The following is a 72089-nucleotide window of genomic DNA, read 5'->3' on the forward strand; positions in this document are numbered from 1 at the left end:
GTGTTTTTCATGGGGTCCTTCAGTTTCCCTGTCCCAAAAGGATCAATAACCAATGGGTCTGGATTTGGAAAGGCAGGGACAGTGTGAAATTTTATTTTCGTCTCTTGACTGAGCACTACAGACAGAGATTCAGAAGAACTGATTCTGTTAAGAGTTTTCATCCTTTACTGGCTTCTGCCAATTTTTCCAGGATCTCCTCTGCAGGCTCTAGTATCTCTGAGTCTCCCCAAAATGTCTCAGTGTCGTGAACTCTGAGGGGCCCATATTGGGGGGGGGGCTCCTTTGAAGGTAGATATGGGGGTATCTGTAAGGCCATTGACTTGCAAGCATTTTGTTTATATTGTGTAGTCTTTTCAGGGTGGAAAAATAATTCAGATTAGGATGAGTACTCAAAGGAAGAAAAAAGAAAGCAATAGTTCTGTCAGTCTTATAGTCTTTTAGGTACCTCCCACATCTTTAATTTTTCATTAGCTTTTTGCAACAAAACTTTCAATGAAATGATTTTGGAATTTTGAAACCTTTCGGAGGTTTTGCTTGCCAACTAAAATGGGTACACTGTTCAGTTGAATTGGAGAACGCTTTCTCTCAAATGAACTTCTCAAATGAACGATTTTGTCTAATTGGAATATTCCCCATAATGGTCATTGTGATTCCAGTTTGCTTTTAGTAAAATTTTGCCATTTTTATAGATATTCACAGCTCCCTGCCTCAGTTTTTGGACATAAGATGACTTCTAGGTGTGCTGGGAGGTGCTGTGCCAGACTCTTTTTTTTTGTTTTGTTTTTGTTTTTTAAGTTTATCTGTTCATATTGAGAGAGAGAGAGAGCATGAGCAGGGGAGAGGCACAGAGAGAGGGAGAAAGAGAATCCCAAGAAGGCTCTGTGCTCTCAGCACTGAGCCTGATGTAGTGCTCGAGCCTATGAACTGTGAGATCATGACCTGAGCTGAAATCAAGAGTCAGACACTCAACCGACTGAGCCACCCAGGAACCCCTGCACCAGACTCTTTAGAATTTAAGGATCCCATTAGCTAAGACTTCATTTACACAATACAAGAAAAACAAACATACGCACCTTAACACACCAGCAGTAACCAAAAGATGTTATTGCAGACTGGCCAAGAGAAGGCTGTGTGCACCATCAGCAATTTCCAGAATAGACTAAGTCGGCAAAGTCCAGCAAATACAGAATACAGGTGGGAACTGGGGAAGGGACTCCAGTGTGGAACTGTGGACTGAACCAAGGGCCAAGGGCAGGTGCTCTGTTAGAGGCTCCTATCAGTCTCCACTGACCCGTTAACCTTAGACTGGAAAGCCAATTAAGTTGGTAGCTTGAATTCAAAAAGAGCAGAGCTCAAACCAAGAGGGACTCACCATTGGCCCTCAGAGATGGTGAAAAAGACCGTGAACTCAAAAGGGTTTGCAAGGCATCATGTTTGTTTCTTATTGTCCCTGAATGCTGTCAAAAGTACACTTTGGATCCCATCGTTGCCACCAAATCTGTTAAAAACCATAACTGAACCAAGCAAATCTGACGGTCTAATTGGTTTTATTAAACGACTCATGAATTAGGCAGCATTTCATCCAGCAAGCAGAGGGTAGCTCCAGTGAACTACACAAAAGGCAGAGAGAGGGCAAAACAAAAAGAAGGAAGGACTATATTAACAAGGAATGTGTTGCTTTGGGAAGGTTGCCCTCCTAAGGGGACCCAAAGGAGTGTTTCAGTAAATTCTCTAATATTCACCAGGGAATTAATTCCATCCTGACTGGTTAAAGGTAACATTCCTGGGGAAAGCTCGCATTAAGATATTACATTAGGTATTAAGATTAGGTTTTAAGGTTAGGTATTAAATCTCAGCTTACTGACCTGGGGTCTTAACCTAAGTGACACCATTTTGGGCCTGTGGTTTTCTCTTAAATACAAGCTTAAAGCTTGAAAACTAGAGTGTAATCTTCTCGTTTCACAGATGGACAGAGTCCCAGGGAGGTAAAGTGACTTGCGTAAGGTTTCACAACTAATTCTAGACTGAAGGGCAGCAGAAATGTGACAGTAGTTCAGGACAGGCTATCCCAGTATGCTTTATTATGTTCATCATTTTGAGCTGTAGTCACTTGAAAAACAATACATGAAGGAAAAGGCTTTCCCTGATTTCCCCTTATCTGCCAGAGGACGGGTCAGGCAATAGGAACTGGGTTGTCCTCAAGCCCCTCCCTCCCTAGGAATGTCTTTAACTGGGGAAGATTGATCATAGGAGAAGAGACTAGAAATTAATACCAACCCTAACAAACTTTGTCGCTGTCTTATCTCCCATCTATACGTCTTTCCCCCAAGAGTAAATGATCTGCCTCCCTCCCTCCTCTTTCCCTATTAAGATAGTATTTAATCCTGAATTCTAAAGCCACCTCTGGGTCTTACTCATTTTCCTTGCATATCTCCTGTGAATGCATAAGGTATACATGCTAATGATGTATTTCTCCTGTTAGTCTGCCTTTTATCTCAGCTTAGAACTCAGAAGGGTAGAGGGAAGATGGTGTATTTCTCCCCTAAAAGGCAGATCTAGATTTTTATTAAAAAACAAAACAAAAACAAAACCCTGGTGTGCCATTCTTTCCACAGATGGATGCATCCTCCATTGTAAGAGAAACCAGCGCTGTCCCGTGTAGCACACCCGACCTCCACCTAGCGCGGGTCTTTGTGCCCGTGGCTCCCTCGGGAGGGGTTTTACCCCTGGAACAGGTTGACAAAGAGATGGAATTTAAAATGGCCCTTGCTCTTGGGGGGGCAGGGAAATGTGCTGTGCGGGGGGCTTCGGGTTGTTTGCCTGGAAGTGGCTTCCACGTAGCAGGAAGTTTCTTTGCCTTGCTGCCTCCTTCCCTGAACTCCAGATTCAGCCGCATTTATTTTTCCTCGGGGTCCTTTCAGTTTCTGCCTAATGAGACCGGTGGCAGCTGAGTGTGTGACTGACACTCGGTATGTACAGCTTGTATTCATCTTCCTGAGAAAGGGCATTGCACAATAAAGGATTGCCAAGGGCAACAGCGGTGGCATTTCGGAGAGCCCCAGCCGCCGCCGTGCACCGCCCCGGGGGAAGGAAACAGCGCGCGCAGAACCAGCGAGCGGCTGGAGGGAGGCGGGACTTCTAAAGTAATTAAAATATTCATATGCAGGGGGACCTTGAGTTCCTTTCTCTTTGCCCATTAGACCTCTTTACTTTTTACCCACAGACGGTTCTCCTGATTTCCAGGGCACAAAAGCCAAGTCGAGGCTGGAGGGGAATACTTTTGGAGTAAAATCAAATCAGTTGCAAATGAGTTACAACATCTCAATTGCCTTAATAGATCAAACAAAACTTCTCTGTGTTACTCCAGGCACCAGAACCGAAACTCTCCTTGGAGTTCCCCAGCTAAAAAACCCGTAAATCTTTGGCCTGCCTATAGCAAGGTCCCGAGCAATGCCCTTGAGGGCTCACCCAGGGCACAGTGACTTGGAAACAGAGTTTGCTGAGCACGTGGCCTGCCAGGATGGTGTAACTAGCAAACTAGCTGGAATGAGCGCGCCAGTTTCAGGCCAGTGAATTCTTCTGTCAGGCCAGAAGTAGATTTTACTTACTTTGCACCCCGTGTATTGCCTGGGGAGAGGGTGCGCAAGTGAAGCGGGTTTTTTTTGTGTGTTGGTAGCTCAATTGATAATTCCAGCCAGGCTGGCTGCCCGTATCCTCCCTGTTCCCCCATTCCACCTTCTCTCCCGGTTCTGTCTTCAGAACAGAATTCTGTGTACTGCACATAAACGAGCATCGGATAGGCACACACCTCCTTGCTTCAAGTGGGTCCCTTTTTTAATAGAGCTGGCTGGTGCTTTAAAGTCTAACTTTAAAAACAGGTGGATTGAATTGAGATTTATAGATTTCAAGTTGAAAAAAACAAACTCAGTTTTATTGATAAAAGTAATTTACCAATTGGCATAAAATAAACTGCATGTACTTAAAGTATATAGTTTGGTAAGTTTAGACATATGTATACACCCATGAACTCATCACCATAATCAAGATAATGGACATACTCATCCCCTCCAAGAGTTCCTTCTTGCCCCTTTGGAACCCATCCCTCTCCCCTCTTCCTGGCCCCTGCCCACACCGCTCCTACACTTCAAGCAACCACAGATCTGCTTTCTTTCCTAATAGATTTGTTTTCATTTACTAGAAACTTATATAAATGGAATCACACATGTGTACTCTTTTTTGGTCTGGCTCCTTTTACTCAGCATGATTATTTTGAGATTTATCTATGTTGAGTGAACTTTTGTTTTGTTTTATGTCTGATCTTATTTATTTGTTACTCTTAGAAAATCTCATTTTTGACTAGACTCAACTTAGAGGTAGAAGCTTCCAGAAAGAACAGCCTCTGTGTCTTGGCAATCTGTTCCCGGTGTTTCTCTTTGGCTTTCTTCATTCTCTTGGCCAAAAGTTTAGTATATTTTGCAGCCTCTTCCTTTTTTTAACCTAGTATGCTATTTCTTCAGAGAGAAGATGTTTGTGTCACATGACATGTGGAGGAACAAGATGTTGGGCACTTTGTTTCTAGGTTTCTTACTGTCTTTGTTTAGGCTCTTTCTCACAATGTACTGGTAGACATAATCTTTAGAGAGATTGAAAAGATTTCTGCTAGCTCTTTTGGGTCCCAGGAGACAAGGCACAGTAATATCAGTGAGTCTAGGAATATCGCCTCCCTGTTTTGTTTTGTTTTTTTTACAATAATCAAGTTGAGAACACTGAGATTGACATCCACAGTCCAACGTGGAAAAGATTTGCGCTTTCTTTCTTCAGTCCTCCTTGGTCTGTAATGGGAGTGCCCCTTACACAGTAGCAGGCAGACACAGTCATGGGTCAAGACACCGTGCCTCAGGGAGAATCCTTGTCTACAGTTCCCACCACTGATTGGGACCATACAACCCTTCCATTCCTCAATCAGAGCATCAGCAGCAACTTCTGTGGTCATATGCTTCTCATAAAAGGTACGAAATTTGCATTTATTGTCCACTTTGATGAGTTTCTGGCAGCCAGAAGCTGGGAAAGAGAGGTTCAGCTTCACCCTGAAGCAGCCGACCACCTCTAAGGTGCCCTGAAAAAGAGCTGTGTTGGGGCGCCTGGGTGGCTCAGTCGGGAGGGCCTCATGACTTTGGTCGTGATCTCACAGTTCATGGGTTCGAGCCCTGCATCAGGCTCAGCGCTGACAGCTCTCAGAACCTGGAGCCTGCTGCAGATTCCGTGGCTCCCTCTCTCTGTGTTCCTCCCCTTCCTGTGCTGTCTCTCAAAAAAAAAAAAAAAAAAAAAAAAAAAATTAAAAAAAAAAAGAGCCATGTTGAGTGAACTTTATTAGTCTGTAACTTTCAAAGAATTGGTCCATTTTAAAGTTGTTAAATTTATTGGTATAAAATTTCTTGCTCATTTATTTTTTTAAGTTTATTTATTTATTTTGAAAGAAAGCACAGGTAGGGAGGGGAAGGGAGAGAGGGAGAGAGAGCAAATCCGAAGCAGGCTCTGCACTGAAAGTGCAGAACCTGATGCGGGGCTTATACTCATGAACCTTGAGATCATGACCTGAGTCAAAGTCAGACACTTAACTGACTGAGTCATGTGGACCTGGCATAATATTTGTAGAATTTAAGATACATTCACCTCTGTCATTTCTAATATTATTAGTTTTTGTTTTCTCTGTTTTTTTTTTTTTTTTCTTGATAATTCTATTTGGAGGTTCTTCAGTGTTATTGATATTCTCAAGCAGCTTTTGGTTTCATTGATTTCCCGACTGTTATTCTGTCTTCTGTTCATTGATTTTTGCTCTGATATTTATTCCTTCCTTCCTTCTACTTTACTTTAATTCCTTGGTTTAATTTGCTTTTCTTTTTTTAAATTTCTTTAAGTGGAAGCTGAAGTCATTGATTTGAGAACTTTTTTCTTTCTAATATAGATAGTTACTACTATACATTTATCTCTAAGTACTGCTTTAGCTGCATCCCATATGTTTTGATGTTATTTTTCTTCTTTTTAATTAATTTTTTTTAATGTTTATTTATTTTTGAGAGAATGAGAGACAGAGCATGAGTGGGGGAGGGGTAGAGAGAGAGGGAGACACAGAATCCAAAGCAGGCTCCAGGCTCTGAGCTGTCAGCACAGAGCCTGATGTGGGGCTCGAACCCACAGACTGGGAGATCATGACCTGAGCCAAAGTCCGACACTTAACTGACTGAGCCACCCAGGCTCCCTATTCTTTTTAATTTTTAAATACTTCCTAATTTCTCTTTGATTTCTTTTTTGGCTCATAAGTTTAGAAGTTTATTACTTCTACACTTTAAATATATACAATTTTGTGTCAATTAAATAAAACTGTTAAAAATGTGTATTACTTAGTTTCCAAATATTTGGGAGTTTTCCAGATCTTGCTATTATTGGTTTCTAATTTAATTCCACTGTGGTCACATGAAAAGATGCTCAATGTTGCTCCTCATCAGGGAAATACAAATCAAAACCACACTCAGTTATCACCTCACACCAGTCAGAGTGGCCAAAATGAACAAATCAGGAGACTATAGATGCTGGAGAGGATGTGGAGAAACGGGAACCCTCTTGCACTGTTGGTGGGAATGCAAATTGGTGCAGCCACTCTGGAAAACAGTGTGGAGGTTCCTCAGAAAATTAAAAATAGACCTACCCTATGACCCAGCAATAGCACTGCTAGGAATTTACCCAAGGGATACAGGAGTACTGATGCATAGGGGCAATTGTACCCCAATGTTTATAGCAGCACTCTCAACAATAGCCAAATTATGGAAAGAGCCTAAATGTCCATCAACTGATGAATGGATAAAGAAATTGTGGTTTATATACACATTGCAGTACTACATGGCAATGAGAAAGAATGAAATATGGCCCTTTGTAGTAACGTGGATGGCACTGGAGAGTGTGATGCTAAGTGAAATAAGCCATACAGAGAAAGACAGATACCATATGTTTTCACTCTTATGTGGATCCTGAGAAACTTAACAGAAACCCATAGGGGAGGGGAAGGGAAAAAAAAAAAAAAAAAAAAGAGGTTAGAGTGGGAGAGAGCCAAAGCATAAGAGACTGTTAAAAACTGAGAACAAACTGAGGGTTGATGGGGGGTGGGAGGGAGGGAAGGGTGGGTGATGGGTATTGAGGAGGACACCTTTTGGGATGAGCACTGGGTGTTGTATGGAAACCAATTTGACAATAAACTTCATATATTGAAAAAAATAATAATTCCACTGTGGTCAGAGAAATACTTTGTATGACATGAATCCTCTTAAATTGACACAGATTTGTTTTGTTCAGAATATGGTCTGTGTTCTGCATGCAATTGAAAAGAATGTGTAGTCTGTTTTGTGGAATGTTCTAGAAATGTCAATTAGGTCAAGATGATAGTGTTGTTCAAGATGTCTGTATCTTACCTGATTTTCTGTCTACTTTTCCTATCAATTATTGAGAGATAGATAGTGAAATCTGCAATTATAATTATAGATTTGGAAAATTTGTTCTAAAGTTCCATCAATTTTTTGTTTCATGCATTTTGAAGCTCTGTTATTGGATACATTCATTTTTGGAATTGTTATGTCTTCTAGAAGAATTGACAGACTCCTTTATCATTATGTAATGAGCTTCTCTAACCCTGGCAATATTCTTTACTTTAAAAACTGTCTGATATTAAAATAGTCACACTATCTTTGTTTTGATTAGTGTTAACATCGTACATCTTTTCCCATCTATATTAGTTTCCTATTGCTGCTATAACAAGTTACTACAAACTTAGTGGCTTTAAACAACACAAATTTGTTATGTTATAGTTCTGGAGGTCAGAAGTCCAAAATCAGGTTTGTTGGCCTAAAGTCAAGGTATCATCAGGTTTGGTTCCTTCTGGAAGCTCTGGGGAAGAATCCATTTCCCCGCCTTTTCTACTTTCAGGATGCTTTAACTTAGGGCCCCTTCCTCCATCCTTACAGCCAACAGCATAGCATCATTATATTCCCCTTAATTATCTCTGCTTCCATTGTCACATGGCTTCTCTGGCTCTGACCCTCTTGCCTCTCTCACATAAATACTCCCATGATTACAATAGGACCACTTGGATAATTTCCTCATCTCAAGATCCTTAATCACATCAGTGAGATCCCTGTTTCCATGTAAGGTAATGTGAACACAGTTTCCAGGGATTAGGATGTGGTTATCTTTGGGGAACCATTATTCAGCCAACCATGCCATTCTTTTCCTTTTAACCTATTTGTTTCTTGTATTTAAAGTAGGTTTATGGTAGGCAGCAGGTTCTTTTTTTAAAAAATTCTTTTAATTATAGTGTTTAGGCAATTTATGTTTAATGTAACTATTGATAAAGTTGAGTTCAAATCTTCCCTTTGCCATGTTTTCTACTTGTCTCATCTGTTCCTTGTTCTCTTTCTCTTCATTTGTGCCTTTAGTCTGCTATAACAAAATGTCACAGACTGGGTAGCTTATAAACAATACAAATTGACTTTCAATGATTCTGGAGATAGGAATTCTGAAATAGGGTGCCTGCATGACTGAGTGAAAGCCTTCTTTCCAGTTGAAGACTTCTTGTGTCCTTACCTGGTAGAAGTAGATAGAGATATCTCTAAAGTCTCTTTTCTAAGGGCACCAATCCCATTCATGAAGGCTCTGCCCTCATGCTCTAATCATGTCTCAAAGGTCTTACCTGCCAATACCATCAACTTGGACATTAGGATTTCAACACATGAATTTTGGAAGGATACATTCAGACCATAGTATGCCCTTCTTTGGGATTAAGTATCTTTGATGTTGCATTTTAACTCTGGATTTGGATAATGGCTATAAATCTGTTGTATTTTTTTAGTGGTTGCTTTGTGGTTTATAGTAAACATCTTTAACTTACCACAATATATCTTCATGTGATATCATACCATTTCAAATACAGTATTAGAACCTGATTCTGGTGTACTTTCATTTCTTCCTCCTGATCTTTGCACAATTATTATTTACATTCTACTTTAAATACATTGTAAACCTCACAACAGGTTTTTCCCCCCCTTAAAGTGAATTATCACTCAAAGAGGTTTAAATAATAAGGAAAAAATATTTGATTTATATTTACATAGTTACACTTTCTAGCACTCTTGTGCTGGTAATGTCTTCTTTCAGCTTTTATATCTGAAAAAAATAATTATTTCACACTTTTTAAAAAGATATTTTTGCTGGGTATAGAATTCCATTTTGTTACTTTGAATACATGCCCTAGTCCCTTCTGACTTGCATTCTTTTCACTAGGAGTCTGATATAATTATCTGATAAATTATCTTTGTTTTTTTGCAATAGGCCATATGATGACGTCCCTACATGCTTTTTTTTAAAGACCTTATTTATTTATTTATTTTGAGAGAGAGAGAGTGGCATGTGCACACAAATAGGAGGGGGGCAGAGAGACAGGGAGAGAGAGAATCCCAAGCAGGCTTCAAGCCCAACCTGGGGCTCGATCTCACAACCAGAACCATGAGATTATGACCTGATCCAAAATCCAGAGTCTGATGCTTAACCAACTGACTTAATCATTTAATCATTTCTTCTTGTTTCTTATACTTGGATTTTGTTGAATTTCTTAGATCTGTGAGTTTACAGTTTTCATTAAATTTCTGACCATTATTTCCATTATTATTATTATTATTATTATTATTATTATTATTATTTCTTCTTCCTACTTCAGGAGCTCCAATTCCCTATATATCAGGCCGCTTGAAGTTGTCCCAGATCTCACTGATGCTCTGTTCGTCTTTTTCTTCAGTCTTTTCTCTATTTTTCATTTGAATACTTTCTATTATAATATCATTAAGTTTACTAATCTAACAGTATGATCCTTTTGGGTCTTTTAGATTTTGTTAGGCAGGATCAGAGCAGTTTTTAGTTTAGGGCTAATTTTCCACCATACTAAGGTAAAACTTTTGGATATATGCTAGCTGACAACTCTGAATTACGAGGTTTTCTTCTCTGGTTTGTGGAACCAGGAACTTTTTTTTGGCATTGTGTGACCTTTGGTTATTCCTTCAACTCTCATTGGATATCCCCTCCCCCCAACTTCAGCCTGCCTCAGGGTCATTTTCTGACATACAAATGTTGCTCAGCACTCTACTGAAGACTTGTGAGTCATCTGCAGATCTCAAGAGCTCTCTGAGTCCTGTTCTCTCCAGCAGTCTCCCATACAGTCTCTAGCTATGGGGAGACCAATCCTCTCAGACTCTCAGCTCTGTCTCCTCACTCAGGGATGATGCTGGCTCTAGTTAGGTTTTTCCTTTCTCTTCCACATCCTGGAAACTGCTCTAGGCAGTAAGATGGGACACATGTAGATTCATTTCATTTGTTTCTCCTCTTTTAGTGTTCATTGTCTTTCAATACCTGATGTTTAATGTCTTGAAAACCATTGTGTCATGCATTTTGTCTGGGCTTTTTAGTTGTTTCAGGTGAGAGAATAATTTAGTTCATGACATTTCATCTCAAATCACAGATGTTCTGCAACCCTTCACTTAATTTTTTTTAAAAACTATTGTGTTTATTCAAGTAGGGACTCTACAATTAGATTTTAAGTGTGTATTTCCTTGATTAAGGGCCTTTCAGAGAATCAGGTAGCTAGAACCTGAGAGGTAAAATAAAAGATATCATTTCCCAAAATGCAAGTGAAGTGCCTCTGAAATAAAAATGGAAGTCATTTAGAAATTAGAGTACTGTTTATAAGAATTAATGTAGTCATCTACATTTATCTACCTATTACATAAATATTGAGAGATAATTATCTGATTCTCATGTTTCTGCATTTCTTTATTTTGGACTATCTTCTCAAAGATGTTTATGTAGCAAACAGCTTGGAAGTTAGAGATAGAATCTTGTAGAGCAGAAGACAAGATTGCCTATAAACCTGGTATAAAAAAGATTTCTCCCGCTGGAGCCAAGGTCAGACTTTTTGCTTTGTTTGCTTTTTGGCCATTATAAAGGATTCAGGTTCTGTAAACTCCTGTAAAGCAACCCAATGCAAGTGTGGGTGTCACTTGGTCATCTTTTCATTGCCTGTGGGAATTTGGGCCTGAAAGACTGGTACAAATATTTTGATGCTTATGCCCTTTGCTGTGCTGTGAGTAATAAAGTCTTTTGTCTCTGACCCAGGAATCTCGTATCTTCTGCCAGCATCCATGGATCTGTGTAAGGTTAGTTTGTTTGCTTGCAAAGAGGGTAACATACCAGATTCTTTACAGAGTTGACAGTGATAAAGAGCATATTTACCTAGGCTGCTGGCAATTTGACTATGTTTCCTTATACCAACAAGAACCAAACTTACAGAAAGTGGCAGAGATGGAGGGACGAGGACTATATGGGAGGAATCAAGATGAGTGGCAGCTATGGTATGACCATGTTCTGTGGCTTATAAGAAGTAAAGCATCATAAAGAAGTAAAGTAAAACACCAGGTGGTGTTACTGTATTATACTCATTAAGGGATCTGAGGATATTCAGCTTGGAGAAGGGAAGACTAGGCAGAGCAAGATAGCCATAATCAACTATGTGAAGAATTTTGAAATAAAGAGTAGAAGTATGTTTACTTATTAGTGAGACCTAATCCTCTTTCTAATCTTAGGTGGGTGCTGCCCCTATAAGAGATGTAATCCACAGTTAGTGGGAAAGGAACTATTGCCAAAGACAAATCTCATGTGCATATCACCAATAGGCATTCTGTTTAGGATAAGAAAGATAAAAATGTACAAGTTCAAAGGAAAGAATCCCCAACCTTGGGCAAAGGGCCAAGGTGGGGCTTCAAGGGGTTACTCCTGTTGTGCTGTCCTATCCCCTCTGGCCTTACAACTGCAGTGTCAGACTTCTTACATCCTAAGGCTTTCTTTCCTTAGGTGAGAAGTGCCTGAGGCTTTATTTAATCTCCTACACCCAGCAGTCTTCAACCATGACTGATGAAAACTCGTTCATAAATCTTCAGCTCCTTTGCATCTTGGGTTTGGTAGCTTCAAAGCACACGTTCTAACTGATTCTCTGTGTTCCCAACTTTATGCTCCAGTTACTTCCAGCAGAAATGGACTCTATCATGCACTGTTTATTTGCTGCCTTCTTTTTCCTGTCTCATTTCCCATCTCTTTACTGGAATCACCTCTCCCCCGCCCCCTCCCCCGAACTCCTTGTACTTGAATCTTTTTATCAGGATTTGTAACCAAACTAAGCAGGTAAAGGGAAGGGGATATGGACACACTGAAATAATTACATTTGACGAACCATCCCACTAAAATTTGTACATCAGAAAGTTGATAATCCCCTCAGTGAGGCTCTGCAGCTAAACTGTAATGCAGTTATTGGCAAGAGGAATGGGTTTTTTAAATGTCCCTTAGGACATGTCCCCTTTGAAGGAGAAAAATGTCCTGAAAACCGTGGTGCAATGCCTGCTCAGGAACATAAAACAGATGTCTTTAAAACCCTATCAGTGAGGTTGGGAGTCCAGAGGGCTTTGATGGCTCCAGCCTTGTGCTTTATTTGCTTGCAAGATATTTTACATTTGCCAGAGCTTCTGGGGTTGCCATAGTATTTGTAAACAAAACTCTGTGGTCAACAGACTCTGGGGTGGTACAACAATGCTAAGGGAAGTTTGGGGAAGGCAGGGTGCTCTTGCTGGGAAAGAGTCTTGAAAAATGACATCTTGAAAAGGTCATAGAACACAAAGCAATGGAACTGGCTGCCTCCAAGATTGGGATCAGTCACATCGACTCGGTTCACTCCCTTTCTTTCCTCTTCTGGGTTCTTCTCAGCAGATGCTTCCATAATGATGGGAAAGAAGTTAAAATCATATGAAGAAATTTCCCAGGTGCCATGGAGGGTGTGGCGAGAGAGACCTCTGGGTTTCTGATAATTAATAATCAAATCTCTGCTGAGGAGCTCATAACTGCCTGCTATTCTCTCTTCTTTGAAAGATATTAGTTGCACAAACATTTATCACACAATTGCAAAATGCTGAACTCTGCAACAGATAGTGGGGAATATAAAGATGATTAAGATACAGCTCCTGTCCTCAGGAGGCCCCTGACCAGCAGGGGACACTATAGGGTGATGAATACGATCACAGCAGCACCATTCACAGTGGTCAGCAGAGGAGAGAGTGGGTAACTTGGTGGTGGGTTGCATCCTCCTTGGAGGGCAGGGTGGGCCAGAGACCATAGGTTTTACTGAGTATTTACTATGTGCCAGGCACCATTCTAAGTATATACATGTATTAACTAATACCAAACTGCACAAGTACTTTTATCCCCAGATAAGTGAACTGAGAAGTTAAGTAACATGCTTAAGGTCACACAGCTACGCCAGAATTCAGTGCCCCAGACTTTACAGTCTTAACGACTACATGGTGCTGCAAAAAAAACCATTTCCAGGGCTCAGCATAGGGAAAATTGATGTATATTAGTGATCTTTTTCCTTTTAAAGTTTATTTATTTATTTTTAGAGAAAGAGAGAGTGCATGCAGGCAGGGGAGGGGCACAGAGAGAGAGAGAGGGAGAGAGAGAATCCCAAGCAGGCTCCATCCACACTGCCAACACAGAGCCTGATGCAGGGCTTGATGTCATAAACCGTGAGATCATGACCTGAGTTGAAATCAAGAGTTGGACACCTAACCAGCTGAGTCACCCAGGCACCCCAAAGTTTGTGATCTTTAACACGTTTTACAGGTGCTCTGGTGGACTATAAACTAGAGTCCCAGATGTGAGACTAGGATCTAGGATTTCCCAGGGCATTAGAGTCCCTATCAGCAAAATGACCACAAAGTTCCTATTTCAGGAAACTGCTTCTAGAACCTGTTTAGAAATCCCTCTTCTCCCGGGGCGCCTGGGTGACTTCGTCAGTTGAGCGTCCAGCTCTTGATTTCAGCTTGAGTCATGATCTCAGGGTCATAAGATCAAGCCCCACATCAGGTTCTGCACTGGGCATGGAGCCTGTTTGGGATTCTCTCTCTCTCTCTCTCTCTCTCTCTTAAAAAAAAAAAAAAAAAGGAAAGAAAGAAATCCCTCTTCTCCCAAAGATGGCGACTAGGGTTCAGGCAGGTTGCCAGAGGTTTATGCATTAAAATGCAAACACGACAGGATCCTGAGAGTATAAAGAACAGCTTTATACTGTTCTTTATACAGTATAGAGAACAGTCCATAAGTCTTCCCAGAGCCAGATCATTGTCATTATCTTGATCAAGATCATTATCTTGAAAACAGAGACCCTTAAGAGTTTTGGAGCAGAAGAGTCCCAAACAGGACCTAGTGTGCTAGGGCTGGCCTGAGGCAGAGCCAGAAAGAAGCCATTTTGCAGAAGGAAAAATGCCTAGAAAGAATGAACATATACGTAATCCAGAATAAGCTTTGTGATGATGGGGAGATTGGGTGGACCCCAGGCAAGAGGAGCCTCGATAAGAGCAAACAGAAATGACTAAGAAAAAATGGGCTTCTAATACCTAGGTGGTGAATACTCTGACTTGGCTGACTTTGGTTTCAATGAGGAGACCTGGGCCAGAGTGGGAAAGGGCCTTCTCCTTCAGGACCAGGAGGAGCTAGAGGAATGACCTCAGCCTTTGCTATAGGTATAGAACTCAGGTGTGCTGGACAGCAAGATAGTAACCTGGAGGGTAGAGGCCTTGTGCCTGGCAGGAAGAAGGAAGACAGAGAGAGCCTGGATGGACCTGTTTAAACTCTAGCCAAGCTACTGAGTAACATGCCACAGTGTTCAACTGTTCTCAGCGTGAAATTTCCTCATGCTGTGGCAGAGTTCATTTGGGATCTTGAGCTGACTACATGTGCTAGACTTTGAAGGGCTAGATTCAGAGAGGAGAGGAAGAGGGGAAAACTGGCCCTGGACATGCTTGTTAATAGAGAATGCCTTCTACCCTCCTTCCTTCCCTACCTTAATTAAGAAAAAAAAAGTAGTAAAATGCACATAGTTTTAAAGGTCACAGAGGTCTATAAGATTAGTTAGGAGAGGGGCACCTGGATGGCTCAGTTGATTAAGCATCCAACTTCGACTCAGGTCATGATCTCACAGTTTGTGAGTTCGAGCCCCGTGTCGGGCTCTGTGCTGACGGCTAGGAGCCTGGAGCCTGTTTCAGATTCTGTGTCTTCCTCTCTCTGTGCCCCTCCCCTGCTTGTGCTTTCTCTCAAAAATAAATAAACATTAAAGATTAGTTAGGAGAAAAGCAACAAATTGTATAACATGACTGTCCTGGGAGGGACGTTGGGGGTCTGGCTCTAAAATATAGTCTTCAACCAGTCCTGTTTATTTCAGCTACCCTGTCTAGCTCCCCTCCTTCTAGAGGTACGTGCTGCTAATTTCCAAAACTTTTGAGGATTTCTTGGTGCAAACCAAATTGTTTCTCAGCTTTCTGGTTTAGGGAATACCTTCATGTATTTTCTGTCTTCCAAATTTTTGCTCTTAGTTCCTTCTATCATGGACTAGTGGCCTTTTAGATTTATTAAATTTTTTTGATGTATTTTTTTAATGTATTTCTGAGAGAGGGAGAGATGGCACGAGCAGGGGAAGGGCAGAGAGAGAGGGAGAAAGAGGATCCGAAGCAGGCTCTATGCTGACAGTAGACAGCCTGATGCGGGGCTCAAAGTCACTAACTGTGAGAGATCATGACCTGAGCTGAAGCGAAAGCTCAACTGACTGAGTCACCCAGGAGCCCTGGCTTTTTAGATTTATGTCTTAAGAAAAAAATAACCCTTTATTGGCATTTTTAAGTGTATTTTGGGAGAAAAGTAGACAGTTGTGTTCCATCTGCGGATTTTGTCAGAAGTAACTTACTTCGATTTTTTAAATCTTTATTTGGTGACTATGAAAAATCAACTGTATGAGTCACTATGCGTGGGAGTCTCTCTAGTTGGTTAGTCAGTCAGTCAGTCAGTCAGTCTGTCCATCAGTGTCTTATCCCATGCCCAGGAATCCATCGTCTGTGTTATCACAATGCTTTTGGCTGATCATGGTTTCAAAAGAGATATTAAATCAGATGGGAGGTGGGAGGGCAGAAATAAGATCACCTCATCATCTTTTAGGAGCAAATGGTAAATGCCTAGGCTCTCTTGTATTTTGAAGCAAGCCTTCCTCACTGATTATCTAGATCCATACCTGAAGATTCATATCATCAAAGAGACAAGCCATGGAATCTCCAGGATGTAGAGTAGTGGGGATAAAGCTATCCATTGGATAGATGCCTCCAGCTGGAGACCCATCAGGAATCTCCCTTCCCCAGGGCACCTGAGTGGCTCAGTTGGTTGGGTGTCCAACTCTGGATTTCGGTTTAGGTCATGATCTCACAGTCACAGAGCCTGCTTGGGATTCTCTCTCTCCCTCTTTCTGCCCCTCCCCTGTTCTCTCTCTCTCTCTCTCTTAAAATAGGTAAACTTAAACAAAAAAAAAGAACCTCCCTTCCCACATTGATAAACTGACTCTCTGTTATCACTTAGGCAAAGCCAATGAGTGGTGACAAGAAAGGGGAAGCTTTTGCTTCAATATATTGGAGAGAGCAGAAATTCTCATCTGTGTGCTGACAGGAACTTAGGGAAAGGAAGAAAATGCCTCTACTCTCACATTTTCCATTACCAATGGCTCCTTGTTTGGGGACACAAATATACTTGAGCGAGGACTACATTATGTGCCCTGAAGGGTCCTAGTCCATAGTGGACTCTTGGTGGTCAGTCTGCAGGTCCCGCAGGCATAGGATCCAAGAAGGTGGTGGGGGAGGGTGTGGAGAGTATAGATGCCAAAGGAAACTTGCCTAGCTTCCCAGGTGTGTTGACAACTGGCAGGACCTATTAGGTGTCCATAGTACCAGGGCAGGGAAGCTTTTCTTTGGGGCAGTGGCATATGTGATTCGATTCACAGCTTAAAGAAGTGGAACCCCAGGAAGCAGCACTTAGAATACAGCTTCTCTGGACACTAGCATTCCTTGGCTTGTCTTAGCCCCTCATGCCATGTGCCCCGCTTTAGAGCTTTCACTGCCAAGACTTGGAACAGCTTAGGATTGTCCCTTCTCAATGAGTCAGTCCTTCTCAACAGCCACCAGGAAGTTCAAGCAAGAGTGTTCATAGGAGCTGGAGTAACCTACCCAGAACTTATCCTCCATTCTCTGAGATCATTCCAGAGATTTGGGACAGCATTTCCCATGGAGTAGCAAGACTGGAGGAACAACGGAGGGTGCTAGTTAAAAGTGAATATCCCAGGACTCACCCCAGGTTTTCCAAATAGATAATTTCTTGAGTTAGAGGGGACACGCCTAGCCATATTCATTTCTTAGAAACAGAGTTCTCAGTTAATTCTTCTATACGCTAAACATTTGGGAAACTTTAGGCTGTTTTCCAACTTGATAAAAATCTCCTATGTTTTAGGCTTTTTCCCCCAAGATTTGATCCAGAGCATCTGGAATGGAGTGTGGGACTTCGTATTTCCAGCAGGTATCCCATGTGATTCTTACCAGAAAAGTTGGAGAAAGGCTAAGGGATGTAGGAGTAATGAGAGACAGGCCCAGGTCTTCTCTGCCTGGCTAATCCTCAGAATTACCTGAGGAGTTTAGAAAAGGTACATACAGGTGTCCCTTACTTTTCGAAAGTTCACAATTGCACCCCCTTGGTGTTTATGAAAGACCTACATTAGTACCGTATTTGTTTTTGCTACCTGGAAGAAATCCAGAGATGATTTGCACTTTTATGATAAACAACAAAACCAAAAATAGCGTTGAGCATTTATTTCACAGCAAGTCGTTATAGAGGCAGTGCACCCCCAGCAATGAGGGTGGCTTCGCCAAGCTCCTTCTCTGGTAGCTATACTTAGTATTTCAGCATCAGGCTGCCAGAGCTTTGGACTGTGCGAGCATCTGTACTTGAGCTCTATTTATTTTGTGTATCTGTCAGCAAACTGTGTCCTAAGGTATCAAAAAAGCCTAAGGGAGGTTATTCTTTGGATCTAGGCACTAAAAATTTTCCATATAAATTAATGATACTTGCTTCTTCACCTTACACCATTTTGGCTTACCAAAGATTTCATTGGAACATTCTACTTTTGGACAGTGGGGGAAATGGGTACATTTAGCCCATTCCTGATGATCGATTCAGTAGGTTCTTATCCATATAAGTATAATTATTATGCACACACCTGGGCTAGAAGTACCACCTATGCTCTCCGTCAAGCTGGCCCAGTTTCCATGAATTCCATGAATGCTTCCAGCAGGAAGCATTTGAAAAGAGTGTCTTTTCTGGAAAAGGAGTTCACTCAAGAAATGATGATGGAAGTTTACAATTGGAAATGGAAATGATGGAGATGATGATGCCAATTTACAATTGACATAGCACTTTTGCATGCTTTATCGAGTTTGATTGCCACATTGTACGGTTATGACGTAGATATTTTTACTCTGTTACCTTATGGATGAAGAGCATGAAGCTCAGAGAGGTTCTATAACCTGCCCAAAGTCCCACAGTTTGTGTGGGAGTAGGTGTGGGAGCAGCAATTTGTCTCTAGTCCCATTTAAATAAGTAGATGAGGCAAGAAAATTAACAAAGGAGTATTTGCCCAAGGGATTGGGGTAGCATTGGTGTGGGTCTCCTCTGTGGGTGAAAGGCTCTGTGGGGCTTGGCCAGAGAAGAGGAGGAAACAGTTATGATGCTAGTGTGCTCACTTTTATTTGTTCCTGGTGCCACTGGTAGCCTTCGGTGAGATGTTGCCATTGAGGTCTCCCACTTCTCTGTCTCCCAGAGTCAACATGACCTAAACTGGCCTACACTCTGCTGTGGCCAGACCGAAGGCCACACTGCAAACCTTGACCGAGGGCATGGGGAGTCAGGGCTACACAGCTTATTTTTCTTTATACAAAGGCTGCTGGCCCTTTGAGGACTAGTCCTTGTTGTCATTAGCTCCAGTGAATGTGACCAAGTGGACCTACCCGCCCTGACCATAACGACAGTGACATAACAACCGCTGACATTTCACAACTTGTGAAATGCTCCAGAAGTCAGCAAGCTTTGTGAGAGGCGGACTTCTTTTTCCTGTGGCTCATCATTGGAACCCCCACCAAACAACTGCTAGATAAGTATTTATTAACAGGAACAGGGACTCTAGCAAGATCCTGTGCTAGGGCCTAACTCACAAGGGTTAAGACCAAGGGATAAGAACACCCTCTTGTTCACATGACTGAGACTGGATTCCATTGGACCCCGCCTTGTAGTCTTATTCACAGGAGAACAATCACATCCATCCCAGCCCTCGAGGTCCTGGGGGGAAGCAAAAGGTTCAGAGAAGAAAGAGGGACAGAGGCCTCAACACCCTGCTTGTTACCTGAGCATAATTTGCTTGCTGTTGTAATGAAGAAGAAAACAAGAGGAAGGGGTGAAGTGTGAATAGGAGCAGGCTGCAGAGTGATCCAAGAGTGGCTGGCTCCCTGGAAGGTTCGATTGTATTGGCCTGTATTTCACTGGCTGCCAACTTATTCTGATCCAAAAATGGCATGGGATTGTTGGCGCTAGAATCCTCCTTACCACACACTAAGAAATAATCCCAAATAGTTGGAGCAAAATGTGAGGGTGAGGTTTGGCTAGGTAAGGGGATAGAAGGAGCAGAAGGGTGCAGGGCAGTGAAGGAATTCAGAGTCCGGAAGAGACCATATTTGTTTTCCTATCTCTTTCATCAGTGAAGTCACAGGCCCTTGAGTCGGCATGACAGAGGGAAGAATGAGGGTAGAGGCAGAAAAAGAGAGTGAGAGCAGAAGAAGAAAAAAATCTGTAGTAAGGAAACTGACCCTGAGGAGAGAGAAGGACGTGGCTCGGCTTCTGGGCATGTCTTGAGTGGATATGTGTGTGCACGTGAACACACACACACACATTCACACACGCCTACCTCTTTGCCAGCTCCAAGCCTGCAAGTTAGCCAAGAATGAATTTTTAGATTACTCATCTTAACCATCCCCTTTTATTTTATTTTGAGTTTTTTAAAGTTTATTTATTTATTTTGAGAGAGACAGAGACAGCGTGAGCAGGGGAGGGGCAGAGAGAGAGAGAGAGAGAGAGAGGGAGGGAGGGAGAGAGAATCCCAAGAAGGGTCTGTAGGGTCAGCACAGTGCCTGACGAGAGACTCAAACTCACAAAGTGTGAGATCATGACTTGAGCCAAAATCAAGAGTCAGATGCTTAACCGACTGAGCCATCCAGGTGCTTCACCATCTTTTAAAGTATAATTAGCATTAGGAACATTTTTTTTGCCTTTATGAGTCCTTTCCCTTAAACCACATTAATGTATTTGTATCACATTAATAGATAATTTCATGTTTACTTATTTTTTTTAACCTCACAGCCACACTTCTGACCTCTAATTGAACGTAAATACTTTTCATGGGCAGGCAAAGTATCGTTTCATTTATTTCCTACTCCACGCCCCGGAGAACCTGCATGCTCCTCAGCATATGTCACGTGCTTCATAAATGCCTAATTGGTGACATCTTCACAGGAAGGAAAGATTCGTGGCTTTCCTGGGTGGTGTCAGCCAGTAGCTGGGCTTGGCCAGGGCCCAGTAGCAGTTCCGCCAGGGTGATTCTTACTCTGTATTCTGGAATGTTCAGCCTACTTTACAGTCACTTGGTCCCACAAGTTTCAGCATCTTTTCTCATGGTGAACCTCCCAACCCAGCATGGCTGTAGCTTGGAACCCTGCTATATGACTGGCCTTGAGATGTCCTTTCCAGGACCATGTTCTCAGTGACACGGTATTCTCACACAGTACTTCTGGTACTTCGGCTAATCTGACTTCTTTGGCTGGGGCCCAGTGACGGCCTCTGTAACCCTGTTTCTGAGCCAAGGAAAGTCATGTTATAGCAAAGATCTTGTGAAACAAGAATACCCAACTACTCTTTGAAAAGAATTTCAGAAAATTCTGAGTCAAGCTTGCCATCTGCTGAAACTTTTTTTTTTCACCAGCCCCACCCACATCGATTAATGAGATCCCTAATCCACTCAGAACCTCATCCCAGCCTCCTCTCCATCTCCTAAGGGAGAGGGAACATTCACCTGCTTGGAGTTTATACTGCAGAGAATTCCTAAGGAAACCTAACAAAAGGTAAATGAAAGGAGAGGCTCAGGCGATTGGATCCTTTCAGACTCACCACTGAAATTCTTCTAACCCAGGAGACGGCCATATTGGTGCCTCTACAGAGGACATGGAGAGACCAGGGTTGTTGGTTCTGGGAAATGAAAAATCCCAGTGCTGCTGGGAGAAAGCTGAGTCAGATTGGCTAGAATCCTGCTCCTAAAGATTCTGGCTCAGTAGGGCTGAGGCCACCTGGGAATCTGATGCAGAAAGTCAATAGACTGTGCTGTGAGAAACCCAACATTTGTAAATCCCAAGGGCAGACGTTGGTCCTCAGCTCCTTCCATCACCCTCACTGCCATCACTACCACCATCTAGGAAATATTTATCATCTGATGGCCCAGGTTCGACTCACTGCAAAGCTAGCACATTCCTTGCTAGACCACATACAATTCCAGGGACCCCAGCAGCTGCAATATACATGTAGGCATGTGCACCTGAAATACGGTAGTGAGACTGAGGAACTGAACATTTCATGTTATTGCTTTTTAACTAATTTTAGTTTAAATGTAAATAGCTACATGAGTCCAGTGTCTACCATGTTACATAGGGCAGAATTAGAGGCAGGGAGGAAGAACCTGATCAGCTCCTGGCTTTGGATCAGGTCACTGTTTCCAAAATCAACCCATTGGAAAGTACCAAGTCTAACAGCTGGGAGAATCTGGACATACTTAGAATAACTTGGATGATATGTGTGAATTGACCATTTCTCCCACCCCTCCCAGTACACAGCATGGTATGACCTTGATGATCACCAACCTCCTTCCACTCATGGAGGTCCTATACTGGAAGGGTTATGTTGCCTTTTTCAGTAATCCTAGGAGAGCAAGGATGGGACTTTGTGCTACTGAGAATGGGGAAAATTGAGGGTGATAATGAAGCCAACCCTGTGCGCTACTATAGCTGAATTGTTTGACCAAACCCCAGCAGTGTGGTATAGTAGGGAAGGGTCTGGGCCCCAAAGCTGGAAGCCTGGGTTGAATCTTACCTCTGCCACTTGACATCTGCATAACCTTGAGCAAATTACTCCTTAAACTTCAGTTTCTTCCTCTGTAGAATGGGGATGATAACAATAGTTCCAACTTCATGAAGTTGCAAAAGTTTAGCAGTTCTTATATTCTTTAGTCTTCTGACCCTTTTCCACTCTGAAAAACTGATGACGACCCCCCCAAAAGGACATTTTTTGAGTTAAATCTCTACATAGTATTAGAAATAGAAATAAGAACATTAAAACATATTAATTGATTTAAATATAAAACCATTACATATTAGCATAACTTATTTTTGTGTTATTTTCTGAAACAAAAGTAGTGAAAAGTATGACATTGTTTCACATTTTTGCAGATCTCTTTCATGTCTGGCTTAAGAGAAAACAGCTATGTTCTTATCTCTGTGCTTCTGTGTTCCTTCTGTGGAATGGTTATGTTATGTTTACACTGTGTTGTTTTGGTCAAAGTATATGGTGAAAATTTGGCCTCACTCGGGTTTTTAATTGGAAAAGAGAGAAGTATTTTTATAGTGTTTTCAGATAATTGTGGGGCTTTTTCTTTGCTACGTAAAACTTGAAAATCGAATGGTTTTTAAAGATTAATTGCAATGTGGAATCTGAAACCATCAAACTTTCCATATTTTTCACACTAAAATCTATTGTTTTAGCATGTACTTTTAATGCATCTTTTACCCATGAGTAATTTCATAATATCATGAATTAGTCACTTGGGAAATATTGGCTCGTTAAGTTATGCTGATTTTCCAAATGTTATATTTTATTATGCAGTATCAAAAAAGCATAGTTGATAATCTCACCTCCAATATCATCAGAAGTTTTTAAGTATTGGCAATCTTCTAGGACAGTAGTGTTTGCATTCCTCTTGTGGCCCACAGATCTTAGGTTTATCCAAAGAGTAAAACAAGATGAAGATGGCAATTAATGACATTGTATTTTTTTTAAGTTTATGTATTTATTTTGAGAGAGAGAGTGAGTGCAAGTGGGAGGGGCAGAGAGGAGAGACGGAATCCCAAGCAGACTGCACCAGTGCAGGGCCTGATGCAGGGCTTGAACTCACTGACTGTGAGATCATGACCTGGGCTGAGATCAAGAATCAGACACTTAACCAACTGTGCCATCCAGGCACCTCTAGGGTTTTTTGTTTTTGTTTTTTTAATCTCTCTCTGATTGTTGTTTTTTTCCAGTAATCAATTTTGTTATATTTGGTATGTTTACATTTTGAAAAACCTTATGGGAAGATTGTCCATTTTTTATTCAGTAACCCGGGATATTGGAGTACATACTTCTGTCATTTCTATACAGTCCAGAGATGAAGGATTCAATGAAGAATAATCAGATTTATTATAGAGGATATCTTGGCACATAGTTAGAATGATTTTGACTTCCATGTAGAAAAAGAAGTAAGATGATTTGTTCAGTAGCTAGGTAGGTGCTATGCCCAAAACTTTAGGCATAACAAATCACCTCAGATCTAAGTGGCTTAGTACAAGGAAAGCATTTCTCATTTCTTGTGCTTTCTGTAGGTCAGGAATTTGGGAATTGCGCAGCTGGGCAGTTCTGGCTAGGGGGCTGTATAAGGTTTCAGTCAGACGCTGGCTTTCAGCAGGAGGCCCCAGTCCTTCACCATGCAGACTTCTCCATAAGGCTCCTTGAGTGTCCTGATACATGCCGACTGGCTTCCCCCAGAGCAAGTGACCCAAAAGAGGGTAAGACAGAAACCACATGTCTTTTATGCCATAGCCTCAGAAGTCACATGTCATTTCTGCAATATCCTATTGGTTATACAGATCAGCCCTTTTTAATGTAGAAGAGACTCTACAAGGGTGTGAATATGAGGAGAGAATTGTTGGGGGCCATTTTGGAGGCTGACTATCACAGGCTATTTTAGGTATAGGGTTGCCTTTTCCACCTGTAGAGGCTTTATCTAAGCTTCATTACCAAGGAGCTTACAGAATACCTATTCAGGAGCATAGAAACCCACACAACTTAGTGTCAGACCAGGGGACCCATTTCCTAGTGAGGGAGATTGGGAGCAGGGCCATGATAATGGGGTCCATTTTTGTATCGCATACTGCACCATCCAGAAGCAGCTTGTGTCTTAGGTGGCACCACAGTCTTCTAAAATTGCAGCAGACACTCCAGCTCAGAGCTAATACTTTGGGATGATGGTCTGTCATCATTCAGCATGTGGTATGTATATTAAGCATAAGCCTCTATATGATGCTGTGTCACCAACAAGAACAAATGGGTCTAGGAAACAAGCAGTGGAAACAAGAGTGGTCTCACTGGTGATTTTTATGTTTCTTGTCCCTTTAAGTCTATTTCTGTAGAATTGAAGGTCTTGATCCCCAAAGTAGGAACATTTTTGCAGGGTACACAGCAGGGTTCCCATTGAACTACAAGTTACAGTTGTGTCCAGGTTCCAGTAGGCAAGAAGGAAGTCCTCATACTGACAGTGGTAATTTACTGTTAGTCTAGGTCCTCTGAAAAGCAGACATCATGGCAGGATTAGACATGTAGGGATTTTATTGGAGCAAACGCCAAAGGAAGAAAATGAATCATGTGAGGTTGGGAGAGTGGTCAGACTGTGATGCAAGTCTGATCCGAAGGAAGTGGAGAGGAAACAAAGGTTGGGTAGGAGGGTCCTAGACCGCTGTGCAGTCTTCAGAAGTCTCAACAAGGCCACTGGGAGCCCTTAACCCAAAGTCAGCCACCAGAGGAGTCCCATGTCTCCCAGGAAGGGCCACCATAGTATCCCCACAGTGCCCATTCATTGGCCAGGAGCAGCCTGTGGGAAGTGCAGCCTCAGATTTCAGAGCCAGCACCTGGGGCCCTTGGTCAGTTACACTCCCTATAGTTGGAGTTCTGCTGAGTGCATTCTCATGGCTGCCATACTGATCCTGGTTCACAGGAAATGGTAAGACTGCTTTTATACAAGGAGGAAATGAGGAATGCCATGTATAACCTCCTGGTGCTTCCTTGCCTCATTACAACTGTGAATATATGAATATGTGTGCATATTATGTGCATAGGATTATAAGAGCAGGAAGAAAAATATGGGAGGATACAAATTAACTTGTGAACATGGCATGGAAGATAATATTGATTTGTTGATGGAAGCCATTCTTGATCCCCTTTTCCACAGCCACTTTCCAGTCAGGGATGGCCATGTGACACAATTCTGGCTCGAGAGACATAAGCACAATTGTACTGGTTGTCATGTCTCCACCCCCTCCCCCCCCCCCCCCCCCCCCAACACTGGCTTCCTCATCAGGATATGTGCTCAATGCATGAAGCTGGAGCAGCCATTTTGAGGCAATGAAAGAAAGGCCAAAAGGATTGCCAGCAGTAGAGTATCTTTAGAACTCATTATGAGAACAAACTGGACACCTATGTTTTACCCACAGTAAATATGTATTCTATCATATAGGATACTTTTGGTTATGTGAATTCATGTGGTGAAGGGGTAAGTCAAGGCTTAGAAAAGCAAATATAAGTAAGACCCACTTAAAAAAATCATACATATGATCACATGTAATCATTTACATGCATAGGTCTATATATGTTTTGATAGATGTAAAAGCCAATAAAATGATTAAATATTAAAAAAGTAATAATGTCAATTTAATCTATTTTTAAACTTTACTGGCATATAACTTATATATTTAAATTTTCATTATTTTAGTTTTACCTTATTTAAACATTTTTAATATAGTACATATTTTTTCTTTGCCAGATCTTGATTTTACTCATCTTAAACAAAACAAAAACAAAAACTTAGATTCTGTAGACCTTCTTTATTGTTTATTTTCTAATTCATAAAGTCTTTCCTTACCTTTGTCATTTCTTTCCTTCTACTTATTTTTGGGATACTGTGTTCATTTTCTAACTCTTTGAGTTGAATGCTCAGCATTAATTTTTAGCTTTTATGTATTTATTTTTGTATGTAATAAATCCTGGCCAAAACATGAATGTTGGTCTAACGCAATTAGTGATGGGCTCCCATTTTCTGTCCAGCCCCTATTCTTAATCAGGAGGCAGATTGAAGTTCTCATCCTCTTTATAGGTGGGAGAGGGCTGCGCAAAGGTGAAATGGCAGGCAATGGAGACAGGAGGTGGGTCCTCAGCCAGTTACTCCCCCCAGAAGTCTTGTCAGTAGCAAGCTCCAGTAGATGATCACCACCAGGTGGTGCCCAACCTCAATGGGGACCATTCAAGAAAGGGGATCTCTAGATCTCCTTGCCCATGGACTTCTTTTTCTTTTCTTCTTTTTTTTATCCTTTCTTTATCTTATTGTATTGTTTTTATTACACTATTCCTCCTTATGTTTCAAATATTTTACTGGTTACAGTAAAAGTTTTATCGTGCATACTTCACTAGTTATTAAATCTTTATTTGTTTTCCTTCCCCAAATACAAGGATTTAAGATACCTCCTCACATTTCCCACGCCATTGTTCTTCAGTATTTCCTTTAACTTGCTTTTGGCTCTTCCAAATTAGCTCTTATTTTTGTTACTGTTGTTTCAACTCAATGCTCATTTCTCTGCTCATTTGTTCCCATTTATTTTAAGATTCAACTTGTGTTTCTTTCTAAAATACATTCAATTAGTAGCTTTTCCAGCAATGGATGTCAGGGATAAATTTCTTTAGGCTTATTTTTAAAAATACCTTTATTTCATCCTCATTCAGGAACAACAGCTTAGTTGGGTATAGAAGAGAAACTCTTCTATTTTTGCTACTGATAATTTTGTGGTCAACCTACTTGTCATTTCTTTTAGGTTTTCTGTCTTTTCAGGAGCTGTTAAGTGTTTTATTTGTTTGTTTGTTTGTTTAAAAGTTTGGCTCCAGGGTGCCTGGGTGGCTGTCAGTTAAGCATCTGACTTCTTCGGCTCACATCATGATCTCACTCTTCCTGAGTTTGAGCCCCACATAGGCTCTGTGCTGACAGCTCAGAGCCTGGAGCTTGTTTCTGATTCTGTGTCTCCCTCTCTCTGACCCTCCCCCATTCATGCTCTGTCTCTCTTTGTCTCAAAAATAAATAAATGTTTAAAAAGATTTTAAAAGTTTGGCTCCAACGTGTGTATCTGTATGGCTTTTTTGTTTATTTTCTTTTATGCTACTTGGGACTCAATGGCCTTCTTAAATTCTGGAAAATTCCCTGCTATTATTTCTTTGAGTTTCCTCAAACCCCCTTCCCTCCATTCTCTTCTGTAATTTATATTTGATTTAGATTTAAAAATCCAAATATATCAGTCAACTCTCATGGTTTCTTAAACTCTCTTTGATATTTTCTGTTCTTATTTTTCTGTGTTTTATTCTGGATGATTTTCTCATCAATCTACGAGTTCACTAGTTCTTTTTAAGTGCATCTCCTCTGCAATTTAATTTGATTTAAAATTTTTAATGATTTTATTTTTCAGTTCTAGAAATTCTACTTGATTATTACTCAAATTGCTCACTTAAATTTTTGAGTCCTTTCATTTTGATTTTTGTTGAGCTTTCTTTTATCACCTCAGTTTAAACATACTTATTTTGCTGTGTCTTTCAGGTTATTCTGTTATTTTAGTTCTTCGGCTCATTATTCTTCCATGTGTTGTATCAGCTGATACTCTTCCCTGATACATTTTCATTATGTGGTTAGTACATTTTTACTGTAAGCTTTTACTTTTCCCTTTGTTAAGAGTTCCATTCACCGTGGATTGTGGATAATTCTTTACACAGCAGTTTTGTATTTATTTCACTCCAGGTTCCCATGGTTTACACTAGCTTAAATTCATACCCCATACTCAGGTTTGGGATTTGGGTTTGGTACTTTTCACAAGATGAATATTTTTTCCCACTTGAGCCCAGAAAAGATAACTTGCTTCCTTGTTGTTGCTCTGGACAGTAGACAGAGTTCTTGAAGTACTCCATTCAAGTCCTGGGAGGATTTTTGGAGTCTCAGTTTTAATCAAAGATCTCAGTTTCAGCCTGAACAGCCTCCAGGCCAAATTTACTGTGGGACCTGTATCCAGTTCTGATTTTTTCTTGGTCCCTTACATGTCAGCTGGAGCCCCACGTCTCTGGTTTTGAATTTCCTTTTGTTTCTGGCACCCGGGAACTGTCTTGGCCTTTTTGAAGCTGTGCATTTTAGAGTTTTAAAATATTTATCCAGCATTCCATGTATTTGTAGTGGGGAGGAGTCTTTGTTGTCAGGCTGCCATTTTACCAGCACTGAAGGCCTTCCATACTCATGTTTTGGTTATGCATTTCTCACTTAAATTAATCTGGACAAATTCCCCTGATCTGATCTCACACCCCAAAGAAGTTGGATGAACCAGGAACATAGAGTGGCCTACTTGAGTTTCCTTTTCCATTTCATTTGCATTATTTCTCAGAAACAATCAAAGAAGGATGGAGCTGGGAGGGACCTCTTATCTGTATGCTCATTATCAGATGAGGAAGCAGGGCCTAACTGGAACTCTGGATTTTGGATTCTATGTCTGGAACACATTCAAATTCACTAGCTGGAGCTGAGTGTAGAAAAAGGGGCTCTGGACTTGGACTCAGAAAACGGAGATTTGCAGCCCAGGTTTGCCACCTAACAGCTGTAGGATCTTGGACAAGCCACTTAGCCCTTTGAGACCCAGTATGTTATCTTTTAGATAGAATAGAGGCAGAGTACATGGGATTTTTGATTCAGCAAGTGTGAAAGGTTTTGGGATGTAGTGAGCATTAAAGAATTCTTTCTTCCTTATGGTTAAGATACCCCCATACCCTCTAAGAAATATCTCTTTGCAGCTGTTCGTTTTCACAGAATCTGCCTGGAAAAAGCAGATTTATCAAACTGAAGGTGTAAAATTGGGAAACAGGAGGTTATTTTTCTGTTTCTCTTTTTTTCAACTCCTGAAACTTCGTTCCTAAAGGCTAAGCAAATCTGTCTTAAAGAGTTATATACAGGCTATACAATTGTTAGTGAAGTCATTGCAATCTTAAAATGATTTTCATTTAAAGTTTCACATTCACTGGTTTCCCATTCATTGGCCCATGGCTTTCTTGTGGTGATCACAGAGTGGATTCTACACCAGGGGTTGTTAGCAAACTTACTCTGTAAATGGCCAGATAGCATATATTTTAGGTTTTGAGGGCCACAAATATTCTCTGTCACATATTCTGGTTTTGTTTACAGCCCTTCAAAAATATAAGAAACATTCTTACATTGTACTGTACAAAAACAAGCCATAGGCTGGGTTTGGCCCACGGGACTGGCTGTAGTATGGAAGCCTGTTGTGGACTGACATAGCCTTCTGACCAAGTCCATGAAGACTTGACTTCAGCAAATCTCACTCAGCGCTTAGGGGCATTTAGCCTAATTACCCTACCAAGTTTGTGCAACCATCCTTTGTCTTGCACCCTCTTTGTCCTCTACCCCACCAGCTCCTGATTTTTTAGACTAGTTTCCTAGAGGAAAGAGAAGGACCGCTCATTGGATCACTCGTTGATTGGATTTCTATCCGTCCAATCAATGACTTTTGCTTTTTGATCAGAAAGTGATTTCCTAGGTGGTTGAATTAATGCTTCTCAACATTTTCTATGACATGGCACATTTGGAAAATGATAGTAGTTTGTACAGCTCAGGACTGTGGGATTTGGGGTGGGGTGGGGGGAAGTGAACAGAAGAAGGTTGAACATGTCCAGAGACAACTCATGTCCAGAGACAACTGGGCTTCAGGACTCCAAATGCCCCAGGAGATCTGACGGGGTCAATGTCTCAGCAAAGCTATCAGGAATATAGCAAAATAGTGATAGGCATAGTGAACTTGGAAATCAATCCCATATTTAAATCCTGGCTTTGCTTCTTGCTAATGATATGACCTTGGCAAACTTTTTAACGTGCTCTCTCTTAATTTCCTCCTCTGTAGAATGAGAATAATAATAGAAGTACCTATTTGATAATGTCTATTTTCATATAAAAATGTGTATTATATATCCATGTAATGCCCTTAGCAAGGTGCTCAGTTATTAATCCTAAGTAGAACGCATTCTTCTTCTAAGTCAACAGTAATTTTGCATTAAATGAATTTTATTTATTGAAGAAAGTCTCTAGGAACTAATAACTTCTAGCCCTTTGAACTTTAGTTTAAACACTAAATAGTTTAAAAACTATTGTTTTTATTATAAAATTTTTTTTTCACTTTGTCTTCCAAATTTAAGCCTTTGTGGCCTGCATTTTTTTTGTGAATCTATTTTTATTGTTCAAACACTCAATGTCAAGGAGTTCTGGCCAGTGATGTACAGAGAACACCATGATAAGTAGCAATCTTCAGTTCTTTCAGGCCAGGCTCCCTGCTTTCTAGACACTTATGTACAGCGATCCAGAAAGAGTTAAGCAATCATATAGGGTAAGAATTAAACAGAAAGTGGGGCGCCTGGGTGGCTTGGTCGGTTAAGCATCCGACTTCGGCTCAGGTCATGATCTCACGGTCCGTGAGTTCAAGCCCCGCATCGGGCAATGTGCTGACAGCTCAGAGCCTGGAACCTGTTTCAGATTCTGTGTCTCCCTCTCTCTCTGCCCCTCCCCTGTTCGTGCTCTGTCTCTCTCTGTCTCAAAAATAAATAAACGTTAAAAAATTAAAAAAAAAAAAAAAAAAGAATTAAACAGAAAGTATGAGATGATCTGAAAAAGTCTGGCACATGGTGTGGGTTTGCTATATATCGGATAAACACTTTAAGTAAAACTTTGGGTTGAGGAGTGTGCCTTTAGAGCCAGCAATCAAGTCATTAATAACCACAATTTGCCAATGGATCTGCAGCGGAGCCACCTGTGGGTAATCAGCCCTTGACCATGCCTAGAGAATGTATCCTCTGTCTCTGAGGCAGCCAACCCTTCCAGGGCTCCTGGGATACAACTGCCGCCATAGCAGTAAGAGAGCAACAGTGTCAGGAAGTGAAAGATCACCTTACAAGTGGAAACCACAGGAATCCCGGGCAGGCAGAAGTAATCAGGAAAGTTGTGTTTTGGCAAGGTGACATGGGTCAGCTCTCCCGGCCTCAAGAAGAGTGCTCTGAGATCCGTGTGACTTTAATCACATTCAATCACTCTGTGGTTATGGGATGGCTGGTTGCAAAGTGTTCACAGTGCATTTTGCTTCATTATGCCTAGTACTTTGTGGGGGTGAAAAAGCAATGAAGAGTTCATTCCTTCACCTAAGACCCTAAAATTGGATGGTAGGTCAGACTTGACATATATACAGCAGTTAAAGATACAAGTGATGGGGCCCCTGGATGGCTCAGCAGGTTGAGAGTCCAACTCTTGATTTTGCTCATAGTCCCAGGGTCCTGGGATGGACCCCCACGCCAGGCTCTGTGCCACGTGTGGAATGTGCTTAGGATTCTTTCTTGCTCTCCCTCTGCTCCTCTCCCCCGCTTGCATGTGCTCTCTTTCTTAAATAAGAAAATATTTTAAAAATTTTAAAAATTAAAAATTAAGATTTTTTATTTAAAAAATAATTTAATTTATTTTATTAAATTTTTATTTAATTTAAAAATTAAAATTAAAAAAATATATAAGTGAAAAATCTCCAGAAACAGGAACTCTAGGCTATAGGTCCTCCAAAGTTCTCCAGAAAAAACAGTAACAATAAGGATCTGCGATAAAGAAGGTTTGTGAAGCTCCAAATACTTCATTCTCTGCTGAAGAGTCACAAAGATGCGACCATGTTAAAGGGTCTTAGAAGTCCCGCAGTAAAGAATACAGTGTAGCTATGTTTTGTTTTTTTTTTCACATTAAAACACTCATAATTGAAGTATTTTTATTTTATGTACCATGAGTTGGCATTAAGATAGGTTATCTTGGATATCTTCAGTTAAGGTAGGGATCTTGGATGACCCATTCAAGGAAGTTCACTTAATCCAACTTAATGAAGCCTATATCCTTCGCGTATTGACGGAAACACTGGCAGCACATGTTGAGGCCGTATTTCCGGATCAGACCGTGCCGGTTTGAGCAGACGCGGCAAGAACGAGAACCCTGGCCAAATTTCCTCGGACGGCTCCAGTAGAGCTGCTGGTGACCCATCTTGCTCTCCCGGACGCAACGAGGCAAAAGGCCAGTGTAGCTATGTTTAACAGAGTTTCACAAATGTAATTGACCTTGGTACCCACCTTCCCACTGCCTGCAGTGATCTGGAGTTCTTTGATTCTTTGGTTGAAAGGAGATACCAACTCTAGCTAAGAAGAACAAAAGTAATTTTCTGGAGAAATCCTGGAAGCTTATGGAATTGTCAGGAAGACTGGAGAAGCAAGCTGCCTCCTCATGTGGTTTCCTGAGAGCCAACATGACTTAGATTTACTACTTAAAACTGGATCACTGTGAAGGCTGGAGGGAGCTTTAGAGGTATGTCAGGGACTTCATAGAGGAGGAAGCTGAAACTGACAGAGGGGAAATAGCTTAATTCAAGTCACCTTGCTGGCCATGGGAGTGTGAGGTAACTGCTATTTCTACCATACTACCTCCTCTCTTTTATTCTGATCTTTTCTTTGGAAGGATAAGGGGTGTTCTTTTAAAGCACTGCACCCCCATTCCACATGAAAAGGAGGAGTCTACATCCTGAATGTTTATTTGGCAACCGAGAGCTTTTCACTGACATTTATTTCCACCTCTACCTAACCCAATGGGAGACTTGTATTCACAAAATGACCAAATAGATGTTTTAATTTATTTCTCTCTTATTTCCAAAATGGAAATATTTTGAGGTGGCTTAACACATTCCTAAGAAAGTAATTGTGTTGGTCTTTTGAAAGTTGATAGTTTTTTGTGGTCATGGTTCATCTGAGGTTAGAGGTTCAACAGTCATTACTTCCCTCTCTTCTCTCCCCGTTACTCCAAATATGGAGTAAAAGTACTCATCGTAAAGACTCAACTTCTCCGTGAAACACATTCTGCTACTTCCTTGCTCTCCTCATCTAGAATTGCCAGATTAAATACAAGGACTCCCAGTTAAATTTGAATTTCAGATAAATGATGAATAATGTTTTAGTAGAAGTATATCTCAAACGTTGCATGAGACTTATACTAAAAAAGTGTTTGCGGTTTATGTGGAATTCAAAATTAACTGGGGATCCTGAATTTTTTGAAAGTTTACTTGTTTATTTTTGGAGAGAGAGAGGGAGAGAACTCTGACAGCGCAGAACCCGACACGGGGCTCAAACTCACGAACCCTGAGATCATGACCGGAGCTGAAACCAAGAGTCAGACGCTTAACCGACTGAGCCACCCAGGTGCCCGGGATCTGGTATTTTTACTTGCTAAATCTGACAAGTGGAGCAAGGTTTTCCCTGGGTGACACCGATGGGATTGCATCTTGTCTTGTCTCCCTTCTCTGACTGTGCAGGCAAAGCTCTCAGCACTGTGGCAAAGATATAGCACTCAATAAGGGTTAATAACTTTTGTTATCACTGTATTCTGCAGCTACTTTTGCCTTTGTTCTGGTAACACTTTTAACACTTTCTTATCCTTATGTGGTTTCATTTTGCCTTCTTTATCAGTCTGCAAATCTAATGACAGGAGGAACTGTGTTTTTATACCTTAGCAACTGGATATTGTTGGTGCTTAATAAATGTTGAATGAAAAAAAGAAGGAAAGAGAGTCACTTGCACAAGAGGTGATAGAAAAAATGCTATAAAGGGAATATTGAAGCTACATATCAAATAAATAGTGTTTTTCAGTCACTTTTGGCATCTGACCGTCTTGATGTAAAATCTTAGGTCCGCCACTTAATATTCATCTGATCTAGGACAAACTGTTTGTCATTTTCGAGATTCTAGCTCTGTGAAATGGGGATAATGCATTTCCCCAGCACTATGAGACTGTTCTTGACTCGGCCACTGAGAGAAGAATCAGTCCCAGTGCCCCTGGCAGTTTTGGGGGGACTTCCACACGTGTGGGACCTCACCTGCCTTTAGCCAATTCGCCACATTGATGCGGTATGAGCTGGATGCAGACTGATTCTTACAGGGTGGTTTCCTAGAGGAAGAGAACCTACCTTTTAAGGTACCCCTGCTTCTCTCTTTCATCCATTTCCGGAGAGAATCTTCATATACTTGCTTCTCTTTCTGTCTTTTTCTGTCTTCTTCTCACACTTGTGTTTCTTTTTAATTTTTTGCCTTTAGTGAGCAGTGACAGGCCTCAAGTTCCAGAGTCTCCTTTTTTTTTTTTTTTTTTTTTTTTTTTTAGCACCAAGCAGTGTTTATTTCTTCTTTTCCCTGCCTGTGTGAGAAAGGAAAGGCCAGAGGGCTGAAGTTTTTCTGGCTCCCTCATCTGGGGGAGCCCTCTCTCCGTGTGTGGGTTTGTCACTGGGGTACACATCCTGCCTTCCAAAACATTTTGGACAGAATGCAAGTCTTTTTTTGGTGACTCCGAATTATCATTATGGACGGTGGCTTTGCAGAGACCTGGGACTTTGAGATTTTGACTAAAAAAATCAATTTATAACAGGAGGAGGAAGAAAATTTCCCTGCTTAACTAAGTGGGAGTTACTGTAGTTTAATCAGAGACTTTTAGCTCCCTTCACCAAAGGAAGACTTTCACCCAAGAGCGGGTGGTCCGTAGGTAATGCAGGACCTTAGCTCAAAGAGACAGTTTGTCAGAACACGGTCAGCACCCTACGGAAGTATCCCAGTTTGAAAAGGGATAGCTGTGCTCTGGGAATGAAATTTGCCTTGAATCTCCCACCAATGCAAAAAGGCAAGCCCAGAGGGAAGTGGTTAAAAGCTGCGAGCTCTCAAGAAACTCTCTCGGTCCCAATCCCAGCTTTGCCTCTCACTGGCCGTAATATCTTAGGAAAGATGCTTAACTGCATCTGTAGGATTTGAAGAATAACAGCACCTACCACACAGGGTTCTTATGAGGATTAAATGACATCATGCAAACGAGCAAGGATGGTGCAGAGGCATTTAATAAATTCTAACTCTTATGACTCTCATTCTATAAAGAAAAATGAGTAACTGGTGGAGTCAAAATTAGATTCCAACTCCCACTTTTTTTTCCCCCCATTTCAGCACAGGGCCACTGCCCAAAGGAGACAGGGGAAGTGGAATGTGGGGGCATCAACGAGATCCCCAAAATTATACCTCTCGTTACAAATTTCACTAATTGGCTAGGATGTAGGTCTTGCTGCTAAAAACCAGAATATCAGTGGCTTAAACAAGACAAATTTATATTCTTATCAAGAATCAGACCAAGGATAAACAGTATAAGGTGATGTGGCAGCTCCATTGCATCAGTGACCAGACTCTTGTTGCTCTGTCATCCTAAATATGTGGTTGTTTGTCCCAGCTCTGGACACCATGTCCACACCCAAGCCAGCAGATGATGAGAACAGAGAGCATTAGACTTCCTTTCAAACACGGGCGTGACCTGGAAGTAGTATATCACTTCCATACACACCCTATTGGCCATACCCAACTGGAGGGGAGAATAGCATAGTCTTTGTTTTGAGCAGTCATGCACTCAGCTATTATACTAAAATAAAATAGGAAGGATGGCTATTGGGAGCTTAGGTAAAATAGTTCTTTCTTTCTTCATTTTTATTTATTTTTTTATTTTTAGGGAGAGAGAGTGCGAGTCGGGGAGAGAGGCAGAGGGGGAGAGAGAGAGAGAGAGAGAGAGAGGGAATCTGAATAGGTTCCACACCCAGTGTGCAGCCTGAAGTCGCAGGGCTTGATCCCGTGACCCTGAGATCATGACCTGAGCAGAAATGAAGGGTTGGACGCTCAACCAACTGACTGAGCCACCCAGGTGCCTCTAGATGCAATAGTTCTTTCAACTGATTTATTATCTTTGTCCTGTTTTGAAGCTAACTTGATCATTGGTTCCACTCCCACTCTAAGGTAGAATAAGTGGGTCTGTTTATTTCATCATTAAATATCCTAGACTTCAAGGTTTCTTAGATTCCCCTTTTATCATGTTTTTACTGCCTTTTTTATTTTCTATCTTCTTGCCAAACTATCTGTTGGCATTTTCCTTGGCAGGCAGGGCAGCCATTGGAGGCTCCCCTCACCCAAGCCTGTTTCGTCCTTCCCTTTCTTTACACACTTATATGTTTGACATTTGCACTTGTTTTTTTTTCTAAACAGAACTGTATGCAGTGCAGAAGGAAACTGGTTTGAGTGAAGGCTAAGATATGCCCACTCTTGTCCTAAGTCCATGCTGGCTATTTGGGAGTGCTGCTTGCTTGCTTCCTGGTTCTCAGTTACTAGAACAGCTGAGATCGCTAAGTAAGCAAGGAGTCTCTGTGTTAGAAGAAGAGAGGAAATGTGAGGAGACCAGTGATGGGGGAGAAAGAAGCAATCAGAAAACAGCCCTCATCCAGGGAATTTTGCCAGGATTAAAAAAAAAACAAAGTAAGAATAGAAAGACGGGGCAGATGAGGAATATAGCAGGCATAACTATGGGGGAGGTAAACAAATATCCAGAGATCAAAAGCAGCTTTCTTAAACTTGGAAATATAATGATAGTTCCTGAATGTGGATGTCTGGAGTGATCCTCGCTACCAGGGTTTGTTCTGATTTGAAGCACGGTCTGGGGGTGGGGAAGGGTCTCCGGTTTGTTAAGACTGTGGTTGTGTTGGGGAATGCAGGATCTGGAGCTAGCGCGGTTCATCATCATGCAGGCTGAAAAGAAGGCCATTGAGATGCTGGTCACCAGGGACTCTGGCGAGGAATAATGGGGGAGCTGAATGCTGGTCTTCGCGCTGGCCATTCTAATCACTGATCCTCTTTGTAACGGTCGATTTACATGTTAGAAGATCTAAAAGGCAGGAAGCATAGAAATGGGCTTTGAATTTTCTTCCTTAGAGTTTGTTTCCAATTAATCTTTCTGAGACAAGAATCGCAATCCACTGCAGACTGTTTTGAAGCTTTCAAGCGCAGGTTTTGCTACTTGGGACAAGATGCTAACATATTAAAAAGGAAGCAAACAACTTAGTGTTTGGTTGGGTGTCTTCCCCCCAAATATGAAAAACACCTCTCCATATCAATAAAGAGGCAGTACAGAAATCTCATGTATGCTGAAATTCTGGCAGCTTTCTTAGAATCACAAAGCTGGAGAGAACTGGCCAGAGTTTTTAGAAATGAAGAAACTGAGGTCCAGAGGGGCCAAGCCATTCTCAGAAAGTTGCTCAGCAAATGAGTGGTAGAGCAGGAACTGCAACTGTTTCCGGACCTTTCACCAAACCCTACTGGAGCTTCAGCAGAATTTATCTGTAACGAACAGAAAGGGTTGCATCCCAAGCCTGATTAGTTTCTTTGACATTTCTTTAAAGAGCCTACACCTTATATGAGTGGAAAGGTTTTGTGTTCAAAGAGAAACAGTGCAACCCAGAGAAGCTGCCCTTGATCCTACACAGAGACGATTGGCTATGATCTCAAAGGTGATAACAGGACATTTCCTGCCCCAGAGTCTTTCCTACTTCTCTTGCCTCTGGCCTGAAAACTGTCCTATTATTATATCCCAAAGCAAAGATATTTAACAGATGGTGGTTTCTCCTTCACACTTTGGTTAAAATGCAAACATTAACTGGGAAGAAAACCTCCTACAATTATCAGCTGTTGACAGTCGCCATCAAGGGTTTCAACCTTTTCTGGGGTCATAGACAAATTTTAGAATCTGAGGAAATCTATGGCTCTTTTCCGCAGAAAATACACAAGCAAAATTATAATGTCTTAGGGTCTTCACCGACCTCTGAAGCCCACCTTTAGAACCAGGTAAAAAACTCCTGTTTTTAAGTAAATTAGCTTGTCCTAATAGCTGGCTGGTCTTCACAAGCAGAGCCTATTGGGCATGGAACTAAGTTTCCATGGGAGAAAAGAGCCCCAAAAGGGCTTCCCTGAAGCAGTGAGTAGCCCAGATAGAGTCCTGAGCAAGTTCGAGGGAAGCGGACAAAGGAGAAGAATCAAAGAGAAGGGTTCTCAGGGAGGTTTGGAGAGAAGCCAAAGATAAACTTCTTGACTTCATCGCCCTGTCTAGGGTTGGCATAATTATGATTTCCAGGCTTATTTAACTTACTTAGCTGACCTCTGTAATTATTCTAAAGTCACACATCTTCCTGGAATCCTTCCCCAATACACACTGACTCAAAGGCAGCCCTGTGCTGGTGAATAAGATATCTAGCTGAGAGCTGAGTCCTTGTTTCCTGGCATCTTGCCATTTTATGCTGCTCACGGATCTTTTGGATCCCTAAAAGAGGGGGGAAGTTCCTTGCAATAAGCCATGGGGAGATGATGTATCACCAAAACCTAGACACGATCTTGGCAAGCTCACCAGGTAGTGATGTATTGATAAACATCAAAAGAAGTCATGAATTCCAAGAAAGAAAGTGATTTGGAGTAACTCCAGTGAGTCAGATTTTTTTTTTTTTTTTTTTTTTTTTTTTTAAAGACAGAAGTTGATTTGTATTGCCCGGCAGGACATGGTTGAGAAATGTGTTCAGGCTCCTCTGAGCAGTGGGAAGCCACAGAGAGGGACCTAAGCTGCCAGGACATATATGTGCCCTGGAGTCCCTAGCGGTTCCAAAGAAGTGAGTCTGGGATGAAGCTTAGGTGGTAAGCAGCCATTTCAAAAACTGCGAACAGTTGCAGCAAGTCATGGGCCACTTATCAGGACTCCACTGATGCCATTTCAATGGCAGGTTCTCACAGACTGGGAATCCTTACAGGAGGAAAGGCAGAGTGTGGGAATCCCAGTTAAAAGGATCTGGGAAAGAAGACTGGATACTGGGAATCCAGGTGGCTGGCTGCTTAATTTATGCAAAATATTCTATAGTCTCTATGCCCAGTGGGTAGCCAATAGCCCTGTATGGCTTTTAGTACTTGAAATGTCGCTAGTGCAACCAAGGAGGATAAAATCTACTTTCACAAAGTGATCCTTCCTGTTAGGACACAAATAGTTTGGACGGACCATTGCTCCCAAGGTAACATGGAGGCAAAAGTAGATAAACTAAAAAAAAAAAAAAAAAAAAAAAAAAAAAAAAATATATATATATATATATATATATATACATATATATATATATATGTATATATTTTAGAGAGCTGTGGACATGAATAAATCCAAGGGAATCAAATTCCAGAAACGGATGAGTCCTAGGTGAGAAGAGCTGGGGGTGTCTAGGCACATTTGTAAATCAGGGTATGGCAGTAGGAACACAAAAGTGTCATGCACAGAGGGACTCTGTGGGGCATGGAAAAGTTCCCCAAGTTCTGCATGCAGAGGATTCTATAACATCTGAAAACATATCTCACTCTAGAGACATTTGCACAGGTCACAATAATTTATTTTAATTTTCTTAATTTTAAAAAAATGTTTATTTATTTTTGAGGGAGAGAGAAAGGCAGCAGGAATGGGGAGGGGTAAACAGAAAGGGAGACACAGAATCCAAAGCAGGCTCCAGGCTCTGAGCTGTCAGCACAGAGCCTATGTGGGGCTCAAACTCAGGAAGAGTGAGATCATGATGTGAGCCAAAGTTGAACGCTTAACTGACTGAGCCACCCAGGAGCCCCTTTAATTTTTTTTTAAGTTTATTTACTTATTTTGAGAGAGACTGATACATTGTGAATGGGGAAGGGGCAGAGAAAGAAGGAGGATCCCAAGCAGGCTCCATGCTGCCAGAGCAAAGCCAGATGTGGGGTTCAAACTCATGAAAATGAGATCATGACCTGAGCCAAAACCAAGAGTTGGACGCTTAACTGAACTGAGCCACCCAGGCACCCCAGTCACAATCATTGTTAAAGACCTGTGTTCTTTCTGAGAAACATAAAATGGGTGTATCTTCCAATAACTGACATTTCAAGGTATGAAATATAATAGTGGTCATGGCTTTTTCTTCATGTAAGAAAGAAATTAGGTATTGAGATCAAGAAATTTGAACAATTCAACTAAGGCTTTTCTCTTATTTCTTGAGACAAGGCTTTGAGAAAATGCTTTGATAGATTTTGTGGCACAAATACAGTGGAATATGAAATAGCCACTACAACTCTCATTAGAGTATTTTTATAGTCTAATTATTATAAATAATTATGATAAAATGTTAAATGAAAATATAACACAAAATGCAACGATTCCTTGAGTAAACTTATATAAAAAATTACATACACATGGAAGGAAATTTGGAAAAATATACCAAACATTATTAAGAGGGGCAGAATATGATTTTTTTTTTAATGTGTATTTAGTTTTGAGAGAGAGAGAGAGAGAGAGCATATGAACAGGGGAGGGGCAGAGAGAGAGGGAGACACAGAATCCAAAGCAGGCTCCAGGCTCTGAGCTGTCAGCACAGAGTCCGACACAGGGCTCAAACTCGTGAACTGGAATATCACGACCTGAGCTGAAGTTGGATGCCTAACGAACTGAGCCACCCAGGTGCCCCTAGAGGGACAGAATATGATTTTAATATAGTCATATCTGTGTGTGTATATCTATCTATACCTATACCTATATCTATATATCTGTATTTGTATCTGTATCTATCTATATCTATATCTATATATCATCTATCTATATCTATATCTATTTCTATCTATCTGTATATGTGTTATGTTTCAGTAAAAAGCTTTGAGGGGTGCTTGGGTGGCTCAATGGGTTAAGTGTCAGACTCTTGATTTTGGCTCAGTTCTTGATCTCACAGTTTGTGAGATCGAGCCCCACAAGGGGCTCTGTGCTGACAGTGCAGAGCCTGCTTGGGATTCTCTGTCTCCCTCTTTCTCTGCCCCTCCCTTGCGCTCTCTCTCTCTATATATATATCAAAATAAGTAAATAAACTTAAAAAAAAAACCTTCTTTGAAAAACTTTTAAATTGCAATCAGATATTGAGGGGCACAGAGTGTGCTTCTGGGAAGGGAGAGCTCATGAGCAACGGTGCTCAGGGGGCAGTGTGCAAGGCATGCTCTTGTGCTGGCAAGCACAGGGGGACCCCGGTTGGCACTTTGGATGAGCTCAGCTGAACCAAGGGTAGGAAAACACATAATGTTGTCATTTTTCACCTGTGATCATCTGCCAAGCCCTGGGGGAAAAGAGTATGTGTCCAGTCTCTGGCTGAACATCCCGAAGGCATGTGGGCTGACGTTGCTAGAAGACAGCAGAAAATAGAGGACTTGTAACTGCATGAGGCACTCATGATAAAGACAACACTCTCAGCAGGGAAAAGCATCCCAAGTGTCACAGCAGAGTCATATTGTAGCTTTGCCTTTGTCCATCAAAGTGAAAATGAAAGAGAAGAAAGCAGGCAGGTCAGATAAAGCAACGATCAATAACATCAACCATCAATGAGAAATACTTATCAAGCATGTATCTTGTATCCGGCACCTTCTAGGCACTGGACCATCCCATAACTGATAAGTCTTCTGTGGTCCTCTTCCAGGATCGGAATAGCACCATCTGTTGTAATTCCTACTTATCTTCCAGCTATATCACTACAGTGCCTACCACATGGGAGGCAATCAAAAAATATTTTTGAATGACTGACTAAATAAATAACTCCATTAATGATTTAGTGATGAGGCTGGTCTTGTGTATCTCTCAGTGTCTAAACAAAAGGCACCTCCACCTCCCCGTGATGATGCTGCCCCTGTTCACCAGGCCCTGCCCTCAGCAGACACGGGGATGCTGTCTGGGCTTAGCCCAGAGAAGATGAGGACTCTGGACCAGAGCCCTTATACCATCTCCACTGGGAAAGCCTGTTGTGCTGAGGGTGGGGCTTCCCTCCTCCACTCCCTGTCCTCCCTGACACAGTTAGCACAGAAATTTTTTTTCAACGTTTTTTTTTTTTTTTTTTTTTTTTTTATTTATTTTTGGGACAGAGAGAGACAGAGCATGAACGGGGGAGGGGCAGAGAGAGAGGGAGACACAGAGTCGGAAACAGGCTCCAGGCTCCGAGCCATCAGCCCAGAGCCTGACGCGGGGCTCGAACTCACGGACCGCGAGATCGTGACCTGGCTGAAGTCGGACGCTTAACCGACTGCGCCACCCAGGCGCCCCCACAGAAATTTTTGTTTAGATGTTGGTGTTCTATAGTTTCCAACGCAAGAATCAGGCAAGTCTCCTATACCTTCATGTGGCGGTCATTAGAGCTTTTCATATATATTCCCTCAGTTTTGTTGTTGTTATTATGAAGATTTTGGGGTTGTTTTTGTAGCATAATCTAACCTATCCAGATGTGTGTGTGTGTGTGTGTGTGTGTGTGTGTTTACATGTAAACACACTATATTTGTAAGTTTTGTGTAAATATTTTTAATAAATTTTTAAATTATTTTTTTTTATTTGTTTTTACTATCAACCAAAGCTAAACTATGCCTTTGCCTGATCATTATGTACCTCTGCTTAGATAAAAATAGCACCACAAGGATCAGCCTCTCCTAATCGGCAAGAGCACACAGAAATCTGTGTCTACACAGATTTTTTATCAACTAACATTATGTCACACTGTTAGCTCAACTTAGGGCTCACCATAGTCTTTTGTAATTTGAAGGCAGTTATAGCTTATTTGTAGCTATAGCTTTGTGCTTATTTGCATTTTTTTTTTTTTTTTTTTTTTTGCACCCTCCATATAATATATTCTTAAGATTCATGGGAATTCCATTCCCTGATTTCTCTTCCTTTTCCCTCCTGGTCTTAAGACACTAGGAGAGCAATTGATCAGTACATTCAAATTTATTTGTTCAGTTAATTCTTAATTATCGAGTATGAGAGGAGGTATGGGTTACTTCATACACAATGGAATATCATTCAGCCTTAAAAAAAAAAAGAAGGAAATTATGCCATTTGCGACCACATGAATGAACATGGAGGACATTATGCTAAGTGACATAAGCTGGACATAGTAAAACAAGTACCACCATGTCCCATTTATGTGGAATCTAAAAAACTAATTGAATCCATAAAAGAAGAGGGCAGAATTGTGGTGGCCAGGGGCTAGAGGAGGGCAGGGTAAGAGTAACTGTCCATATAAGGGCAAACCCTGGGACCTGGCAGAGCAACGAGATACAAGGAAGTTGGAGTCCTGACCCCTGGACAGGAGCCACCATACCAGGTCCAACCTCTCTGTGACAGAGAGATGAGTTTTTCTGTAGTGTAACCATTATTACTTTGGGTCTCCATCATAAGCATTTGATTCTGTCCTAACTCAGTGCTCTTAAAAGTGAGGTATAAGTTTCCCTGGGGGATAAATATCTTCCACAAGACATACAGACTCATAGTTTTAAAAGAATCAAGTTCTGAGGGTGCCTGGGTGGCTCAGTTGGTTAAATGTAGAACTCTTGATTTCAGCTCAGGTCATGATCTCACAGTTATGAGTTTGAGCCCTGCATCAGACTGTGTGCTGACGGCATGGAGCCTGCTTGGGATTCTGTCTCTGCTTTGGTATCTTAAGGAGACTTTTAGACATTTTTTTCCCAACCATTCCCATCACAAAATTTTAATTCCACGTATGTATGCCATATATCTGTTCATGTTCTATATGCATATGTGTACTTCATACACTAAAAAAGTAAGATTTTTATCCCTTAGGAACCAATTTTTGCCCCCGTCAAGAAATCATACCTTAGAATACAAAAATCTGTAGGGCACCAAAGGACTATTTGAAATACTGATATTGGTGTGAGAGATTAAATGACTCTGATTGCATATTGAATCTTTTACCACTCATAAAATTTCTGATTCTTTGCTTCAAAACATGCAAGAATGTAACAAGATGTTAGCTGATAAACCATTAAAATGAGCTCAGGAAGGATTCAAAGAATTGAGTGACATTGCCATAACAAAACTTCTTTCATTTCTATGTAATTATTTATATGAATAAGATATATCAGGACTTTCATATATAAAAATGGAATACAGTAATATAAGTAGGCTGAGCACTGACTCATTCTGATGTTAAGTATTGTCTATCTGTAGAAATGATTAGAATCACTCCTATTTATTTAGAGATGCACTTCTAATAAAATTCACTTTTTATATTTAATGATTTGTAATATATTTATGTTAGTTTTACCAAAATTACAGTGATAATGAAATTCAGAAGACATCTTTTGACTCTTAGATCCTTTTGGCCATAGGAAATTATAAAGAGCATATTAAATGCCAGGCTTTACATGTATCTATATATCTACATCTAAACATGTCTCTATCTATGGGTGTATCTGCTATAGTAGAGAAAGTATGATGGCATGGTCGTAAAAGACTATAAGAATAAAAATATAATAGGTTAAAATTACATGGAGGAAGTCAGATGGAAATGTAAGTCCAAAAGGAAAATGAATTGCTATACAATTTCTAACTATTAAAGAAGGACTTGTTCGTGTATAGTTTAAATAAATGAATGAATCATGGTAAGTACCAATCGTAATAGCTTCTAGATTCCATTTAATACACTTAAAGAGTCATGTAATGGTTCAATTAAAAAATGACAGAGGTGCCTGGGTGGCTCAGTTGGTTGAGTGTTTGGATCCTGATTTCAGCTCAGGTCATGACCTCATGGTTCATGATATTGAGCCCCATGTCTGGCTCTGTGCTGCGCACAGAGCCTGCTTAGGATTCTCTCTCTCTCTCTCTCTCTCTCTCTCTCTCTCTGTCTTTCTGCCCCTCCCCTACTCGTGCGATTTCTCTATCTCTCTCAAAATAAATAAACATTTAAAAAATGTCAAAATACACAACATGCCAGGAAGTACATACTTTGCAACAATTTAAACTCACAATGAAAAATGTTAGATGTCTACTTAGAAATGAGTGAGGTTGCTTTAAAGTTTATTTTGAGGGCTGCCAAGCCAAAAATGTTGAGGATTCGAGGTTCAAGTCTGACAGGTAACTGTGACGATGTTACCAAGCCACCACGGGAGGAGCAGAGTTTGTCCCCAGCCCAATTCTGGTTGCTAGTTCTAGCAACTGAGAGTGAGCCTGAGCTCACAGGGCAGGCAGGAGATGGTCCTCAACATGAGGGGTGCAAGGGAGTAGAGTCTGGGAAGTCAGGTTACTGCTAGCTGCTTGGCACAATACCTGCTTCTCCCTCCTTCCTTGCTGCCTGGGTTCAAGTGGTGAACAGTAGCCCAAAGGGGAACCTGCAGACCTCTCCAGGGCTCTGAAGCCCTCCCCTCCACCGAAGGCCTCCAGCCCAGGTGGCTACATATCACCAAGTTCCCAGGGACCCCCTTCCCCACTCTAGCTGTTTTCAGCTCTTACTACGCTGACCTTCTCTTTCTCCAAAAATGTGGTCCACCTGTGTCGAATCACCTGGAGCCCTTGTTAAAAGTGTATGGTTTTTGGTCTCACAACAGACCTATTGTATTGGTATCCCTGGGGGTGCGACCTGGGATTCTACATGATTAACTCTTCAGAATAAGATTTACCTCTTTATGTTAGCTCTTTGTGTCCAGCAAATAATGGTAAGTTTCTTTGCTTACGATGGAAACTTGATGTTGAGAGTTTGGATTTTAAACACGAGCAAATGGACACATGGATCTGAAAAGATTTCAGCCTGTTTTATTCTTGGATGATAGCAGATACTGGGGACTTCTTGGCTTTAAACCTGAAAGAGCAGGAAGAAAAGAATAATGTTCGGAGCAAGATAAAATGCATGTTCAAAAGAGGAAAAAAAACGAACAGGAAAATCACGAAGCAAGCTGTCTTCTAATCTGATTCTTAGGACCATGACATTGGACAAATGTGCAGCACTGAGAAAAGAGCAGATGGTCTCCAGCACTGTACCTAACGCAGAGTTGGATGCCATCCCAGTCCTGGGGTTGGATCAGAGTTTGGACTAGACCAACACAATCATAAGCAGAGGCCAAGAATGGGTGCTCTGTTCCAGGGAAGCATAGGAAGGAACCGGGAGCTTTGGGGTCTGTATTTAGCAGGGTCAGATTCAAGGCCAGCTGATTCTGTGAGGAAGCCTGAAAGAAAGGCCCACGATAAACAGAGCTGGGCAGACGGATCCCTTTGATAGCACAGAATGGGGCTTACCTAAAGCGTCTGGAGAAATGGAGTGAGGCAAACAGGAGCTTTCTCCAATTTTCTACTTTTAAAATCCAGCAACTGTCTCTGAGTTAGCATGTTCAAATTCTCTGCTCAGCTACTTAAGCCAGCAGGCCACAACCCTTGGTTTTTCCTAAGTTTACTACATGGTGCCTTGTGGCATTGGCCATCAGAGTGATGTTTTCATTATTTAAAATAATTCAGGCAATGCACAAATGTTTGCTTTCTGCCAGACCCAACATGTTTGGCTCCCTTCTTCTAGCATAGAAGACTCACCTCTTTGTGCTATTGAGAAGGGAAAAATTAATCCCAGGAGGAGCCCTACAAGAATGGGATAAAAAAACTTTTTCCTGCGTAGTTGTAGCTTTGGGGAGGGTGGTATTCTCAGAAACAACCATCTGTCTGGACTACAAAGGAGTTTTGAATGTTTTTGGAGAATTATCTTTGCTTCTTTGATTTCACAACACTCTCTTCTCTTTTACCACCTTGGTTTTATAATAATTTATTGAATTAAAATAGGTTGTTTTGGGAAACCAGGGAAGAATTTTGTGACACTTCTGGGGGTGAAATGGAAAGCCTTGTGGCTGATAGAACCAGGAACGAGAGTCGCTACTCTTAGACTAGAAATATCTGAGAGTGGTCTACAAGGTTCTGAGAGTCTTCAGCCTTGAACCCTGGGAAGGTAATACTTGGGTTTCTAACCCAAACACACAACTTGTTTCTAATCTTTTTATTTTTATTTTTTTGTATCTCACTTGCATATGTAACATTCTTTCCATTTATTATGTTTACTTAAGAATTGTTTTCACCCACCAAAGCGAATGGGTAGATCTAGATATCTGCTACAATGCTTTATTTTTCTTGTTTGCTATTCACTTCTTCCCTACTCACTTTAAGAAAAGAAAAATCATTGTTTTCTTACCTATTTGTCCTTCTCAGTCTGAACCACTTATGCCTTGTTAGATCATGGATTCATTTACTCAGTTGACAGATACGAATGGAGCACCTATTATGTTCTCAGAACCGGGCTAGGTCTAGGATAGAGGCAGATGTGTTTCCTACCTTCCAGAAGCTCTCACTCTCCTGGAATTCCCAACATGTTTCTCTCAGGACCTCTATACAGACTTCCTGGGCGATGACATTCTCTTATGTGTCATCAAGGCCTGCTGGGGGCACTTCTTGGCCTGTACTTTTTTAATTCTGGCTCTTTTTCCAAGGACCAGAGGCAATGCACCTCAGCCCTTTCCTTTCTCCACCAGGAATGAGGCTTGATGGATCCTCACAGTTTTTTTCTCCCCTGTCTCACAGGGATGCCACAGAAGAGTTCTGGAATGCTTGGAAGCTGATGAAGCACCTTAAATAAACAAAAGCAATCATAGTTACATCCCTGGGGGAGATGGAGACATCTGACTACAGCCAAGTAGATAAATATGTCCTTTGGTGTTTAGCTGCAATCCTGGGGATTATTGAACAAATCTCCCTTTGTGGGAGTGGCTGTAAATCAAATAACATAAGGCCTTCATGACACAAGGGAGATAACTCTGCGTTACCATATGGGTTTGAAAACATCCCAGCTCAACGGGCAATAAGAGGAGCTCGGATAGTCAGCCTGGCGCTACACGTTTGTGGGCCTTCTGGCTCCACACTCCTCGCCCTCATGCGGCTCTCCTCTCATGCAGCTGTGAGGGAAGGGACTCACTTGGCTGACTTGATGAATGTCTTTCCTTTCTCAGGCGTGGAGAGTTGAATCGATTATAATGTTCAGCTCATTGCGCCCCTTTTACCATTGTCAGTACAGAGCCCCTTTCACCAGTTCGGTGTTTGTTTCCCCTTATATCTCATTCCGTACACTCACTCCCCTTTCTCTCCAGGCATTTGTTCTTACAAAGTGTATATTGCTTGGTCTGCAGGTATTCTTTCCATCTTTTAATTATAACCATATTCAAACACAGTGGAAAGTTGAATGTACACGTACCCTCCTATACCAGCCGCCTAGAATCAAACATTGCCTAATGTTTTGCTTGCTTAACTCTATATGAGCATTTGAAAGTAAGTTGTAGATATCATAAGTCACCCCTAAATACTTCGGTATCCTTCTTTTAAAGGCCATTCTCCTACAGAAAGAAAATATCTGCACACCTACGAATGTTAATAGTGATTATATAATCTAATATCCAGTCCATATTCAAATTGCCCTAATTACTAAAAATGTCCTTATAGTTTATTTTTTAGTTTTTTTATTTGTTTATTTATTTGTTTATTTGTTTATTTTGAGAGAGAAAGAGCAAGAGAGTGTGTGTGCAAGCACATGAGAATGGGGAAGGGGCAGAGAGAGAGGGAGAGAGAAAATCCCAAGCAGCCTCCACAGTGTCAGTGCAGAGAACAACATGGGGCTCGATCCCATGACCATGCAATCATGATCTGAGCCAAAATGAAGTCGTCACTCAACTAACTGAGCCACCAGGGCATCCCTCTTACATTTTTTTTTTTTTAATCAGAATTTGATCAAGGTTAACACATGGTGTCTGATTAAATCTTTTTCATCTACTCTAGAATGGCCTCCTTCTTTTAAAAATAACATTGACTTTTTATTTTATTTTTTTTCAACGTTTTTTATTTATTTTTGGGACAGAGAGAGACAGAGCATGAACGGGGGAGGGGCAGAGAGAGAGGGAGACACAGAATCGGAAACAGGCTCCAGGCTCCGAGCCATCAGCCCAGAGCCTGACGCGGGGCTCGAACTCACGTACCGCGAGATCGTGACCTGGCTGAAGTCGGACGCTTAACCGACTGCGCCACCCAGGCGCCCCAACATTGACTTTTTGAAGAGATGTGTTCATTTGTCTTGTAGAATGTCCTCCATTCTGGATTTGTCTGATTGCTTCCTCAAGGTGTTTAATTTTTTCCCTTATGTTTTGTCATTCTTGTAAACTGGAAGTTGGATCTAAAGACTTGATTACCTTCAGGCTAAGTTTCTGACAAGCATACTTCATATGTGATTTTGGGTACTTAACATTGAATCCTATCAGGAGGTTCATAATTTCAAAATAGTCCATTGTCTGACTGTAATGTTAAATTTGATCACTTGGTTAAAGTGATCACTGTGAGATCTTTGCATTGCAAAAGTACAGTTTACCCTTTGCAATTTAATAAAAAATGTGTAGGGATGGTACTTTGGTGCACTTGAACATCCTAGTCTCCAATAACCTCTCCCTTAATAATGATCCATCAATGATTCTTGTTTGGATAAATGATCTTATTGGCAGTTGTAGGATTGTGATATTCTACTGCTATGATCCTTTCTACACTTATTTGCTGTAATTGTTCTATAAAACAGAGCTTTTCTTTATTGACAGTGGATAAATTCATGTCTACTACTTCATAAAAAGGTAGAGTAAGATACTTAATTATTTACCTTTAACAACCAGATTTTGGAGTAATGGGTTATGTAATAGTTACCTCCAAAGATGAAAAATGAGCTTTTTCCTCTCCTTTTATTTTACTTCATAATTTGAATGTCAGTATAAGCTTATGGGTATTTTTTATTCAAGATTTTACAACCAATTACAGTCATTTTTCTTTTTAATGCTCAAATTTGTGTTTCTTGCCAGGACTCTGATTAATAGACAATATATCCTGGACATCACTCTACATCACTACATAGAGATCATCTTCATTGTTTTATATGGCTGTGTAGTACTTCATTGTGTGGATGGACCAGAGTTGGCTCACTTTTTGTGGGCCAACCTTGACATCTCATCCCTCCACCCCAGGAGTCAGTATGATTGGAATCACTTGCTTTTTCTTTTCTAGTGGGTGACATTAAGTAATGTCACTTAACCTCTCTGTGCTTAAAGATTCCTCATCTATAAAATGGAGATAATAGGGTTGTTGTGGAGATTTAATGAGTTAATATATGTGAAGCTCTCAGAATAACGCCTAACGTATATTAAGTATTCAATAACTCTTAGCTATAATAATAATAGCAATTAGGATAATGTGATATTTGCCAATTATTTTTTTAATGTTTATTTTGAGAGAGAGAGAACAAAGGGAAGGGTCAGAGAGAGGAGAGAGAGCATACCAAGCAGGCTCCATGCTGATAGTGCAGATACTTAACCGACTGAGCCACCCAGGCACCCCTATTTGTCAATTATGATTATGACTATTATAACCTTCACGTATTCTCTTCTTCTGCTTGCTACAAGCCCCTGGGAAGTGTGAAGATGAACAGAAGCTTTTAAGGTGGGACAGTGTGATTTAATGAAAAGAGCACTGGGCTTGGAGCCCTGAGATCTGGATTCTAGTCCCTGATTTACTTCTAACCACTGGGGTAATCCTGGAGGAGTCCTGAAACTCTCCTGATGTTATCTAAATAAAGAAGGAGCTGGAAAAAGGAACTTAATTCTCTCCCTGCTCTCTGGTCTGTGTATTCTACTGGATGACTTGTTTCATATTGGCCAGAGGAGAGGAAAATCTTCTGCTCTGAAAACTGGGGACCCCCCCCTTCCCCCCCACCCTGCCATCTGTCATTCAAGGATCCACAAGCCCCTGGCTTTCTTCCATTCTGTGGTCTTGTAATGCACCAAAATTAGAATAAAGATTTCTCAAGATCTTTAGTCCTGGAAGGAAAGGAGGGAAGGAGAGAGACAGGAAGAAAGAGGGAGAGAAGGTGGAGAGGAAGGAGTAGGAGGAGGAAAAAGGAGGAGGAGGAGGAGGAAGAGAAATTTAGTTTCTCTTCAGTTTCTTGGCTGTAGGGTGCTTTTATTTTTTCCTTGAATGGGTGCTATGCCTTCCTGTACACAATATGAACATCTCTGAGTAAAGTTACTGTTCAAAAAAACCAGTTAAGTCCTGAGCTTCTTATCTCTAAAAAGGTGCTTTTTGGAAAGTTAATCCTTGAGATTTCCCTAACATGCATGCGCCTGGAACATTCCAATCTTTTGGCTGTCCAGTCCCAGCAGTAAGAGCAAGGTTTGGGTTAAACTTTTAAACTGCAAGGAGTGTCTCAAGGCCGTCATTTTTGTGGTATGTGGAGCAGTGTGTGACCTCTATCTCTGGAAGCCCAAGCATAGAATTAATGAGAGGTTTCATAGGCGCCTAAAAGAAAGTCTTACCAAGAATGTATTGCTCTCATTTTTGTATGTTCTCTTGAGACCCTCCAAATTGGTGGTGAGATGGAAAACTTCAGAATTTCCTTTAAAAACTCTGCCTGGGCAATGAGAAAGAATGAAATCTTGCCATTTGCAACAACATGGATGGAACTGGAGGGTATTATGCTAAGTGAAATAAGTCAGTCAGAGAAAGGTAGATATCATATGTTTTCACTGCTATGTGGAATTTGAGAAACTTAACAGGAAGACCATGGGGGAACAGAAGGGGAAAAATAGTTTCAAACAGAGAGGAAGGCAAACCATGGGAGAGTCTTAAATACAGAGAACGAACTGAGGGTTGTTTGGGAGGGGGGTGAAAGAGGGGGGAATGGTTATGAGCATTGAGGAGGGCACTTGTTGGGTTGAGCACTGGGTGTTGTATGTAAGTGATGAATCATTGGAATCTACTCCCGAAGCCATGAGCACACTGTATACACTGTATGTTAGCTAAATTGACAATAAGTTATATTGAAAAACAAACAAACAAACAACTCTCCCTGGGGCTTGGACACTTCTTTGTATGTGTGTTATACTTCAATAAAAATTTTTACGAAGAAAGAAAAACAACAACCCTGCTTAAGTCTTACTTTCTCTAGGATAAACCTAACGTACCCATCATTCTTTATCTTTACCATTTCCTCAAACACCCAGCACTTAAGAAGTCTTTACTTCGATTTCCCGAATTGACAAACTGTAGTTTAGTGAAAAGAGCCTTCAGTTCTGAGTCAGCATCCCTAACTCCAGAACTTCTTGGTTCTTTCACATAGGAGCTGCCCATTGTTGGGCAGGACCCTTGACCTTTTTATGGCTCTGTTCTTTCACCTCTGAGACAGGTGTAATATGGATTGCCACGGATGTATTGTCATGAAGATCAAATAAGACAATGGATATAAAAAAAACGCTTCATTAACTACAGAAATGTAAAAAATTTATAATTAAGGTGTATACGTTTTTGTTATTTTTTTCTGGTCTGTTATATTATTATCTGGTTTCCTGGGTTCCACCCCTTGCTGCCCACAGTTCAATTTCCACCCAGCAGCCAGAGGGATCCTATGAATCCATCATGTCTCTCTTCAGCCTCAGTGGCCCCATTTCTCTCTATGCCCTCTCTGCTCCTAATTGCCTCTCTGACTTCAGTTCCTATTATTGTCCCCCTGCTCATGATCTCCCAACACGCTGGATTTCCTGTGAATCCTCAAGCCTCCAATTTTGGTCCTGCCTCTGAGCCTTTGCAATTTACATTCCTGGGAATGCTTTTTTCCCAGACTTCCTTCAAGTCTTTGCTTTTCATTGAGGTCTGTTTTGGCCATTGTGTTATAGTTGCAACCCCAGCCCTCCCTAATCCTCCTTCCTGCTTTATGTTTTTACATTGCTAATAAGCTTCTAATATTCTATGTATAAATAATACACTTATTTATTTTGATTATCATTTGTCTTTCCCTACAAGACATAAGCTCCATAAGAGCAAGAATTTTTGTCTGTTTTATAAACTGATGCATCCTCAGCACCTAGAACACAGCTTGACACATAGTAGGCTTTCAATAAATATTTGTCAAATGAATGAATGAAGACAGTTTCAGGCTCACAATTGGACAAGGATGGAACTTAGATTTCTGGATAGTTTCCCAGACATAACTGGTATGAGTGAGCCCTATTGGAAAGTCTGTGTGCCTTCTGTACCTTCCCCCAGAATCTTGACCACCTGGAAGGTATTTGTATAATCTGTATAATCTGTATAATTTGTATAATTTGTATAATTTGTATAATCTCTGCATGCTTCAAAATCAAGGAATGCTGTTTCTATTCCAAAGACCTGTGGAGAGGCAGTAAATGCCACAGAGATATTCTTTGGAGAAATAGAACCTGGACCATATGAGGCAAATTTGACCCGAGGCACTGATCTATTCTATGTTATTATTTCCCCATCCGGGTTTGTAGCATTTTTTTCAGCCTGTAATTTGGTCTTGCAGCTTCTTAGAAGGCAGAATGATGAGCTCATAGCATTCCCCAATGCATTCCCAATAAGTTCGAGGAAATGCTTATCTGAGTTCAAAACAGAATAAGGGCTCCACAGTTCTGATTCATAGTACATATTTGCGTGTTTAAGGCTCTGAGGAGTCACATAGCTTAATATAAATAAAGGATGGGTGGTCTGCTTAATACTTATTCATTTATTGGACTAAGGAAAAGCTTTTTCACTGTATACCTGTTAACACTCTACCCCACTCCTAGAGAATATAAAGGAGTACTAACATTTACTGAGTTTTACTTAATATTTTGTTAAAAGATGAGGCACTAAAATAACATGTGTACACCAGATCCATGACATCACGCCAGATTATTTTTAAAACCTAGGCAATATTGAATTCTGCTCCAGTATATTCATTTATTTGAAATAACACAGTGATATTAAAAGACCTTACCTATTTTGTGGCCATGATCAAAACCTTTCAAACTTTCATTTCCCACAGATCTCATGGCATCTCATATACATTTTATTTTGCCACTGAGTCCTGTTCAGTACTCTACAAGCTTACCTAAGGAACAAACTCCATGTATGGAGTACCTATTATGTTAATGATATATTGTCTGTGGCCCAGCGGTTCTTTATTTTTTTTAATTAACTTGTTTTATTTTTTATTTTTTTAAATTTACATCCAAATTAGTTAGCATATAGTACAACAATGATTTCAGGAGTAGATTCCTTAGTGCCCCTTACCCATTTAGCCCATCCACCCTCCCACAAGCCGTCCTGTAACCTTCAGTTTGTTCTCCATATTTATGAGTCTCTTCTGTCTTGTCCCCCTCCCTGTTTTTATATTATTTTTGTTTCCCTTCCCTTATGTTCATCTGTTTTGTCTCTTAAAGTCCTTACATGAGTGAAGTCATATGATTTCTGTCTTTCTCTGACCAATTTCACTTAGCATAATACCTTCCAGTTCCATCCACGTAGTTGCAAATGGCAAGATTTCATTCTTTTTGATTGCCAAGTAATACTCCATTGTATATATACCACATCTTCTTTATCCATTCATCTATCGATGGACATTTGGGCTCTTTCCATACTCTGGCTATTGTTGCTAGTGCTGCTGTAAACAGTGGGGTGCATGTGTACCTTCGAAACAGCACACCTGTATCCCTTGGTTAAATGCCTGGTAGTGCAATTGCTGGGTCGTAGGGTAGTTCTATTTTTAGTTTTTTGAGGAAACTCCATACTGTTTTCCAGAGTGGCTGCACCAGCTTGCATTCCCACGAACAACCTGCAGTTCTTTTTTGGTTTCTTATCAATGAAGAATGTGTGAAGCTCTGCTCCTTACTTTATGCCAAGAATTCCATTAGGCACAGTGAAGACACCAGGGAAACAAAACAGGACTAGATCATGGTATTGCTAGGCAAAGACAAATAAACTTACCAAATAATCAAATGTTAAGATAAGGGTTTTAAAGGAAGAGAGGAAGTAGAATAAGTTGTGTGAGGGTATTTCCTGTTTGTGGTGAGGTGACCAGGAGACAAGGGTGCTCTGAGGTAAGGACATTTAAATTGAGGTGTAATGATGATAAGGAGCTGGACATGACAAGCTGGGGAAGAAGAACATTTGTTTTAGGCAGAGAGAATGGCAGGACTAATGGCTTAGCCACAGGAAGCAACTTGCTAACAATTGAAAGAAGGTCACATGGTTGCCCCCTAGTGTTCATGAGAGCCGCGTGATGAGGGGAAGGTGGCAGACAATGTGTAGGGGCAAATCACTCAGGGCTTTTGAAGGCCATGGATTGGACTTTGAGAGAGCAATATGCTCAAATTTGTGTTTTAAGGAACCTTCCTCAAAGCAGAATATACCCCAATAAACTAACATTTTTGCTAAGTGAACAATGGACATTTTAGAATGCTTTTAACAATTTAAAAAATGCAGATTATATATTTCTCTTTCTCTTTATTCCAAACACACAATATCCTCCAACCCTATGTGAACCACTGGGTCTTGGTGAAATGTTATTATTCTACTCTGTGTTTTATTAAACAAATTTTTTTTTTAATTATTTTTTAAAAATTATTTATTTTTTAATTTACATCCAAGTTAGTTAACATATAGTGCTATAATGATTTCAGGAGTAGATTCCAGTGATTCATCCCCTATGTATAATACCCAGTGCTCATCCCAACAAGTGTCCTCCCTAATGCCCTTACCCATTTAGCCCATCCCCCCACCAACATTCCCTCCAGCAACCCTCAGTTTGTTCTCTGTATTTAAGAGTCTCCTGGGGCACCTGGTGGCTTAGTCGGTTGAGTGTCTGACTTCGGCTCAGGTCATGATCTCGCAGTCTGTGAGTTCAAGCCCCGCATCGGGGTCTGTGCTGATGGCTCAGAGCCTGGAGCCTGATTCGGATTCTGTGTCTCCCTCTCTCTCTGACCCTCTCCCGCTCATGCTCTGTCTCTCTCTCTCTCTGTCAAAAATAAATAAAACATTAAAAAAAATTTTTTTCTTAAATTTGAGTCTCTTACGTTTTGTCAGCCTCCTTATTTTTATATTATTTTTGCTTCCCTTCCCTTATGTTCATCTGTTTTGTATCTTAAATTCCTCATATGAGTGAAGTCGTATAATATTGGTATTTTCCTAACTAATTTCGCTTAGCATAATACCTTCTAGTTTCATCCACATAGTTGCAAATGGCAAGATTTCATTCTTTTTGATTGCTGAATAATATTCCTTTGCATCTATATACAACATCTTCTTTATCCATTCCTCTGTCGATGGACATTTGGGCTCTTTCCATACTTTGCCTATTGTCGATAGTGCTTCTATAAACATTGGGGTGCATGTACCCCTTCGAAACAGCACACCTGTATCCCTTGGATAAATATCTAGTAGTGCAATTGCTGGGTCATAGGGTAGTTCTATATTTGATTTTTTGAGAAACTTCCATACTGTTTTTCAGAGTGGCTGCACTGGTTTGCATTCCCACCAGCAGTGCAAAAGAGATCCTCTTTCTCTACATCCAACATCTGTTGTTGCCTGAGTTGTTAATGTTAGCCATTCTGACAGGTATGAGGTGGTATCTCATTGTGGTTTTGATTTGTATTTCCTTGACGATGAATGATGTTGAGCATTTTTTCATGTGTCTGTTAGCCATCTGGATGCCTTCTTTGGAAAAGTGTCTATTCATGTCTTTTGCCCATTTCTTTACCATATTGTTTGATTTTTGGGTGTTGAGCTTGGTAAGTTCTTTATAGATTTTGGATACTAACTCTTTATCTGATATATCATTTGCAAATATCTTCTCCCATTCTGTTGGTTGCCTTTTAGTTTTGCTGACTGTTTCTTTCACTATGCAGAGGGTTTTATTTTGATGAGGTCCCAATAGTTGATTTTTTGCTTGTTTCCCTTGCCTCTGGAGACATGCTGAGTAAGGAGTTGTTGCGGCTGAGGTCAAACAGGTTTTTGCCTGCTTTCTCCTTGAGGATTTTGATGGCTTCCGGTCTTACATTTAGGTCTTTCATCCATTTTGAGTTTGTTTTTGTGTATGGTGTAAGAAAGTGGTCTAGGTTCATTTTTCTGCATGTTGCTGTCTGTTTTTCCCAGCACCATTTGCTGAAGAGACTGTCTTTATTCTACTGGATATTCTTTCCTGCTTTGCCAAAGATGAGTTGGCTATAGATTTGTGGGTCCATTTCTGGGTTCTCTGTTCTGTTCCATTGATCTGAGTGTCTGTTTTTTGTGCCAGTACCATACTGTCTTGACTATTATGGTTTTGTAATACATCTTGAAGTCTGGGATTGTGATACCTCCAGCTTTGGTTTTCTTTTTCAGAATTTCTTTGGCTATGAGGGGTCTTTTGTGGTTCCATACAAATTTTAGGATTGTTTGTTCTAGCTCTGTGAAGAATGCTGGTATTATTTTGATAGGGATTGCTCTACTCTGTGTTTTGTACATGAGTCTCCACAGCTAGGCTTTCTATGCCTCTCTGCTTTAGAGAACACTGATAGCCTGGAGCACATGTGAGGATTTTGAGGTCAAAGTCTACCTTCTACAGTCCTGGAGCTTGTTTTGGGGATCTACCTGTACCATGACCTTTCCTTATTCCAAGTCCCCAAACCTTCCTCAGATCTCCATTTTACCCATTCTAGAGCATAGTTCATGTAGAAATCCCGTTAAAGTGTTAATAGGTAATGATCATGTTAAATGAAGTACATTGAAGTGTGATCTTGACCAAAAGCATTTGTAATTTCGAAGACAATTCTTTAGGGCAGTCTTGGCACCTAAGGCATAGAGACAAGAACCATAGGGTAAGTGGGTGGGGCAAGGGGGACTCCTGCTCTGGGTGCTTTTAGAGGGTTCCCATATTAGAACGACACACAAAATAAATTTATTAAGTCATACACAGGTGTCAATGCCTTGGGATTCTGTGCTCAGTGTTGGCACAGTATGATCCACTATCATTACTGACACCATTCAGGCCCCAGGGAGATACTTCTCTGCATTTCTCACCCTGTGTTCCTGAAACATCAGCAGCTAGACCTAATGTTTGTGGGTTATTTCACTGCTGAGGTCAGAGATAGACACTGCTTTCTTATGTAGGAATGATTTGAACAATGGAAGAACTGAAGTATGGCAAAACAAATTAATCAACTTTTCAAATCTTTGCTCTCAGTAAGCATGAATTCAAGAGGTTTCTGGGTGGCTCAGTCAGTTGAGCATCTGACTTCGGCTTAGCTCATGATCTTGAGGTTCATGAGATCAAGCCCTGCATCAGGCTCCATGATTACAGTGTGGAGCCTGCTTGGGATTCTCTGTCTCCCTCTCTCTCTCTGCCTGTCCATTGCCCGCATGCACGTGCTCTCTCTCTCTCAAAATGAATAAACATTAAAAAATGAGGTTTTACTTTTCTAAATATTTTGCATTTACTACAATTTATAGAATTTGATGAAAGCCTGTTTAAATTTTATAAACTTTGAATTTTAACTTAAAATATTTTAATCTTCTAGATTATTGAGAATGAGTGCAAATTGCAATTGTGATAAAAATTAAAAATACAAAACTCCAGGGGCACCTGGGTGGCTCTGTGGGTTGAGTGTCCAACTTTGGCTTAGTTCATGAACTTACGGTTCCCTTGTTCATGAGTTTGAGCCCCACATGGGGCTTTGCACTGACAGCTTGGAGCCTGCTTTGGATTCTCTGTCTCCCTCTCTGCCCATCCCTGGCTCTCTCTCTCTCTCCTTCAAAAATAAATAAGCATTAAGAAAAATACAAAACTCCACAAAAGTGGAGTTCAGAGAAGAGAAAAGGCTATAAAGGAAAAATAAGTAAATCTACAAAGAGGCCATCTGCTTAAATTTTTAAAAACTGTTAAAAAGTGAGCAGGCTTCTGTTACTCTGACCCACAAAAAATTGGCAAATAGGACATTACAAATTCTTTTTAAGTCAGGTTTTTGAAGTATAATTTACATGTAGGAGCAGTCACCCTTTTTAAGTGTTCAGTTTTATGTGTTTTGACAAAATGTATTCTATCACGTAACCATGACCCCAATCAAGATATCATATTTTCCATCAACCCAGAAAGATCCCTTGTGCCCCTTTCTGCTCAATCCCTTTGCTCTCTTCTCCCAGCTCCCTGCTCCCAGAAACCTTTGATCTGATTTCTGTCCCTATAATTTTGTCTTTTTCAGAATGTCATGTAAATGGAATTCATACAGTATATAATCTTTTTTGTCTGGCTTCTTAGCATAATCCTTTTGAGAGTCATTCATGTTGTTGCAAGTATTGATAGATCATTTTCTTTTATTGCTGAGTATTATTCCATTACATGGAGGAACTACAATTTGTTTAGCCATTCACCAGTTGATGGACATCTGGATTCTTTCCAGTTGGGGAGATTATGAACAAAACAGCTATGAGCCTTCTACACAGGTCTTTGCGTGGATATTAAGTTTTAATTTCTCTTGGGTAAATACCTAGGAGTGGTTTGCTGGGTCATATGGAAAGTGAATGTTTAACTGTGTGAGAAACTGCCAAAGTATTTTCTAGAGTGGGTGTCCATTTTGCCCTCTGCCAGCAGTGTATGAGTGTTACCCTCACTGTGCATCCTTGCTGGCACTTTGTAGGATAAGATGTTCTCTCTCTCTTTTTCTTTCTCTCTCTTTTTCTTTCTCTCTCTCTTTTTCTTTCTTTTCTTTTCTTTCTTCCTCCCTCCCACCCTCCCGCATTCTTTCTTTTTCTTTCTCTCTCTCTCCCTCCATCTCTCTCTTTTTCTTTCCTCTTTCTTTCTTTCTTTATTTCTTTCTCTCTTTCTTTCTACTTAGCCATTTTAATAGGAGGAACATTCTCTAATTACTGATCAAAACAGTTAAATTGAGCAAAAAATGATTCTCATCAACAACACAACTCAAATAGGTCAGATGAAATCTTGCAGTTTCGTCATAATGGTTGAAATGATAAGAGAATATGTGCAGGCCTCCACTTGTTTTGTTGCCCAGGGCCCACAAATGGTAGCGGTGAGGCCATACTCCTTATACCCTTTCCTTTCCTTCCAAAGTTGACCCTTAGAGGAGGTGTGTTGCTCTGGGGTCTGAGACCCTTCCTGGTGAAGGACAGCCACCACCTCACTCTGCAGCACCCCCTGGTGGAGGTGGAGACGTCTGGATTCAACCTATGCTCTCACTGTCTCCTCTACACGAGGGGTGAAAGAGGAGTCACTATGCCACTCTGAGAGGCTGTGCATAAACTTAGACATAATATTTGTCAGTTAGTAACTTCCAATTTATCTACCAGAATATTTTATGCAAACCAGGCTTTGAAACAGCCTGAGAAGTATTTGGGAAAAAAAAAAATCGAATTCTTATCATTGTGATGTAAACAAGTAAAACCAGTTTTCGGTCATATTTTTGAGACGTGAAGTAGCAGAGATCTGTACTTATGTAATGTGACAATCGAAAGAATATTAAAATTAAATTTTTGTGCAAGGTCACAAGTATCACTGGAAGTTTAGGTACACATCAACCAGGAACTGCTGTCTTTGGGGTGGCCAACACGCCATGCCGAGAGGCTGCCGGCCCTTGGTCTAGAAGACAGGACTTGTGTTTAGGTAGCTCTCTGTGGAGAATGCAGTGCATGGCTCCATGGGCCACCTAACGGAGTGGTGAGTGATGCTGTGAACAGTCGGCGAGCAGTTGAGCCTCCATTCCCCCAACTGTCATGAGAGCCTTGTAGGATGCAGCAAATGGTAGCATGCTCCATTTTCCCATCACTGGTGAGACCTTGAGTAGAAGCTTCCAGTCAGTGAAGAATTCAGCTTTAGGATCCCCAAATCCTGGAAGCATGGCATTGGAAAAGGCTGGCCTGCAGTGGACATTGGTCAGCCTCTTCTAATACAGGAGAGGAGGGGAGTCTGAGGCTATCTAATTTACCCTGACTCAAGACCTTTTAGTAGATTATAAAGAACAACACTAGGAAAAAAATGTACTTCCTTCATTTTCAGATTCAGCAAAAAAGGCACTCAATAGATCAAGATGTTGTCTCTTCCTGACCGCAAGAATGTGTCCCCACAGGAGCCGTGGTGTTTTGTGATCTACCAGCAGCAGACTGAAGTATGATATCTCTTGACTTGGCATTTGGGGAACCTTCACATATTTAAGGGCACTCGTCTCTCCTCTCAGTTATTTCTTCCTTTGGGGATCACAAAACCTTGAGAAACGTCAAGCTTTCTTTTCATATTTTCTTTATTGAATGCAAGATCTCAACTATTTTTTAGCCCTTCTAATGCATTTGGGCTATCATCTAATGTCCATTACACTGGCAAGCCAACTTTTCTAAAGGGCACTCTGTGTGTAAGATATTCTCAGTCGACTAGGAGTTACTTACATATTTTGTATTCATTTAAAATAATTTAGAAGTTGACCATGCAAGCTGTGGAATCAGACAACGTAAGTCCAAACTGTAAACTCACCTGCTTAGCCAGCTGTTATACCCTCTTAAAATTCGAATGTGCTGTCAGCCCACTTTCTTATTTATTTATCTTTGGCAGTTCTGTTTGTATTATTACCTTCTTGTCTACAAGCAGGACTTATAGACAAGTCCTTTGAAAGTTAAGAACTTTCAAACGTTAGTGAATTTACACAATTGGTCTCAAGCAACTTTTTGCTGCATTTTATTCTTGCAATAAAATGCTGCACAACCTTGGGCAAGGAACTTCTCAATGACATTTTTTCTTAAAAAAAAAATAACTTTTGAATTGAGAGGTAGCAAACATAAAGGGTATCAATCTTCATTGCACAGCTTGGTGAGTTGTTGTATACACCCGTGTGATCGCATTAATTATTGTTACATTTTGTTCTTGGAAAAACAAATAAACATTTAAACCTCAACTGGCTGGGGCTCAATATGCAAAGTACACAAAGAAAGTGTGACTGTAAGTCACATCTAGAATACTTAAGTATAAATGAGAGTGAATATTCAGATACTAACAAAATTCCCTGTGACAAATTTTGTTTGTATGAGTGATAGTGTTACACTAATTTTATGCGATGTTAACTATGTGATCTGGCGACTGAGTGTACTACAAACTTGAAGTAGCTCTCTTCATATTTGTCTGTGTTGTCCTGCTCAAATATGTGATCTACAGTCCTAAGTGCTACTACAAAGCCATTGTCACATCAAATGACTCAACAGCTCATCTTACAATGAAAAAAAAATATAAAGGATTGTCTTAAGTCCTCCCCTCCAAACAGCCACTTAATCAGTGGGACTTAGACAATCCAGAATCTTAGAAATCTGGATTTCACAGAATAATGTGAAAATATTCAGGCTGATCTTCTCATTGTTTAGGCAATGACGGAGGGTGAGAAAATAAAAATTAGCTTGGATGGTAAGATTCTGTCTTTCAACTGACTAGAATAAAAAGCACAGATAAAGCTAGTTGCAGAGTTAATAGAAAACACTATTTCCTCCAAGCACATGCTTCAAAGTGTCACAATAACTCCTTTCTTTGAGTGACCACTGCTTTCTTACTTACTGACTAACTTTACTGTGTGAACTAAAACTGGTTAAGAATAGTTTTATTACTCTTGACCAGAGGATTTAAGTCACTTTGACACAGAGGAGTAGTCTTGGTTTCCAACCCAGGAGCAGAGCTTGAGATAAGAGGGTTTAGATCCAGCATTTCACATCCATCTTAACTTTGTAGTTGCCAAGGAAACAAGACCCCGCTTTCACTTTGCAACCCACACTTGATGTTGACTTCTTTGAGTCTACTGCCATACTACTTCGGTTAAATTTTACTTACTTCTACCTTTTCCCCAAACCCTAGAATAAACCTATCTTTTCCTTTGTTTGGTGAGATATCCCATGATTCTCTGGTGTGTGGTTTCCCTCTTTTGAGTGGACCAGTAAATCTGCTTTAGTTGGCCTACCTGTTTGCCCTTGGAATGCACAAGCTAATCACGCTAGGACAGTAGGTTTTATTATTCCTGTTTTTCCAGTTGAGGGAGCTGAGGGTCAGGGAGATTAAATAAAATATATATGGGGTCATGGATAAGTGGTTGCAGAATTACAGAATTCAGACCAAGATCTGAATGAAGTGTGATGAAGTCCAGTCGTTTCCCACCATACCACGCTGCCCTCTACGTTTGCTTAATGCCCCCACCCGCTGTGAAGCCACATAACCCACTTATGCCACTTTTCTCTTCCCCATCATAGCTAGTATCCGATTCTGATACACACCTCTGTTCCTCAAAGTATGGCTTCAGCTTTATAGTGTTCCTCTTTGCCAGGAACCTGAATGACCATCCAATACTTAGTTTCAAGTTCCTTACTTTCTCTGCCACACCAATCAGCAAATATTTCTTTTTTTTTTTTAATATATGAAATTTATTGTCAAATTGGTTTCCATACAACACCCAGTGCTCATCCCAACAGGTGCCCTCCTCAATACCCATCGCCCACCCTCCTCTCCCTCCCACCCCCCATCAGCCCTCAGTTTATTCTCAGTTTTTAAGAGTCTCTTATGCTTTGGCTCTCTCCCACTCTAACCTCTTTTTTTTTTTTCTTCCCCTCCCCCATGGGTTCCTGTTAAGTTTCTCAGGATCCACATAAGAGTGAAAACATATGGTATCTGTCTTTCTCTGTATGGCTTATTTCACTTAGCATCACACTCTCCAGTTCCATCCACATTGCTACAAAAGGCCATATTTCATTCTTTCTCATTGCCACGTAGTACTCCATTGTGTATATAAACCACAATTTCTTTATCCATTCATCAGCTGATGGACATTTAGGCTCTTTCCATAATTTGGCTATTGTTGAGAGTGCTGCTATAAACTCTGTTGGTGGGAATGCAAACTGGTGCAGCCGCTCTGGAAAACAGTGTGGAGGTTCCTCAAAAAATTAAAAATACACCTACCCTATGACCCAGCAGTAGCACTGCTAGGAATTTACCCAAGGGATACAGGAGTACTGATGCATGGGGGCACTTGTACCCCAAGGTTTAAATCAGCAAATATTTCTAACGACACACTCTGAGTTTTCACACTTGCATGCCTGCCTGTCCTTGTGCCATTCCCTGACCTTGGAATTCCTTGCCCCCAATTCTCTGCCTGTACAAATCTTTTTAAAAAATGGTATCAAGGCTTTTACTGCAAAGATAAGAAACCACACTAGTTTATTTCAGCAGACAAGTAATTTATAAAGACTATTAGGCACTTCACAGAAACTTTGGAAGGACCAGCACACCTGACTTGAAGCCTACTCAACAGGGTTGGTCCAGGGTAGCCTCCTTGCCACCACAGGACACAAGGAACAGAATTTCCATCTCTGACATTAGGGAGTGCTAGACCCTCTCTTGCTGCTGTTTCATAAGCTGGGTGTCTGCCAACACCCTCATTAGGACTAGCGAGGTTGGTGCCTAATTTACATCATAAGCCTCCAATTACATGGCTGGATTTTCTAACCATTGTCCATGTATGCTTGCTTTCTCAAACATCAACCATCCAGGAGGGTTGTGGTCCGTTGTGGACACACACTACTGAATGATGCAATTACTCTGGGCCCTTCAGGGTTGAGTGACCTGCCAAGACCAAAGCCCTTGTACAAAATACCTCATGAAGAATGCTGGGCACAACCAAGGGGATCTGCCAAACCCTACAGTGGTCTCCTGCATCTTGGACCCCCAGATTACATCCATACCTGAGTGGAGGAATCTCTTTCCTGGCCCCATTCCTTGTCCCATAAGATGGGCTCCCGATGCGTAGGACCAGCTTTCATATGATTGGTCTTTTGCTTGTTTTATGCTTGAGGTTTTGGTTTTGAAAATAGGCCCAGTGTCTTAGGCCTTTGGGTATAATTTCAATGGATTTGATGGATTTGACAAATAAAAGGAATGATGAATATTATGTAACAGCTGGCAGACTCTGAATGGTTTTTGCTGTGATTCTGGAAAGAATGAGGAAGGGATGACACGAAAAGGTGAGATTTGAATGGAGCCATCCTAACTTTCCTTTGGACATCAATTTTCCAGCAGGAGGTTAAAGCAGGATGACATGGAGGCCAATGCAATACTTCTTCCCCAGGCTCCTGCCTCTAGCACGGTACTGAAGAAATTCTCAGGCTTCAGGCATTCTTGCATGTTTCTGGCAGGACATCCCTTCTTCCCTATCCACCAACACCCATCTCAGTGGCATTATCTTCCTCAAGACCCTCTGGATTGACCTCCCTCCATGGAAGTCAGTTACCACTAGACACCCAAGACTGCCTGGTCATTCCTCGTCTCCCAGATTCTCATTTCTGAAAAATCTGAATATCTTAAGTGACTCCGTCTCTCATCCTTTTTCCAGAAATCAAAACTCTTCCTCTGTGCCCCTGGAACTCAGTGTATGCAGACAGGAAACTCTTCTTCCTCATGTCCTTTTCCCTTTCATTTCTAACTGGCTCTTCCCTAAGGACACTGCTCCCACTGCAGTCGTTCATAGAGGTAGCTGGTTTCTCTCCTACATCTCTGGCACCCCTGGGCCTGGCATAGGATCGATGTCCTCTTTGCTTATTGCTGCTCCCAAGCCATTGTCCCATCCTTTTCCAAAAAAATAAGCAGCACTGAAATTCTTAATATTGGACTCTATATCATTTGCCACCTTCCTTTTGACAACCACTAATGACTCCAGTGTCACTTCCCTTCATTCTTGGCTCACTGTCACTTTCTCCGACACCATGTCTACTCTGTTCTTGGTGATTTCAGTATCCACATAGGTGAATCTTCCAGTATACTGGCCTTTCAGCTCCTTTACCTCCTCCCCTCCAAGTATCTCATACTCCATCCTACCTCAGCCGTTCACTTACATGGTCATGGCACATGACCCTGTCCTTACCAAGAATCTTATCCCCTCTGCAATCTTAATTTTAAGAACCCCAATATTTGAGCACCACTTTTTATTTTATTTTATTTTCATCTAACTATGTCTTCCTTCTCTATCCCATTTCTTGCCTCCTCTCCATGAGCATCCATAATCCCTAATTTTGCATTTTTAATTCCCCTGATATTTATTTATTTATTTATACTTCCCGTGATATTTAAAATGGCTTTATCATATATGCATGTATTCCTAAACAGCATGTTGCTTACTTATTTTTCTTGAATTTTATATAAATGATATCATACTGCATGTAGTGATTTGGAGTTTGCAATGTATTTACTATTCTATGCATAAAATGTCTCCATATTGTGTGCAATGGCTATGGTGTAGTCTTACTACTGTATAATATTCTGTGGTGTGAATATACCAAAATGTATTCATTCATTCTTCCCAGATTTTTGATGTCATTATATCTGCTGCTATAAATAGCTTGTACATATCTTCTGGCACATATTTGCAAGAGTTTTTGTAGGAGCAGAATCGATGGGTTCAACTTTACATGATGCTATGATTTTTTCTAACGTAATTGTATATCACTTCCTATTATTCCTCTAGGTCCTGATTTTAAAAACTTTTTGCCATTCCTAGGACCTGTAACAATTGAGCATACTATCTTCTTACTTCCGTCAGTCTCTACTTATCCAGGCTATAGTCTGTGGTCTGTCATAATATTCATTCCTTTATATGTACCTTAGTTCCTTTGCCTCTGCTTTCTTTGTCATGCTCATCTGGCAAAACCGTGGCTCTGACCACAGCCAAACCTCTGTACATGTACCCCTGCACATGAATATGGTTGCAGACAACACAGCTGAGCTGGCTGTTCTTGCTTTACGTTCATATCACTCATCTCAGCCTGTTAGTCATACTGTACTTCCCTGGTCTATTAACTCTCCCATGCTTCTGTTTCATACCTTCTCTTCTCTCCTCAAACCTCTATTATCTCTTGCTGCCTCCTCACTCTCAGCAGATAACCTTCTTCACTGAGAAAATAGAAGCAATCAGAAAGGACCCGCCATTGGCTCTCACTTCTGCAATGCTCATCTGTGCTCATTGTATTATCCATTGCTAGGTAACAAATCACTCTGAAACTTAGTGGCTAAAACAATGACATTTGTGATTTCATAGTGGGTCAGAAACCGGGCACAGCTTTGCTGGGTCCTCTGGCTCTAAATCATCTAGTATCCTCCTTTCAAGTGCTAGTATACCTTGATCAGTAAATAAATGGGCCAGTTATACCCTGGCCCTCAATGACAAGTACTTATATTACTAATAACGAGCTGGATGAGAAAGGCCACACACACCTTCCTCTTCCCATAGAACACACACTAGGCAAAATAAATCTTGTACTATTAGTAAATTGTAAAACTCTCCAACATTAAACCATTTTTTACCTTAAATTACCTTTATGGTATTAGAATAACTAGCAGACATCTGGAAAAAAGAAGATGGAATTCTTGGCTCACCTAAGACCAAAATAATTCACAGATGGATCAATGATTTAACTGTAAAGAAAATAAAATACCAGGAAAAAAAGAAAATAATTTTTCTTATTATCTCACAATAAGAAGGAAAGATCTTGAATGGAGTGCAAAATCCAGAAGTCATATAAAAAAGATGGGGAAATTTGATTCTATAATAATAAAAATGTCTACAGGGTGAGAAAAATAAAATGAAACGACAAATTACAAACTAGGAAAATATCTTCAACTTATATCATAGACAAAGGATATATTATATATATATGTGTGTGTGTGTGTGTGTGTGTATACATAATTAAACTTTAAAAAATGTTTATTTTTCAAAGAGGGAGAGAGCAAGAGCACAAATGGGGGAGGGGCAAAGAGAGAAGGAGACAGAGGATCCAAAGTGGGCTCCACGCTGACAGCAGCAAGCCTAATGTGGGTCTTGAACTCACAAATCATGCGATCATGAACTGAGCTGAAGTTGGACTCTCAGCCAACTGAGCCACCCAGGAGCCCCTATAATTTATACTTTTAAAGCACTTGATAAATCAGTAAGTAAAAGATCAATAACTTAGTAACAAAATAGGCTTAATAACAAAAGATTCTCAAATTCACTCGAGAAATGCAAATTATAGCTACAATGAATACACATACGTTGTGTTAGATACCATGCTTTGCACAGATTATATACAAACATGTATTTATATATTATATATATTTGACTCTTTTACTCTCTTCTCAACAATCCTATGGACTAGGTACTATTATTATTCTCATACTGTAGATAAAGAAACCGAGGCTCAGCAGTTTGGCCAAAGACAGCTAGAAAGTAGCAAAAGCACGGTGCTTCTGGTTTATTTGCATGTGCAGAAAGTGATACAAGTGCCAGGAGAGTCACTGCAGAGCATGGCACGAGACAATCACTGGGTAAGTGTTGGCTCAATAAGGAAATAATAGCAAAGACTGGAAACAACCTACCTGCCCCAATAGGAAACTGATTAAGTAAACAGGGTACAGTTAAAAGAATGAAACACTAAGCTCATTGATAGGGAATAATCTCCAAAATTGATAATAAGTGAGAAAAACAAGATACAGAAAAGTATGGATGACAGGCACATCAACTACATAATATAAGGGATAGATTTGTAAATGTGTGATCTATGTCTGGAGATATTCACAAGAAATCATTAAGAAGGTTTGCCTCCAGAGAGAACTAGGTGGCTGGCTGATAGAGGAGAAATGAAGAATACTTTTTATTATATTCCACCTCCTACTACCTTTTTTTGTTTTCATGTGTGCATCTGTTACCTATTTAAATGAATGAAAAAAATTAAAAGTGAGGTTGTGACAATTTTAAAAGAAATAAAACAGTCTATAAGCAACGGTATAGAAAAATATACTATTACCGAATGAGTTGTTACTTACTGAGTATATTTAAAAGAACAGGAAGGAGTGGTTTTATGTGCAAAAAATAGACATGGTCCAGGGATGTTAATATAGCGTAGAAGCCAGATAGTCTGGATTCATCTCTTGCTTTTGACTTTGGCTGTTGGTGCTGGAGGCAAGTGAATTAAGCCAGTCATATCTGGATAATAGTACTTAATGATCAACCTTACCTATGCATTGTGAAAACCACTTACTTGATGTTGGTGAAACGCTTTGAAGGTGCAACATTCCAGGGTGCAAGGCAGAGCCTGTTCAGACCTGTGTGCTGTCATGGGAACTGAGACTCCATACAGAGTCAAGTCTTTGAGGAGACTTCCAATCACTATTTAGTTAAACAAATGTTTCTAAAGTGCCGGTGCTTCCAAATGTTTCTTAAATTTGTGTGCCCAGAGAATCAGACTATTTCAGTTCAGTTTTTATATTCCTGTATACATTCCTACAACACCGCCAGTAGTCCACTAGGTACATTTTGAATATGATGATTTCAGGAAAATGAATTCTTTTCAGAGAAGGGAAGTACAGCTAAAGACACATCGTGGTGTACAATTCAATAAGGAAATTGCAAAGCCTTTAGAAAACTAAAACGAGTTAGGGGCTAATAATGTTTTTTAACAATGTATATTAATTAATTGAGAAAAATATAACATCCACAAGGAGAAATGTATAGTCTAGGGGAAAAATAACTAATAGGAATGAGAATGTTGGTAGACAGTTCCCCATGGGTCTCTCTCACTTTTCCACACCTTGAAAGCAATGCGTCAACTGTCGTTTTGTCTGGAGTATCTTTTCAAGGATGTTTGCATAGTTAACACCCTTGGAAGACAGAGATAGTGTTTTCCTCTAGAGCAAAGGCAGGTTTGCCAACTGTGCTTTATCAAAGATTGAAGTTCTTCAAATTCCAAGTTCCTCTCTGTTGGTGCAATACAGTATCACCTAGCTCTCTTCACATCATCCGTGGTAACTGGGGCTTGGTGAGCTCATGCCAGTATGCTGATACTTTGGTTACTGCTGTCACTGTGAGTAATAAACTATCCTTTGGAGATATGGAGTTTCATATCTACCAGCATCCATGAAACTGTGGCCAAATGACTTCTTAGCTTGCAAGTGGAGTAATATCTCAAACTCTTCGCAGTTCTTGAAAAAGAAGTGTTCTCTAGATCACTGCTATACAACAGAAATGCAATGTAAGTCACTCATGTGAGCCACATACATAATTTTAAATTTTACAGAAAGCACATTAAAAAGCTAGAAATGATCCCAATCAAAATTGCACCGGCATTCTTCTCAAAGCTAGAACAAACAATCCTAAAATTTGTATGGAACCACAAAAGGCCCTGAAGAGCCAAAGAAATCCTGAAAAAGAAAACCAAAGTGGGAGGCATCATAATCCCAGACTTTAGCCTCTACTATAAAGCTGTAATCATCAAGACAGTATGGTATTGCCACAAAAACAGACACATAGACCAATGGAATAGAATAGAGAACCCAGAATTGAACCCACAAATGTATGGCCAACTAATCTTTGACAAAGCAGGAAAGAGTATCCGATGGAAAAAAGACAGTCTCTTTAGCAAGTGGTGCTGGGAGAACTGGACAGCAACATGCAGAAGGATGAAACTAGACCGCTTTCTTACACCATACACAAAAATAAACTCAAAATGGATGAAAGACCTAAATGTGAGACAGGAAACCATCAAAACCCTTGAGGAGAAAACAGGCAACAACCTCTTTGACCTCAGCCAAAGTAATTTCTTGCTTGACATGTCTCTAAACACAGGGAATTAAAAGCAAAAATGAATAATTGGGACTGCATCAAGATAAAAAGCTTCTGCAATGCAAAAGAAACAACCAACAAAACTAAAAGGCAACAGACAGAATGGGAAAAGATATTTGCAAATGACATATCGGATAAAGGGCTAGTATCCAAAATCTGTAAAGAACTTACCAAATTCCACACCCGAAAAACAAATAATCCAGTGAAGAAATCTGCAGAAGACATGAATAGACACTTTTCCAAAGAAGACATGAAAAGTGCTCAACGTCACTCATCATCAGAGAAATACAAATCAAAACTACACTGAGATATCACCTCACACTGGTCGGAGTGGCTAAAATTAACAACTCAGGAAGCAACAGATGCTGGCGAGGATGTGGAGAAATGGGAACCCTCTTGCAGTGTTGGTGGGAATGCAAACTGGTGCAGCCACTCTGGAAACCAGTGTGGAGGTTCCTTAAAAACAAAACAAAACAAAACAATCCCCCAAAAACAGAACTACCCTACGACCCAGCAATAGTCCTACTAGGAATTTATCCAAGGGATACAGGAGTGCTGATTCATCATAAGGGCACACGTATCTCAATGTTTATAGCAGCACTTTCAACAGTAGCCAAATTATGGAAAGAGCCTAAATGTCCATCAACTTATGAATGGATAAAGATGTGGTTTATATATACAATAGAATACTACTTGGCAATGAGAAAGAATGAAATCCTGCCATTTGCAGCAACATGGATGGAACAGGAGGGTATTATGCTAAGTGAAATAAGTCAGTCAGAGAAAGACAGATATCATATGTTTTCACTCATATGTAGAACTTGAAAAACTTAACAGAAGACCATGGGGGAAGAGAAGGAGAAAAAAATAGATACAAACAGAGAGGGAGGGAGGCAAACCATAAGAGACTCTTAAAATCTTTTTTTTTCAATATATGAAATTTATTGTCAAATTGGTTTCCATACAACACCCAGTGCTCATCCCAAAAGGTGCCCTCCTCAATACCCATCACCCACCCTACCCTCCCTCCCACCCCCCATCAACCCTCAGTTTGTTCTCAGTTTTTAACAGTCTCTTATGCTTTGGCTCTCTCCCACTCTAACCTCTTTTTTTTTTTTTCCTTCCCCTCCCCCATGGGTTTCTGTTAACTTTCTCAGGATCCACATAAGAGTGAAAACATATGGTATCTGTCTTTCTCTGTATGGCTTATTTCACTTAGCATCACACTCTCCAGTTCCATTCACGTTGCTACAAAGGGCCATATTTCATTCTTTCTCATTGCCCTGTAGTATTCCATTGTGTATATAAACCACAATTTCTTTATCCATTCATCAGTTGATGGACATTTAGGCTCTTTCCATAATTTGGCTATTGTTGAGAGTGCTGCTATAAACATTGGGGTACAAGTGCCCCTATGCATCAGTACTCCTGTATCCCTTGGGTAAATTCCTAGCAGTGCTATTGCTGGGTCATAGGTAGGTCTATTTTTAATTTTTTGAGGAACCTCCACACTGTTTTCCAGAATGGCTGCACCAATTTGCATTCCCACCAACAGTGCAAGAGGGTTCCCGTTTCTCCACATCCTCTCCAGCATCTATAGTCTCCTGATTTGTTCATTTTGGCCACTCTGACTGGCGTGAGGTGATATCTGAGTGTGGTTTTGA

At 40.7% G+C, this 72089-nt stretch overlaps 1 protein-coding gene and 1 pseudogene across 1 annotated transcript; both read right to left on the reverse strand.

The window, feature by feature from the left end:
• Nucleotides 1–4336: 4336 nt before the first annotated feature.
• Nucleotides 4337–23867, reverse strand: LOC122198489 (annotated as a pseudogene).
• An 8114-nt stretch (nt 23868–31981) lies between these two features.
• Nucleotides 31982–32282, reverse strand: LOC122201949 (40S ribosomal protein S29-like). Its single transcript, XM_042908003.1, has one exon. It carries the CDS (start codon nt 32255–32257, stop codon nt 32087–32089), a length of 171 nt encoding a protein of 56 aa, XP_042763937.1. The 5' UTR covers nt 32258–32282; the 3' UTR covers nt 31982–32086.
• Nucleotides 32283–72089: the final 39807 nt, after the last annotated feature.

Source organism: Panthera leo, chromosome A1 (assembly GCF_018350215.1).
Source record: "Panthera leo isolate Ple1 chromosome A1, P.leo_Ple1_pat1.1, whole genome shotgun sequence".
Classification (NCBI taxonomy): domain Eukaryota; kingdom Metazoa; phylum Chordata; class Mammalia; order Carnivora; family Felidae; genus Panthera; species Panthera leo.

Coding starts and splice junctions, on each gene's coding strand:
- LOC122201949 (XM_042908003.1), bottom strand. CDS start 32,257: ATGGGTCACCAGCAGCTCTACTGGAGCCGTCCGAGGAAATTTGGCCAG.